General features: G+C 38.8%; 4 protein-coding genes and 1 long non-coding RNA gene across 5 annotated transcripts; 3 read left to right on the forward strand and 2 right to left on the reverse strand.

The window, feature by feature from the left end:
• Nucleotides 1-2,890: 2,890 nt before the first annotated feature.
• On the forward strand, nucleotides 2,891-21,448 carry LOC108666797 (equilibrative nucleoside transporter 1). The gene is made up of 18 exons (XM_047881093.1): nucleotides 2,891-3,247; nucleotides 4,391-4,879; nucleotides 10,247-10,328; nucleotides 10,956-11,116; nucleotides 11,332-11,477; nucleotides 11,976-12,035; nucleotides 12,446-12,531; nucleotides 13,118-13,201; nucleotides 13,800-13,875; nucleotides 14,885-14,993; nucleotides 15,479-15,593; nucleotides 15,881-15,970; nucleotides 16,399-16,521; nucleotides 16,809-16,928; nucleotides 17,348-17,456; nucleotides 17,842-17,927; nucleotides 18,868-19,064; nucleotides 19,841-21,448. Exons 1-18 carry the CDS (start codon nucleotides 3,177-3,179, stop codon nucleotides 19,953-19,955), a joined length of 2,319 nt encoding a protein of 772 aa, XP_047737049.1. The 5' UTR covers nucleotides 2,891-3,176; the 3' UTR covers nucleotides 19,956-21,448.
• A 171-nt stretch (nucleotides 21,449-21,619) lies between these two features.
• LOC108666800 (putative glycine-rich cell wall structural protein 1) lies at nucleotides 21,620-28,379 on the reverse strand. The gene is made up of 5 exons (XM_018153730.2): nucleotides 28,314-28,379; nucleotides 23,902-24,006; nucleotides 23,479-23,686; nucleotides 22,959-23,064; nucleotides 21,620-22,325 (listed from the first exon to the last, which is right to left on the reverse strand). Exons 2-5 carry the CDS (start codon nucleotides 24,004-24,006, stop codon nucleotides 22,187-22,189), a joined length of 558 nt encoding a protein of 185 aa, XP_018009219.1. The 5' UTR covers nucleotides 28,314-28,379; the 3' UTR covers nucleotides 21,620-22,186.
• A 5,895-nt stretch (nucleotides 28,380-34,274) lies between these two features.
• On the reverse strand, nucleotides 34,275-37,858 carry LOC108666801. The gene is made up of 3 exons (XM_018153731.2): nucleotides 36,863-37,858; nucleotides 36,545-36,627; nucleotides 34,275-36,247 (listed from the first exon to the last, which is right to left on the reverse strand). The coding sequence occupies exons 1-3, from the start codon at nucleotides 37,665-37,667 to the stop codon at nucleotides 34,562-34,564; spliced, it is 2,574 nt and encodes an 857-aa protein (XP_018009220.1). The 5' UTR covers nucleotides 37,668-37,858; the 3' UTR covers nucleotides 34,275-34,561.
• Nucleotides 37,859-43,583: 5,725 nt separating this feature from the next.
• Nucleotides 43,584-44,474, forward strand: LOC108666799. The gene is made up of 3 exons (XR_001930518.1): nucleotides 43,584-43,748; nucleotides 43,886-44,012; nucleotides 44,382-44,474. It is a non-coding gene; the product is annotated as an uncharacterized LOC108666799 (long non-coding RNA).
• A 12,251-nt stretch (nucleotides 44,475-56,725) lies between these two features.
• LOC108666798 lies at nucleotides 56,726-58,637 on the forward strand. The gene is made up of 4 exons (XM_018153729.1): nucleotides 56,726-56,862; nucleotides 57,201-57,258; nucleotides 57,628-57,850; nucleotides 58,558-58,637. The coding sequence occupies exons 1-4, from the start codon at nucleotides 56,726-56,728 to the stop codon at nucleotides 58,635-58,637; spliced, it is 498 nt and encodes a 165-aa protein (XP_018009218.1).
• The last annotated feature ends 13,452 nt before the right edge of the window (nucleotides 58,638-72,089 follow it).

The following is a 72,089-nucleotide window of genomic DNA, read 5'->3' on the forward strand; positions in this document are numbered from 1 at the left end:
TTTTCTCTAAATACTGGGAAGAAACATTAAAATGAACTGGTTCTTAAAAAATATCTCCACTTAATCACTTGATACCAAAGTGACAAATTTTCAATACACTTAGAATCTTGCAGCTAGATAGTGCATTTTTCCAAGTTTCCTTAACGAAACATAGGTGGTAATTTATCTAGCCAGAATCTTGTTGCTCTGAAAATGGCAGGAAAGCTCTAGTCCTTGCATGAAAAGTAGATATATTCCTTGCCTATGCAAATGCCAAACGATGACTTCAATTGCTAGTAAATCATAAAATTACATTATTCCAAATCTTCATTTTTTCAATACAAGTACTAGCAAAAACCATGATTTGCCAAACTGTTAGTTTGATTTCCAAGTCAAGTAAAAATATTATTGCAAATGTTTAATTTTTCTGTCAAAGTAGCAATAAGAACCTTTTCATTAGCTAAAAAAGCATTTAAGTCAGGCATGTGATAATGTATTTTTGATGTTTTTGTTAAAGGAACCACGTATGTAGTTAAAATACAGTGTGTCATCATCGATGCGATCATCAATGAACTGTTTTGGGCGCAGTCATTGTGCAATGTGCAACATGTTTTGGCAGAGTGTGGTGCTGAATTGCTTATGTTAAAAATATTTTATGAAATGACACATTTGCTGACCATGATATGTTTTTTATCTAACCAATATACCTATACTTTGCATTGCAAGCCTTTGCTGACTCAAGATTTAATACCCACCAAATGATGTCATATTAGAGCTGCAAGACTCCAGAAAATAGTATGACTTATAAAATCCTGAAAAGGGTAAGATTGTCTGTGTGATGGGCATTTTTGTCCCATTCATGGAGAGCTGTGTGCAATATTTATAGTTAGGCTTTTTTTAATGTCAGTGGAATTTAGCCACTCATGTTACCAGAGTATTTACCTATATATCGTGTTGCACAGGCAGGGAATATATCTACTTTCTCAACCACAACTGTAGGTTTCCACCAATTTTTTTTCCTGAATTCCTTCATCCGTCACATACTTCTATTGCAAAGCCCAACAGCTAAAATTTCATATTGATTGTCCTTGAGTTTCTCATATCAGCTGGGTTTAATGTGTGAGTAATATTTTGAAAGCTACACTATGCACTATTTGAAAGTTATGAAGTGTTTTTGTAATTTTGAATGAAATTAACTCAGACTTCTTTCAAATTTAATTGTTTATTTAAAAAATCTATGAATGTTTAATATCGAAGAGTTCTTACGTCTAGTTTATTAGGTATCCAAATTTTGAGCAGGTGATGCAATAGTGCAAAAGAAGCTTTAAATATGGAGCACAAGTTTAGGATGTTTGTAGTCACTAACTTCTTTATGATCCAACAAAGTTGATAAAAGGGAGTATTTTTTGAAATATCAAACATTAGATGCCTTGGAATTATGGTGAAATTTAGTTATCATGTGAAAAATTTTCCTATTCAAAATTTTCCATTTGAATTTTACTTCATTTTGGGAATAAATGAGCATTGTATGATAGCATTTTTGTTCTATTCAAGTTTCTTGTAGTATGGTATATGATAAAGTGAGCTGAATATTTGCAATGTTGCAAGGACATGTCTCTTCCGTTCAGTTTTTTCACTCCATCAAGTTACATGGGATAAACAATTGCTTTTTGAATTGAAGAAATGTAGTGTTGGGGCATGTATGATAATATTAGCAAATAAAAGCTTATTTGTGCCAACTCCTGTAGTCCTGTTGCATTACCATGATTTTATTTTATTGAAGTTTTTATACATGACTGCCATTTGCTGCTGACTCAGTTTTATTTTGCAGAAACTAATTTATGGTTTTTATTTATGTAAAAATATCCAATTTTATAAGTTTTTGTAATGTCCTACTTCAGTGATAACTAAACTGAACCTTGCACTCAAGATTTAGAATTTAATCAGGTAAGATTTATCTATTTTTTCATGTACCTATATATACGATTGATCTCTCTTGATATGGTTTTACTCTTTAGTTTCTCCAGCATATTTTAGTAACTTTTTTTAAATATAACTAAATAAGGCTTTATAAATCTTTTTTGTAATGAAATTTAATTCTTTTTGTCTAAATGTTAAAGAATTTTTCATTGAAGTAAAGTATCAAAGTCTGTGCTAAATCCTAAATGTGTGTTAGGCTTCTTCCAAAAAGTTTTTCATATATACGGTACGTTATGCTCTGTGTATAATGTACATTATCTAATTAACCTTTATGCCATTGTTCCCGGTACGCGTTACTGAATGGATTTTTATAGCAACTACAGATGAAAAGTTACACGAATAATAGGTAGAAATTTCAACTTTTATGGATGAATTAGGTTGGACCACTTGACACAGTAACGAAATTAGAAGAAAATGTTGGATTATATCCGATTTGCCATGCCCATCGCGGCCAATCAATTAATCTTGGAATTCGGGTAGGATTACGAACTTCTGATCTCTTAGGAAGGAATAATTACCTATAAACATTCCCCTGTCTTATAACATGTTTACATTACCTGCTTTCTTTTGAATTTCATAATTGCATAATTAAAACTTATTTAACATGTACAAGCTTTCAATTTGAAGACTTACTTGTTTACGTTTAGATCTCTCGGTAGGATTCGGTCACAATTATCTGTTCTTTAAATAATCATTAATAGATAAATGAATGTTTTTTTAAACCTAAACAAACTGGACTCGAGAACGAAACTGCCCTGATAACAACCGATTGGCCCGTACAATCGATTGGCTTACTGATATTGGCCCGCACAAGTTACGGAAGCATTTCTATTGTGTTTTGATGAGATAGCATCTGTTTGATTTACGTCTCCACGGTATTTTGTACGAGGTCCTCTACAGTAATTTTTTCATCACTTTGCTTGAATCTACACTAGTGAAAACATCGTCCAATTTGGCTCTCTTGTCTACAAACCATTTGTCTGAGAGATCCTGCCTGAATGCACAACAAACGAAGGTTATTTTTTTTCATGATTGACGATTCAACTTGGAAATAATTAACCTGAATGCACGAACGAATGAAGATAATATTTATTCGTGATTGGCGGTTTAACTTGGAAATAATTTACATAGTTTTGAAATTTAAGATAGACCATAAGTCGTACCGCCACATCACTGAACAGCGTTCGGTTTTTACAAACGAACAGAAAACATAGATCATGCTCTCCGCCGTCGATCCCTCTCTTATCAACGAAACCTTTCAGCTATTGACCTCTTTCGATTTAGTTCGGTAAGTTTCGACACAGAGGCTTTAATCTAGTCCCTACGAGTGTTGTACTGCAACGAATATTGCGATTTACTATAGATTACAATTTGCTAGAACGTGCTTGATTCTGCTATGCATCACTATTAGCTGCAGCGAATTTTACAAATAATCGATTTTTAAGCCTGTGGTATTACGGTTTAGGTTTTGATATTTTACTCCACCGCTTAGTCATCATATTATTTCGTTCGTCGTTGAATCAAGATTCAACGTAAAGTATTGAATCAAGATTGTCGTTGAATCAAGATTCAACGACGAAAATTCGTCGAATTAAGATTCAACGACAACGTAACACGAAGCTTAGAGGAACAACACACAAGTCTTCTTGTGAACAACAGCGAACCGTAGCCTGTTTTTACACGATTCTTTAATAAATGTAATAATTTTCAGTTGTGTGATGACCGTTGCCATGACTATACAGCAGTTATTATCATGCGTGTTCATTAACGTGAACGTATGATATCGTTATTACACTCATTACATGATACTCTTTTCGAATCCTATGATTTCTCGTGCACGATTACGTTACCTAGTTCTGAAATGCAAGAACTGTGTGAATCTGCCTTTTGAGAACTATAGGAGTTCAGTGTGTTTGCTGGAGCCACTCACTAACGTTCAGTTCTTGCTAACACAAGGTTAATTACGGTAACCATGCAAGTTAATAACTGCTGTGTGCCGCGCCAGAAAACCTATTGCGTGCACGAATGACGAAGAGCACGGTTTGGTTTGCAATCATCTCAATATCGCCGATAGTGGATTTTTTCACACTCTTCTTGTATTAATTAATTAATTTTTTCACATTAATTAATTTTTTCACATTAATTTGTTTTTTATTAATTAACTTTTTCACACTCTTCTTGTATTAATTTTCTTATCTGGCCTGTTTCTGTGGCTCATATTCCTCAAAATTAAGAAAAAGATAGTCATGGAGCTATCGAATGCTGAATTTACATCTTTCACACCTCGGAGTGGTTGGTGTAGGTACATATTGTAGAACCTGTGTTACCAGTTTACCACCTCAAATACTATGTCCTGTTACTTACAGGATTGTATTTTAATATCAACAGCAGCTTTCAACACTCCAATCCTTCATTAATTTCCTAATTGCAGATGGCTAAGACTTCGTAAGTCAAATACAAACGTTCGAGATGCTGGTGAGGCAGCACAACAAAGTTATGGGTCGTCGGGAACCACCAACCGACATCGCACCACAGCCAATCACAGCGCCATCGATCCGGACGACCTCACGTCTCGCCTTGTGTCCATCACAATACACCCCGCTTCCGTTCAAGAGAAATCTTTGAAATATACTATCGATACTCTTCATGATAATGAAGCTACAATTCAAGATAATTATTCCAATATTAATCTGCGGTCCATAACCGGGTGGACTTTTAAGGCTTTAGCTTTTCCCTGGAAGTTTGTCTGTCGTGTGCGTCAAGAGTGGCGTTCGATTGCTGCGCCGGACTCGGCAATGCCTTCCGCACACACGGCGCTGCTGGCGCGACCGGCAGAAGCGGCAGCGCGACGTGTGCCGAGCGAAGATGACGACCTCATGCCCCTGCTTGCTGGGTCGCCAAGATTACACAGTTTTCCCAGGTGAGTACAAGTACTGTTTCGGACATGTTTTTTCTTCGCGGCGATAGTGAAAATGATCACATAATGCCTCGAATTTGCCGGTGCTGCGCGTTGGATTAAGGTTTTATTTTTTTATCGAACAGCCCTCTGTTCGATGTGTGAATTCACGTCGACTGTTAATTAATGTAGTTGTATAATCACCGCAGCCTCGAAATCCAGTCAGCGATGGTTGCTAATTGTACTGCTTTGCATTTTTACCTTCGATCGACTACACGTTAATTTCATATGAAGCAGTGTAACATCATTAAACAGGGAACATTGTACCACAAATTTAACTAAATTTCCTCAGGAGTTTATTGTATTATTACAATTATTCTTCAATTTAAATAACGTATCACCGACCCGTGGTCGTCCTACTCGAGACCATCCTGAGTAATTTTTGATCCGCTTCTAGTAATATTTTCAATTGTGATTTGTTTTGTCATGATTCATGAAGGATTCATTAATGTTATGATTCTCAAATAAATATTCATTCGTTGCGGGATAATTCAGTCTTTAGAGCAAACGAAGACCAGCTGTCATATGAGAGTCATATTTATCAATATTTAATATTTCGTTATTTTGTGGTGAACTGCAGCATCTAGAAGCTGGAGACTTTTCTTGTCTTCGCATCAATGTATCGATCTCGGGAATCAACAGTAGCATAATATTGTCATCCTGAACACGCGATTTTGATCCGAAAATACCTCCTTCATAATTAACAATTTTACTTGGAGAACCGCTATTTTTAATCGAGTGGGATGACTATCGGCACGCACTTGTAATTTTACCTCGTATTGTAAATACACGCCATTCTAATACTATTATACGTAACTTTGAATCTGTTTTCATATAAAAAATGTGACGCATGAGTGTGGCTTGGACCACTCACGAGCTATCTGAAAACCGTGTGTTATTCTTGGCTAGTTTTGCTGCCGGCACCGAGCTAAGCCTAGCGCGTGGCATGCGTGGCACTCGTTAGCAGAGTGCCACAGAGGGATGGTGACAGTGTCTCTTAGTGCCTGGAGACAGAACAGTGAGCGTTTTGCTCCATACTATGAAAATTAGAAAAAAAGTGTCTGTAAATTTGTAATGTATGAAGTAAAACCTTAGTGAAGTAATTCACTAAGATGATGGTGAAATTTCAATGCAGATTGCAAAATAAATAATGATTTAAAAGAACCTTGGGGTTATACTAGATTTGTCATGCATAGGCATAGCAATGAGTGTTCTAAANGTTGTAGTGCTTCTTTCATATATATGAAAATTTAGTCCGTTCTAAAGGCATATATTCCTTTATAATTGTTGGGACAATCTCCTAAATTAACTCAAACTCTGTATTGGCGCATCAGTTGCGTTTACGTATTTTATTTTTCCAATTGTGTGTTTGGGTTAAATATAATTGAGTTAATAACGATGATTAGGTACAGTCAGAAAAATGAATCTACCATATTATCCAAATAGTGACCATTTCTTGAACGCTGTACAAGCAGAGAGCGGACATCGCTCTGATGCTCTTCTTCGCCGGGCCAAACTGCATCAGGGTGACCCACAAAAGCGCTAACAAGCATTGTTATTTGGACATGAGTTTATATATGTTTGAGTGTGAAGTCTTGTCGCCGTCTGTGCCGGTTAGCCTAAATGCGTCGCACTGCTTCGAGATCAGACTATGTCGCTTCAAACAACGGCTCCGCGAAACGATTTATTGGCGGTTTATCGGCGATTTATAGGCGATTTAAAGGCGCCACTTTACAAATTTTATTGTCATTTTCTACGGATGCGCTCATATTTCAGTGACAACAACGTTGCCAAAATAATTCATAATTAAAGTCATTAATCGTTTGATGTACGAATGGTAGAATAGGAACACACAATGAACAAATTTTGGACGCAGTTCAGAAATGTTGCTGGGCGAGTTTATTGACTAGGAAAAATCTTGGAAATCGGAGACGCGCGGTTCAAAATTACGGAAACATGCGGATGTGTTGGACGACATGTGAGGTCAAACACTGTGAACAGTGTTTGACATGTGTGAACAGTGTTGTCAAACACTGTTTGTTGAACATTGCGCTGCCTGCTCGAGCTTCATTTTATGTCCTATGAATTCTTTTTATTTAACAGCATGCGTAGTGAAGATATTAGCGCCCTCTTATAATAACGATACCTAAATTGATGCTCATATTGTATCTTATCATTAATTGATTGTGCTATCTGCGCCGATATATTTTTACAGAAAAAAGCTCTTTATCGTGTCACTCAGATAATATGATCGTAGGCGTATATTATGGGCACAGTCAGCCTAGTAAGGTTATGAATCTGGATTATATTATATGGTAACTCCATGTACCCAAGTCTTGATGTCAAAACCATATGTTTGGTTATTGTTAATGTGATAAGTCTTAATTAAAATATATTACCTTTTCGGAAGTTCAATATACATGAAATAGAATTTCTATTTTCTGAAGTCTTCCGCGCAGTATATTATCTCAATATTAAGTATAATATAGGTAGTCTATAAATCGTTTTTAGTCATTCAAATTATATTGGGATTATTGCCAGATTGCCTGCCTATCATAATTACAGAAGCTCGTTCTGCACGCATCAATTGAAATTTTGATGTCTCCCCACAACGAACTTTTATGCCTTCCGGCTTCAATTCTCACATAGAAAGTACATTCGTAAAATGAGTAACTGCATTACTGATATGCCCGATAAACATTTATTTTCTCTATGGCATTTAAAACATTCGATGACATAAAGCTCATGTGTTGAGGTGCAAATACCATAAAACTGCCATCCACCACAGTTCAGTTAGTCAGACGCGTGCCTAGGTTTCGATTGTATATTTTAATATGTCTCGCACAGAAAAATTCGTCTGTTGCATGCATTATCTTTTTTCTTTGAGCGGTGTAGAATTTTTATTATCACATCTTTTTTATTGTACAATGTCGTTTCAAGTGGTCGTCGTACGTGGATAATTGAACGTAGTTAACCCCGTAGTGTGTGTCTATTTATGCCAAGCCCCTATACGTTCTCTGTTGATTGAATTAAAGTAAACGTCTACACTCGTCGTTTGTCGGCGTATAGTTGCGTAGTAGTAAGAACTGCTGAATTATTTGTGCACTTAGCGTTCTCTTGTACCTAGACGTCAACTGCGGCTGATAATACGAGTAGCGGCTGAATGAGCCCTCATCGCTTGCGTTCTTGGCGTTAATTACGTGAGGTAATTACTGCAGCGTTCGTTACGTGCGTTTATTACGTGAGGTAATTACCAGCGTTCACGTGCGTTTATTACGTGAGGTAATTACCAGCGTTCATTACGTGCGTTTATTACGACGCATTCATCACTGTCCCTGCACAGGACGTGGTGATTTGCATCACTCGCCGTGACGGGTGATCGTCATGCTGACCAAGTCAGGGTGAGTTCAATGCGAATTGTAAGTGCTTGTTTTTATTTCTTCCCTATAATTTATTTATTCATCTCAAGGAACTTAAATTCTCTTCTAAGAGAATTTTAAGATCTTCAAATTAAAATCTATACAGTCGCATACCGTGATTTTGCGAATTGAGCATTAAATATTGCAAGCTTGTGAATGACCATTAATTGCTATGTCGCTTTCCCTGTTAAATATCTCTCCCTGATTCTTTTTGCATTATTTTTGCATTGTAGCTTTCGTTTTGTAAATGTCCTCCCAGCTTCTTTTCCATAATCTGCTCGCCAACTTGAATTATCGGATAATAACTGCAATCATCTGTGCGCAATCAAATGAATAATTTAATAGCTGGCTTTCGTCTGTTTTTAAACCATTATTTTTTTTGGCCTGTCGCTGGGGACGTGATTGTTCAGATGTCTTGTTGGACGTTCCAGATGTCTTGGACGTGTTGCTATCATTTAGCTTTCAGTGATTATATGTAGGTATATTTCAGAATAGAATAGAAGTTTCGGCGTTGAAGAAATAGGCCCATGGCCTGTTGCCGATTCTTGAACTTTTCGTGACTTGATTCACAAGGGATCCGGCCTTTGGAACCCGATCTTTCCANCCTCTGGTGGCAGGTCCTAAGCCTATTTAAGCCAATACTCCGCAATTTAGTGAAGAGGGTCACTGCTTGCCCGCGTTTGTGTCGGCGTTCGCCATTGTGAAGCAATTGCCCCTCGTTGTAGGCCATAGAGCAGCTAATAGCAAAGTTTACATTCGCCGTGTGTGCGTGTTTTCTCTCGCGTGTGCATTTAGCTTTCTTCATTACTCTCGATTTTACTGCCTCTTGGAAAACTCTATTTCATCAAAGCTATTTGGATTATGTAATTCAGTGCTGTTGTTGGCTGTGGGATCGTGGAATGTTGTCTGTTCACGATTTTTGTTATTTCACGTCTGGAAAAAATTTGTCAATTTATTGTCACGATCAATATGTCGTTAAGAAAGCGGGCGATTAAATTGTAACCATACCTTCATTTTGTAAGGAACTTTACTCTCTTCATAATTTCATATAGAAGTATTGTGCTGTACTGCGCACTTAACTGATGTTCCTATATAACTCCAATTATTCAAAATTCGGGACGGTCAGTCAAAACATACTCTAGTTGGCCTCATGCTATCTCACTGAGCGAGATAAGCTTCCACAGACGCATCCAAGAGCCTGAAGTTCTAGCGACAGCACAGTGTGCGACACTCGAACATAACCATTTGGTCTTTGTCCTATTACAAAGATTTACTTTTAATATATTTTCAACGTGTGACTTCTCATGTTTAGTCATTAGTGGATGCCTTAGTGAAGTATCCGTTGTTTGTTAGTCTGAAGTTGCGTTTTACGAGTAGTTCAACTTTCAAACAGTAGCTTCTCTTACCACGTGTGGTAGGGTTTAGCGCGCGCTTTTGTCACCATGTGGCTTGACGTGTAAGTGTAGCTTTTAACGAGCTCTATTGACTTCAAAATTGAAACAATTTTACTTATGTTATTTGTAACTTATGTGTTATTGTTGTGGTGAATTAATTAATATCAAATTATTCCACATTTGCATTAAAAGTTGATATCCCATCTTAGACTTATTCGAATTTACTTTTACAATTCCATTTTTTTCTGGTTCAACTTCAATTGGTTAATTCATTTCCATTTTAATTAATTGAAAAATATAGACTTCGTAGTCGTGAAATTTGCGTTATTTTGTGGCTTAACTTTTGTAAAATGCATAATTTTCCTTAACTTTTGATAAAAGGCATAATTTTCCAACGTAACAGTACCGATTTTGGGTACAATTGAAGCTATGAAATCCGACGAGAATTTTAATAGTCCGTTACGTTATTCCTTGTTATTCGGAGCATAGTTATTAAAGTTTTACATTGTTCACCGCAGGTCCGCGGTTGTGTACGGCTGCTTCTTGTGCCTCGGTCTCGGCACTCTGCTGCCATGGAACTTCTTCATCACAGCAGAGTCGGTGAGTCCTCATCACACATTTACCCTAGGATAACTAATTTGTTTAATATTTTTAGTGATTGGTTAATAATTGCATACAATGCACTGTGCCTTTTGCTCCTCAGTCACTATTTTTTGCTAATTCCAATAGCAATCTTTTTTCTACATGAATTTGCACGAAATACAGGAGTAATTACAATGGATGCATGCAATTTAATTCGATGTATAATGAATCGAAGAAGAGTTCAATTAATATGGCTGATAAGTTAGTGCTGGTTTTGCTCCGGGAAATTTTAAAGTGGCATCTGAGCTTCAGTGAAGGGATGTAGGTTAAAGTCATTAAACGCTAGTGTTATTTAAGCCTAATCCTATTTTTGATGTCATATACACACTATTCATCGATAATACACATTAAAGTTCAGAACTTCAGACTAGGTACAAAATACAACAATAAATTGTCTACAACATTAGCTCCTAGTGTTTTTCTCTCGCTTAGTGTTTTAAATGGCACTTAGTGTTTTGTTCTTACTTAGTGTTTTTACTGGCGCTTAGTGTTTCACTCTCACGACTGAATGTGCTCCAGAAAGTGTAAGTTATCATTCATCAGTCATTCCCGATATTGCTTTGTGTTGACAGTAGTCTGTTTCAGTACTGGCAGTACAAGTTCCGCAACACGACCAACGCCTCGATGTCGGCCGGCGATGCCGCGGAGAAGACGGAGCTGCAGACGCTCTACACGCCCATGCAGGCTTGCCTCTCGCAGCTCACGAACTTCTCGCTCCTTATTGTCAATGCGCTCTTCAGTCACCGGTAAGTAAGGAAGAGTTCACTGATTGTATTCTAGCTCTTCATAGTCAACGCGCTCTTCAGTCACCGGTAAGTACGGAAGAGTTCACTGATGTGGTGCGATGGACAGCTGCGTATCACAGAAAATGTCAAGGTTTTTTTTTTTTGGATTACGCATAATTCTAACTTGCAGGTCTTGGTAATGAATCAGTCTCTAATTGTTTCTTTGGATTGACCAGATTGCCTGTGCGGTTTCGACTGAAGTGGTCGCTGGTGATGATGCTGGTTTTCTTCAGCATTACCACAGCCCTCGTCAAGGTGGACTCTGATAGCTGGCAGACGGCCTTCTTCGTCGTTACTATGATCCTCATCGTCCTGCTCAACAGTGGGTTTTTTATCGTCAAGATACTCTCGGTAAATATATTCCTATTCTTAGGAACTACCCCTAATCTAGCGTTCAGACTTGCTTCTGAAGCCGAATTTGCGTTATGTTTCTTTACTGATTTTTGAAACTACTTGTTATCCTTCTTCTAAAAATTACGCGTCATTTCTCAACGTCTCCTCCTACGTCTTCGGTAATTCTTTGGTAAGTGGCTGGTCCCCAGCCACTCCGCTGGGCATCTGGTGATGAAATAACGACTAAACAATTTCTCAACGAAATCAACTCGTAGTCAGCATTGTTTCAACGAAATCGACTCATAATCAGCATTGTTTAAATGAAATCAACTCATAATCAGCATTGTTTAAACGAAATCAACTCGTAATCAGCTTTGTTTCAACGAAATCAACTCCTAATCAACATTGTTTCCACATCATTTTTCACACGGAATCGAACTCGTATAGTCTTATTTGCCGCCCAGTAACGCGTAGCTTGCTGACGCAGGTTGCGGGGCGCTCTTCCAAGGCGGGCTGTTCGGGCTGGCTGGGATGTTCCCACNCACTAGTTTGACCTAATCAATTCACAGATCTGGCCGCTGGGTCTGTCAGTGGCTGCCGTATTTGGCGTGACGCTCGCCGTCTTTCCCGCTGTCTGCGTCAAGATCACCTCGACGTCAGCCAACCCCGTCTGGGCTGGTAACCTCTTCTTTTTTGCATGTGTTAAGAAGCAGTATTACGAGTGTTTTAATTGATAGCCTCACTGGTTCACTTGTATTAAGAAGCAGTATTATGAGTGTTTTAATTGATAGCCTCACTGTGTTTGCTTGCATTTAAAAGCAGTATTATGAGTGTTTTAATTGATAACCTCACTGTGTCTGCCTTAGTTGACCAGCAATTATTTACATCATTCATAATATTTGAGTGTTTTCGCAGCTCCTTCATTCATCTTTCATACCTGAGGTCTGGTTTGTGCAGAGACCTACTTCCAGCCCGTACTGACGTTCCTTCTCTTCAACGTCGGGGACCTCGTCGGCCGTCAGGCAGGAGGCTACTTTCAGTGGGTGGGTAACAGCGGTCCGGATTTTAGGATTTATCATTACTTTTAAATGCACCTTCCTTCCAATTTCACACCATTTTTCGCTTTATACGCCATTCTACTATTCACACAACATTTTTACATTCATCCTCAATTTTCCGTTTTTTTTTCGTTTTGTACATCACTCTCCCATTTATACACCATTTTCCCATTTATACACTATTTTTCCATTTATACACTTTTCCCATTTATTCACCATTCTCATATTTATTCACCATTCCTTGATGTTATATACAATTCTGCCCGTTATCACAATACATTCCTGTTGCTTTCTCCGCCCGTCATCAATACAATACATCATAAATACAATCAATATTGTACATTACACAATATTGTATAATACCGTAGCTCTCTACGGAGCCTTGCTCTTTTTTTTCCCACTACTCGTAATGCGCTTCGAAGGTCTTGTTATTCTCTTTTCTGTGACGCGCACTCCCGCACTCCCCTTCACTGTTCCCCTCACCTCATCCTCCATTCTTTGTTCCCCTTACCTCATCATTCATTTACTTCAACCCCTCACAAGCCCCGCCTTATTATGCCTCTCCCCACAGCCCGGCCCCAAGTCCCGCTTGGTGTACGTGTTCGTGGGGCTGCGCGTGATCTTCATCCCGCTGCTGTTGCTGTGCAAAATAGCCGTAGCTCTATTACAGCTACCTAGATGAAAATCATGAAATTAATGCCGATCAAGAATATCAGAACGAGTCAATAAACAAATGACATTGAATAAAATACCTAGATACATCATACAGCTAATAGAATAATCATAGATACAGCCAATAATCAAGGACTGGAATACGGTCTGATGGAAGCTAGCTAAGCGTATAGGCTACGCCGTACTGAAATGCAAATGAAGTAACAACGCCCAATCCCAAATGATATTCAGCACATATTAGTAAATACGCTTAACTGGAGCCTATCTCAGTAGAAGTGATTAAATTTCCTACAATTCGCACCTTTGACGATTTTGTAGCCTATAAGTTTACCGCATACAGATCAACAACTAAGCTTCAGAGCTGCACAAGTTTTCAACACTCAAGTTGACTCAACTCAATAAACATTTTGGCATTTAATAAACTAGTGTTTGACGCCGATGTTGCCAAATGAAACCTTTATCTGAAGCCCTAAAACACAAAATCTAAAAAACTTGCCATTGCAACTACTGCTCGACGGGAACAAGGAGGAAGTGTGAGCACGAATACCATCGGAAGTTACACAGATTTTATTGGCACTCAGAACTCTCCTGCCATTCGAACAGACCTCGACAACTTGGAAATCCATGAACTTTGCTACCATCTTAGCTTGATACAAGGTTGGCGCACGTGTGACACCGCGCAACTACGACGGACCAAGGTTTGCACTCGAATTATCACCGCAAATTTATGTTTCCTTATACTATGGTCGATGAATGCATTACTGTTTGATGAAATTACTCTATAGATTGGAAATTGAAATACCATTAGTCATTTAGAGATTTTTGAACGAGATGAAACTTTCAAGCTACGAACATATTAAAAATATAAATTAGAACTTAACCTTAGTTAAGAAATTAATAATACATTATAAGGACGAGTTGTCATTTAGGAGCACAGACATGCAATAAATATTGAGTGAATGATGCCATATGTATTCAACAAATAGTAACAACATGTATTTAGGGTGTTACAGCTTCAGATCTCAACTTATAAGTTATATTAATTCGTCTGCCAAAATTCCAATATCAATGCGTACAATTCTCAATATCGTGCATCGTAAATAAATACTTTGAAGCTTTAAGAAATATTTGAGTTTAAGTTGAGTCTATTTTAAATCCCTTATTCAACATTTGATGTGCCAGATTCGAACAAATATGAAACAGCTTGCACAAATGAACATGCTTACGAATAAATTTAAGTATTTGATGTTCAAGATTACGCGAGACTTGCAAATAATCTAACGATCACTCACGAATGAAAAATGTTATATGTGTTAACTGATCACACACTAGAGCCAGCAATTGTGATCGTCATTTACGACTTTTTAGCGCATTTTCTCATTTATGGAAAAAATGCACCATTGTGCTTGCCATGTCCGTCTGTCTGTCCGTCCGTCCGCGACCTCAAGTTTTCGTCGACGAGAAAATGCGCTCTCTGTCACTCACTGCAGTGAGTACTGAGTTATATTTTTTCTGCTTGTCACGTTATTTGTCAGTGTGAATGTGGAGTTGCAGCTTCAGCGCATTCAATGCAGAATTTGAATGTAAGGTCTTGAACAATTTGAGCACCATTTGAAAAGAAGCTGCATTACTTAAAATCCAATTTTGAAACCGCGCTGATTACCAGCGCTCTTCCAAGGCGGGCTGTTCGGGCTGGCTGGGATGTTCCCGCCGCGCTTCATGACGGCGGTCGTGACGGGCCAGGCCATCGGGGGCGTCTTCGCCTCTCTCGCCAGGTCAGCTTAGCATTACTCCGACATTGTTTCAAGAAAATAATTCTTATGAATTATTCCAAAACTAGAGTTACTATTGCAGTAGATTGGAACATAGGCTAATAAATACTCTACAACTCGATCAGCTCTGGATGATGGCAGCACAGGATGAGATATGGTTGGTTGGTGGCTGCTTAGGTTATACGTTCACATTTTTGTGATAAAATAATCATTTATATTGATAAATTGAATGCTACGAATTATTTTGTTTGGACCATGTATCCAATTCTTTTCAACTTGTTGAAATTTGTGCATCTAGATTGGCAATGTTAAAGCAAATGTAACCATTAGAAAAGGATTGTTACTTGATCATTGAATTGAGTTTCAACACTGGCAGTATTTCTAAACGCCAGATTGAACGTTACGATAAGAGGGTCCTTGAGTATCCACGGAGATATCCAGCAATACATTGTAATGAAATAATTAAAGTGTTATGTCTGACTTGACAGGATCGTGTCGTTGGCCGCGGGTGCGGACGACATTACCTCGGCCTTCATCTACTTCCTGATCGCCGTGGGCGTGATGGTGGGCACCATCGGGGCACTCCACTACCTCACCACCACCGTGAGCCTTGCTTCCCTGCATCTGTTGATCCTTATCTCAGTGTATATGCATTATTTTTAATTTCAATTTCCATTCTGTGGTTACTCATTGTTTTGGCATTCCAAACAAGCACTTGACAGTTGTAAAATATTCTGTGTATATGCATTATTTGTAATTTCAGTTTCCGTTCTGTGGTTACTCATTGTTTTGGCATTTCAAACAAGCACTTGACAGTTGTAAAATATTCAATCTATTTATGTAGGTATTTCATTTTATATTGACCCCGCCGCCCGCTCCTGATCCTGCAGGAGATGTACCAACACTACACGTCCATGTCGGTGTCAGAGAAGCCCCTAGGCTCGGAGGAAGAGCAACAGCCTCTCAAGCCNGTTTCATTGGTGTTAACATTCATTTCATTCGTGTTAACAAGTCAGTACATGCTGGAAATCACCTGCGAAAGATTTTGACGGCCAAGGATGGAGGCATGGGAATCTGACGTTTACTATTATTCCGTATAGTTTCGGATAGCGGTTACCACTCACCCTCCAGTGTGGGACCAATCAGCGAACGAGACGCCGGAACCATCAGCCCATCTGAAGCCTCCGCCGCCACCACCGACGCCTCCGGTCCAGATGTATTCCTGTCTCTTATACACATCTAGATGTGTATAAGAGACAGGTGCATCAGGTGGCCCCAATGAGGGCGGATGAACGATAATCAGAGGCGGCGATCCATCGTGGCCTGGGACTGCTACGTCCCAAACAAATACCAAGGATACCACGGATACCAATATATTGTAATGAAATAATTAAAGTGTTATGTCTGACTTGACAGGATCGTGTCGTTGGCCGCGGGTGCGGACGACATTACCTCGGCCTTCATCTACTTCCTGATCGCCGTGGGCGTGATGGTGGGCACCATCGGGGCACTCCACTACCTCACCACCACCGTGAGCCTTGCTTCCCTGCATCTGTTGATCCTTATCTCAGTGTATATGCATTATTTTTAATTTCAATTTCCATTCTGTGGTTACTCATTGTTTTGGCATTCCAAACAAGCACTTGACAGTTGTAAAATATTCTGTGTATATGCATTATTTGTAATTTCAGTTTCCGTTCTGTGGTTACTCATTGTTTTGGCATTTCAAACAAGCACTTGACAGTTGTAAAATATTCAATCTATTTATGTAGGTATTTCATTTTATATTGACCCCGCCGTCCCCTCCTGATCCTGCAGGAGATGTACCAACACTACACGTCCATGTCGGTGTCAGAGAAGCCCTTAGGCTCGGAGGAAGAGCAACAGCCTCTCAAGCCCTCTGAGCTCGTCGCTCACTCCACCAAGGTCTTCAAGCAGGTACAGCATTGCTTTCTTATCGGTCTTGATTGAAATGTTTGGCGTAATTCATATAATGTCAAGTTATCATTGTATTGATTGTCAGACTCTTGACGCTTGATTTTGTACAGAATTTAAGAATAAAAAGTAGCGTGGGGAGGGCTGGGAAGTACATACACTGGATGCCTATAGCCAAGAATTCTTTAAACAGAGAATTGTCAACTGTATTCTAGAAACGAAAAAAACTGTTGAGTTTTGGGGAATCTATCAGCTAGATGTTTAAAACAATCAGTTTGATGTGATTTCGGAAAAGAATAAACGTGACACACTAGTTCTAAAGCGGAGCAGCGTGACGTACGAGTTCTGCAACGAATCAGCGTGACATACAAATTCTGCAACGAATCAGCGTGACACACTAGTTTAACCTAATCAATTCACAGATCTGGCCGCTGGGTCTGTCAGTGGCTGCCGTATTTGGCGTGACGCTCGCCGTCTTTCCCGCTGTCTGCGTCAAGATCACCTCGACGTCAGCCAACCCCGTCTGGGCTGGTAACTCATCTTTTTTGCTTGTTAATAAGCAGTATTATCAGTGTTTTAATTGATAACCTCACTGTGATCCTTTGCATTAATAAGCAGTATTATGAGTGTTTTTATTGATAACCTCACTGGTTCACTTGTATTAAGAAGCAGTATTATGAGTGTTTTAATTAATAGCCTCACTGGTTCACTTGTATTAAGAAGCAGTATTATGAGTGTTTAAATTGATAGCCTCACTGTGTTTGCTTGCATTTAAAAGCAGTATTATGAGTGTAGTAATTGATAATCACACAGTGTTTGCCTTTGTTGACCAGCAATTATTTACATCATTCATAATATTTGAGTGTGTTCGCAGCTGTTTCCTTCATCTTTCATACCTGAGGTCTGGTTTGTGCAGAGACTTACTTCCAGCCCGTACTGACGTTCCTTCTCTTCAACGTCGGGGACCTCGTCGGCCGTCAGGCTGGAGGCTACTTTCAGTGGGTGGGTGACAGCAGTCCGGATTTGAGGATTTGCAATTATTTTTAATTACACATTTCTTCCAATTTCACTCCCTTTTTTCTATTTATTCACCATTTTTTGCTTTATACACCATTCTCCCGCTTATACAGCATTCTTAAATTTATCTGCCATTTCCGTTTTTTTTTACTTAATTTTTCGATTTGTAAACTTTTCTTCCATTTATACACCATTTCCCATTTATTTACCATTCTCCCATTCATTCGCCATTTCTCGATTTAAACACAATTCCTCCATTCATATAGCTATATATTTTACATTTATACATCATTCTTCCATCTTTTGTTGAAGTTTATTATCGTCTTTATCACTTTTCTAGCGTTAGCTGTCGAGATGATCACTCTGAATAAGCTATTTTCGCGCTTTTTTATAATTGTGCTTGGTAACTGAATCAACGAGTTACCTCCTGTAGTCCTCTCTGCCCGTCATCACAATACATTGCTGTAATTCTCTCTGCATTCATCACAATACACAATATTGACATTATTATTGACGGAGCCTTGCTCGACGCTGCGGCCGTTTTTCCCTGTACTCTTAATGCTTTTCGGGGGTCTCGTTATTCTGTTTTCTGTGACGCGAACTCCTGTATTCATCCAATGTTTCCCTCACTCCATCCTTCATTTTTTGTTCCCCTCACCTCACCCTTCATTATTTGTTCCCCTCACCTCATCATTCATTATTTGTTCCCCTCGCCTCCTCCTATTCTTTGTTCCCTTTACCTCGTCCTTCATTATTTGTTCCCTCACCTCATCCTTCATTATTTGTTCCCCTCTCTCATCCTTCATTATTTGTTCCCCTCGCCTCCTCCTATTCTTTGTTCCCTTCACCTCATCCTTCATTATTTGTTCCCCTCACCTCATCCTATTCTTTGTTCCCTTCACCTCAATTATGCCTCTCCCCACAGCCCGGCCCCAAGTCCCGCTTGGTGTACGTGTTCGTGGGGCTGCGCGTGATCTTCATCCCGCTGCTGTTGCTGTGCAACCACGAATCTACGGACGTGCCCGTCTTCTTCCCCAGCGACGTCGCCTACTTCTTCGTTATGGCGCTCTTTGCTCTGTCCAACGGCTATCTGGGCACCCTCTGCTTCATCTATGCGCCGAGGTCGTCTTGTGTTGCTCTTTCCAAATTATTTGTGTTGCTTACTCTCTAGTTGCAGTTCTTGAATACTGTTATAGCCATAAAAATGTTACTGATCTCAAATATTATAATTATTTACTTGTAACCGTGATGGGTTGACAATTCAAAATTTAACGTTATTCAACTGCCGCAGAGTTCATTTCATGTTTAAGGTTCCTAGTCAAAATATGTATTTTGTTTGAAGTTCGTTTTTCAAATTGGCATAACCCGCTCTTACCTAGATTTTTTCACGTTAATGTCTGGGTTCCCTTGTATCGATTAAACTCCAATGATTTTTTCTCTACATTTGATATGCGCCCAGCCTCCGTGTTTGTGTTTGCTTCATTTTAATATCTATGAAATACAAACTTAAGATTGCCCATATCTAGATATTGTAATCAATACTTTATCATATTTTGTGTTAAATTTACTCGCACTTGCTTCACTAAATCGTTCGTATTGTACAATTATCGTTAACCACATTTCTGTTATGTGAGCCGAGTTCGTCCTTTTCTTTTATTTTCCAGGTCAGTCGATTGCATAAATTTCATTTTTTTTTTCTGTTCGGAAAGCTGCTTTTTGTGAATTTCATTAAAATGTTTTTGTTACAATTATTATTGATTTTTTCAGAAATAAAATCTTCGAACGATACAGTTGAAATCAACACATGCATGTTAGTTTGAAATTACATAGCGTAAGTTTTCAAAAAATGGAAGTCATTTATAATGCATCTTTACTTACTAAATTCTGGACGTTTTCAGGCGCGTGACGGACAGCAAGGATGCGGAGCGAGCAGGCAGCGTGATGGCCGCCATGCTGGGTTTAGGGCTCATGCTGGGCGCTGCCTCCAGCTTCGGCTTCGGCATGATCCTTTGATCGCTGAGCTCTTAACATGACTAATTTAGGAATCCTTTCCAAAATAGATCCACCGAACTATAAAATACTTTCTTATAGAACTAGTATGAAATACTTTCATATAGAACTATGAAATATGTTGGAATACTTTCTTATAGATCGATAGAACTATGAAATACTTTCTTATAGAACTATGAAATACTTTGGAATACTTCCTTATAGATCGATCGAACTATGAAATACTTTCTTATAGAACTATGAAATACTTTGGAATACTTTCTTATAGATCGATCGAACTATGATCTCTACGTGGGGCGGTACTGAGTTTCTTTGTAAGGATAATTATTAATCCCTATAGATGGGTTTACATTTGAGCATTTCTGTTAGATCGTTTCGGAGGAAGCGTTTTCATATGCTCGTAGCTGGGATTTCTTTTTTATATAGCGCTTCTCTACCACACCAGATATTTAGAAGAATTATTTGAAGTTCCGTAGCTTATTTTATTATTTATTCTTTGTAATACCATGTATTTTACTGCGCGTCTTTCGCGCAACCCAGTGATGTTTCGATTTGTAATAATTACAACAGCGCTGATATTCGTGTTTTATCTTAGGAGGTCTAAAGTTAGTTTGAATCTCCATACTTTGTTAGATAACACTTCAACTTACATCCGCGCGGAACTATTGTTTACGTCACTCGACGGGATTATTCCTCACAAAAACCAAGTTGCATTTTTCCACGTTCATACTGTGTAATTTTTCGTACGTTGCTAAATAAATACGTGAATCAGAGATATCTTTACGAACTTAACTTGGCGATTTCAAATGTCCTTGCAAGTCCAACGAGTTCGAGCCTCATGTGTTCAGAACTCGCAATTGAGGATATTAAGTGTTAAAGTTTGATTACGTCCAACGTGTTAACACGACTGTGTTCAAATAGTAACAAATAATAACGCGGTGAACTTATGAATGACCTTAAAAAAAATTTGAAATATTTCCCAGTTGCAGCCTAGAATCTGAGCTGAGGGTAGTACTGAAAGCGTGGTATTTCTAACGCAGTGGTTTTGGTTTACGTTGTGTTGTGCTAATTGTGTTTCGGCTTTGATTTTCCTTTCTAACCATATTTGGAATTTCTAGAAGATTATAATGCTAAAAACAGTTAGGTTGCTGCCTACATTCATATCCAAGAATTCTACAAAATCCATGTCATTCAACTCAGTTTCTAGTCTGGAAAGTGAGTGGGATGTATTGTTTTAGTGAAAGGTATGTTCACGTATCGTCTGCACATATTCTTACATTACGAATCACATGTTCTTATGAAATGTCCGTTCATTCATGTAGCTAATGCCTTGATGCCACGCAAGTATGAAGAATTTGCTTTGTGTTCCGTAATCAGAATGTAAATCGTGCAGCCTCGAGTCGGTGTTATCTATTAGCTAGGGACCAAGGACTTAGAAGCTGCGGGCACTAAGACATTCCTCGCGATTTTGCCCAGCAGTACATTGTTTTTTCAGACGTTGGTAATGTGATTAACCTTCCCGGTGTTCGTCCAAAGAAGTAAAAAATCCTCAAACAACGATTAGATTCAATTTTCTCATATATCCGTCACGTCATTTGGGATCCATGCTGAAGAGTTACGTCGTATTTTCTAACAAGGCCTTAGAATTAGAAAGGAAAAACTTCGCCTCAAGTAGGAAACAGTTTATTCAGTTCCAAATTAAATACAAAAATAATTATTAAATAGCACGTTTGTAACAGTTCGATCAATGTGCCAGCATAAACCTAGCATTGCTATACATAATCACGGGCGTAGATGCGACATCGTTTACGGCGCGTTCGCTTAGTACGCCGCTGAAGGAATATTTCATCACATAAAGAGCGGTCGTTTGAACGTGTCAATGTTCGCGGTGTTAGTGAAATGCGTTCGTATTCGTTTATCCGTTTCTAGCGGAGCAGTCCTCTATCGACACCATGTTCTCGGGTCTAAAATTTTTGATTTATCATACTCGAAGGATTATCTTTATGAATTTTCAAGTTTATTTTCGCTTCCAAAACCGAGATTCTCACTGTTCGACACCGATGCATCGAACACATGAAGCCACTAACTAAAAATTATTGCATGTGCACGGGCGTGAAGGACTAACCAATTAGTATTAACGAGTTCTCGATGAGAGGTGCAAGTTTCAGGTTTGAATTGGAAAATGTGAAGAGTTTCGATTAAATAAAATCTACGAGGGGGCGAATGGTGTTTGTTTAACCCCGCTCGCAGATGACTGGCTTCCTGTGACTGCAAGCGACATCGTGCCACTTGACGCCGTCGCTGTAGAAATTATTGAGGACGGCGAGGCAGAACTCGTTGCCCTCGCGGTTGTCGGGCTGAGGTCGGCGAGCTCTGCACGCGAGGAAGTTGCTCAATAGACATTAGGAATGAGAAATTATCAAGCATATTAAGAAATAATTACTAAAAACCTAGAATTGGAAAGAGGCATTAGCAACGAGGGTTAGAATCTGGCTCGGCTAACCGGCAGAGGGGGAGTAATTACATACAACTATTTGCTTATAAAAATACGTGCGTAATTTGGCGTGAATGTAGGTAACAATGTAACAAATTTGAAATAGAAATGTCGTTTATTCACGCGTGTATCTTACATGTACAGGTCGCAATTCAACCCTACAGTGATCGTGAGGAATACACAAGTAATCCACTTGCCTACGAAAATCGACCTTGACGAAAACTAACGAAATGAGCAAATTCATCAGTTTTTGCACGCGACCTCTGCAGGGTTTAGGGGATGTGTACACGAATTACACGTTTGATCAGCGTCGTCTTATACACTTTATACCTGGAAGTAAGAGTGTAGAGGTCTTTTGCGTTTCATTGGTGTTAACATTCATTTCATTCGTGTTAACAAGTCAGTACATACTGGATATCACCTGCGAAAGATTTTGACGGCCAAGGATGGAGGCATGGGAATCTGACGTTTACTATTATTCCGTATAGTTTCGGATAGCGGTTACCACTCACCCTCCAGTGTGGGACCAATCAGCGAACGAGACGCCGGAACCATCAGCCCATCTGAAGCCTCCGCCGCCACCACCGACGCCTCCGGTCCAGATGTATTCTAGGCGCTCTACAGGCACAAATGGAAAATTAAATCGATAATTGACAATAGATTTGTAAGATAATCAATTTCAAGAGTGAAATGTAAAAGAAGTCCTAAGCAAATCCAAGTCCGATTGATCAATCCTAATGAGCATAGCGTCTACACGTGACGTTCGAAACTAGTAATTTCGCTTGTAAGGCCACGTTCATCATAGGGAACAAAAATATCAATTCTCCGGATCCATTACTCGAGATATCACCCCTTCTTTCTCCTATTGATTAACGAAACCGAGGAAAGGTCTTCATTCTTCAGTGTCCATAAAAACTAAAAAGAATTCCGAATTTTGGACATTTTCCCGTACCCAAGATCCCCAACTATGAGAATTCAACCAAAGCACACATTGAATCTTTAAAAATTTAAGCGAATAATCACAATATTCACCTCCTTGAATAACTTTCTGAACGAAGGCGTTCTCGTTAGGAGAGTTGATGCTCACAGCGGCCCACCCGCCACCCAGTCCTCGGCAGTATCCCGCGGCGCCCTGGCCAGTGTACTGGCGTCCTCCGTCGTGGCGCCACGAGAAGTGGTAGTCACTGCGTCCGTTCCTGTCGTCCACGGCTCCACCGCCACCTCCTCCTCCTCCGAACGACTGTCACAATTTTTGTTCAATTAGTCGTCAATGGATAATGCTGAATGGTAGATACGATAACTGAACTTGTATATGTGAAATATAGCCATATTCAACACGTAAAAATGTAAACGTCAGAATTTTAGACCGCCATTAGGAAGCCACGTGCCGAGTCACCATGAATGGCACGGAGCAGGTAAGTTTAATACGACGGCTTTTGGTCATGAAGAACTCACGTTTTGAAACTGGGGCCTTCGTTGCCGGCCAAAGTTTTGCCCCTGGAAGAAGCCTCGTTGGGCGGCAACCAGGCCCACAGCGCACAACAGAATCAGAGCTCGCATCTGAAATGAGGAATATGCGAATAGTTAATGCGTGTAGCTGGTAGGACATTCATAACATTTTAGCATTCAAACTAGATTTTTTCGAGACCATAATTACCCACTGAAAGTTTCTAGTCTCTGATAATCGCAATGGAACATTTTAAATCGACACTAACATAAAAACCTCGATAAACTCCCAACAAAGGAGGTTTGCCCCTAAATATTGCAGCACACTTGACAAAAAAAAACGAAAATATTCGTTCAATGCCAGGAGGCCTCTGGCTCGGTGCCGACAGGAGACCAACTATTTTAGTATTGAGATAGGAAATCACTGCCTTCAATGCTTCTAGCGTGAGTTTGCGTCTCTTCTAAGAGTTAGCGGTGCTAACCGTAATGACGCAAGCGTGCCATATGCTCCTTACGGAGGTCTTTCCCGCATGCAAGGCCTTCGCTCACACAGCGAGGTGTGGTGAAAGTGACAAGGCCACGCGATAACGGTGAGGTGCGCAAGACGCTGCTTCAAGACCCGACGAACCAGTTGTGCGGATGCGCTAACGACGCACAGCAATCCATTCGCGTTAAGTCAAATATCCTAATTTGAACGGGACTGATAAAAGGTAGTTACTAGGTATAACTATCCAATTGTCTGTGTAGATCACATAAGACGGTGAAAGGCGCTTCATCCATTCCTGGTGCGTAAACTAACAATATCAATGCAGGGAGGTGCGCTCAACGAAACGGACAAGTATGTTACATAACTTAGTGAGGTCGGCGCTAAAGAGTAGGCTCTGATGTGGCCTGTTGCCGATTCTTGAACTTTTGGTGACTTTGTCACTAAAGATCTAAAATCGTGTCATTTGACCGGACCTTTTCAAGACTGACTAGTTTGAAATAGCTACTTTATTTTCACCTGGTTCGATATGGGGCTAGGCATTTCAAGTCTTTATATATATTTTTCCAAAGCTTTAGCTAGTCTGTTCTTGAACGCGTTCATACTCTGAGCGCCAACGATGTAATCGGGGAGGCTGTTCCACATGTCTAATTCAAAGCGAGAAGAAATGTCGCGTGGATAAGTTGCAGCGCAATTTTTTTTGGTTTATAGCCGTGTCCCCTGGGGTTGATTCTTGTTTCAAATTCTAGTAATCATTTTACGAGAGAAACGAATCGAAAGCTAATTTAGTTGATCAATTCGAGCTGTGGACGTAAATAAACCGATCATGTCCAAATGAGACGTAAAGGATGCATCGAACCTTCCGAGGTTTGATGCTAACTGAAAGAATCTTTCAGCTAAATAGATATAACAGACAGTTTCGTCAACGATGATTAGTGAATGCTCGTAAGAGAAAGATTTTTCACCTGCGTAGAATGCAGAGTTAAGTGCAATTTAAAAGCTAGCTGCAAAACCGCTACCTATGTGTCCCGAACAGTCGCGACACACCGGTTTAAAAGTTAAAACCGAAGGAAGTTTTATCAAAAGAATGCTCATAGGAGCGAACACACGCTGATATTTCTGGGCCCAGAATATCATGATACTCCAGAAGCCTATATATATACCTAATCCGATACAAGGTTCCTTCAAGTACACCAACGTTTCGCAATTCACAAGAACATTCACCTACGTGATACTGACAACCTGAAGTCCGAACACTCTCTCATACTTCGATATTCGCACTCACAGTGCCAGTATCAAGGTCAGGATAATTTGACCACTTTCACCGTCTTCAACAAAGGCAATGTAGGCGAAACCATTCTTGTTGTTAAAGAAGATCTTATGTGTTGGCTCTTAAATATCTTCAAGTGAAAAAGGTACAAATGCAGCGCTACTTCAATGACTGAACTAGTCATACTTAAGGGGCGCATTCGTGTTTCCAGATTCCTGAGTAGCAATGCAGTTAATTATACGATGAACAATGAATTAGCGAGCCAAATAGCTACGAAATTCCACAAACCTGGAGGCTGGGGCCTGGGGGCTTTTATTCGGTTTTACGGTAAGATCATTCTACGCCTACTTCCCACTATTTTGAATACTTCATTCACAAGGAAAATGAATTGTAAGAACTGCCGAGCGTCCAAACTGAAGTTGTGTTTAAAATGTGCAACAAATTCGAAGCGAAAGATTCCAGGTTTGGGCAAAGTATATCAAGGTTAGGAGTGAATGGGGTTGCCGTCTGGCCTATAAGTGAAAGGAAGAGGGATCGACCTAATGAGGAAACCTGGACACTAACCAGGCTCTGGCCCATCTGCTAAATGCATTACTGTTTGATGAAATTACACTTTAGTCTTATAGATTGTAAATTAAAATTCCATAAGTCCTTTACACATTAGGGTGTGAACGCTTAGCTCTCAACATGTAAGTTGTATTAATTTGCCTTCAGAAATTTCTGTCTCAGTGCGTGCAATTCTTAGCTACGTTTATCGTAAAAAAGGTACTTTGAAGTTTAAAAAAAATGTTTGAGTTAATGTTGAGTCTGTCCAAATTGGATAACTCTCAATTGAAAATTTAACATATGATGTGCAAGATTCGAACACAACTGAAACTGCTTGCACAAATGCACATCTTCACGATAAATTTAAGTATTTGATGTTCAAGGTTACGCGAGACTCACAAATAATCTAACGATCGCTCACGAATGAAAAATATGGTTACATGTGTTCACTTTTCACACGCTAGAGCCAGCGATTTGATCATCATTCATGATTTTTTTCTGCTTGTCACGTTGCTTGTCACTGCGAATGTGGCGTTGCAGCTTCAGCGCATTCAATGCCGAATTAAATGGAAGGCCTGGAACAATTTGAGCACCATTTGAAAGAGGCTGCATTACTTAAAATCCAATTTTGAAACCGCGCTGATTACCAAATGCAGGAATTTAAAACGTTAAAATGAACATGCGGAATTTTTCCCGTCGCCACAACTGAATGCGGAACAAAATAACTCAGCAGGAACGAAAAATCAGGAAGTTGCTAACTAAAGCGTGCAGGGCTTAACTGGCTTAGGGGCGCCAAGCTCCCAGGGAACAGGAAGAGGAGTTGTTAGATGCTATGCAATGTAACATTGAAGTTATTGTTTAGATGTGTCATAGGTAGATCTATGAGAACTCGATAGACGCTTTTTGTATTTAGAGTGGGACTGCTTTCGACGAAGCCCTTCCTACTAATCTGATGAATGGTATTGTAAATTAGTAAATGCATTTTTGATTCCATTGAATTTTCGAATTCATGATCTATGTAGGTTATCTAAAACTCATGATTTGAGACTAGGTTGCTTCGCTAGTTTTCATGATTTAGGGACATAATATTATGATTCTATTTATAATGATTATATTATTTTATGGTTTTATGAATATGATAAATTAAATTATGATTAACATGGCTGTCAGCAAGGATAGATAAAGGAACTTATATATGATTTTTTTGAGGGAAAATGTTGCATAATGAATTCCTAAATTAGGGACATGAGTAGAGTTAACAGATTTGTTGTCGAAACCTGTTTTGACCGTTCACCTGGCAAAAAAAAGAGAAACTGAAATTATGGCACCGATTTTTTATTCATTGTTTTCTTGAAGCCTTGCACATTGCTAGGTGTTGATGAAATAGAAAGAGGGAGTTCGATGACCTGAGGTCAGTCAAGGCAGGGCACCGAATAGTTTTTTGCTAGTAGTTTAGGGTGTCTAACTCCTGGGCTATGAAAGTGATCACAGTAGCTACATCACGTGCAGCTGGTCCTCAACTGAGCAAAAAACGTGGTAATTTCCAATCTTTTGATTTAAATTATCGATTTAACATTTATTATGAAATGAAACCTGTCGTCGCCGCATAAATACGCGTATAGGTTTTCAGTTTCTGAGTCTGTGACACTCATTCTTGTCCGACGCGCAAGGCACGTAATGTTCAAAAATATTTATGTGATGTAATCCCTTATTAATTCGCATTCGAAACCATTCAAACGAAGCTAGTTTCTGGATTTTTTCATTTATGCGATTCATTTTGACTAAAATCTTGGCTACATATAATAAACTTTGACGCTCCTTCTATTCTAAAATGAAAAAAAAACAAGAAAGTATATTTGTACATGAGTTGTTCTATTACAAATGACTTTTCAATAACAATTAATCAATCGTTTCAACGCTTGTCGTGCGAAATGCTAATTGTTTCCTTTCCTGCAAATTTCAGATTAAATTCTTTCGTTGCGAGCCTTCAATGTACTTTTTCAGCTACGTTTGCCTTACTTTCATACTAAAATAATTGTAAAAAATAAGCACCAATTGGAAGCCAATTTTATCAAAATTTGAAATGTGATAACACGGGAGCAAGAACATGAGACGTCTTACCTTTGAGAGCCGTCAGGTAGAATGTTAACGCACTGAGCAGCGAGGCTCCTTATATACTCGCCGCGGCTGCTGGACAGCAAGGCAGACGCGAGACGCGAGTCATCGAGGACCTTCACGCTCTGGAGGGCCAGCATAGGGAACAATTAATGGGTCAGACTGTCCAAATTGCTATACACTTTCTAAGCAACAGCATGAGCGGAGAGCCGACGTGGCATTGATATGTCCTTTCGCCGGACCAAACTGGATTTTGTTGACCCACACCGGGACAAGATGTGCAACATTGGGACCAAGTCTAACTTTTTTTAGGGGTGTAGTGGCAAATTCGGATGCTTTCCTTCGAGAAAAATTTAGGAGAATTCGATCGTAGTTTAAATTTTTTTAAGGAATTCAATAACATTAGTATCGATGAATGAAACAAAAATGGTATATTATTTATGCAAAACTTGTATTAGTGAGCACCGTAAAAATTACTGCCTCGATTTAAAATTAGAACGTGGTTGTGAATATAATGATAGAAGAAAACAAGAAGAATGCGGAGCTATGATTACCAAGAAGTAAATGCTAGAAAAATACTACTAAGTTAGGGATAGACATTTCCGATTTCAAACATTGAGAACTAATTTTTTATATATCAATAAGTGTTATTTCCCAATAAAAATGTTCAAAGTTGTGGTTCTGAGACGAGGAGCTCAGTACGTGTTGTGGTGCCGATCGAGAGGGCCTTGATCTTGAGCAATTTGCGGGCGCTTGGAAATCGCGTCCAGCGAAGATTCTCAAAACTAAAATACTGTTCAGCTCAATCATACGAGTTACGATAAACATCACAAAAATAATACTCGTTGTTAGTAAAAACAACAGCTTAGAAGCGGTTCGAGAAATAATTACACATGAAAAGTAGTCTATAACCAAGAATTATTTCTAAACATGACGCTGCGTTCGGAGAAATTCGTAACCTTGAGTTGCTTGCATGCAGAAGGTATTTTCTCCATCGTTGATGGTTTTATTCGCACTTCGTTGCTCGTGAGCATTTAAAGCACTCAATTGCTAAGGCTTCATCATCTGTGTATTATAATCGTACTCTATATTACCGCGAAAGAGAAAGTTCCTGTTTCTGTATTGACATGAATAAGGCCATCGAACTTTACATTGCGTGGAAAGAAGGTGCAATCAATACAAGGCATGAAATTAGTTTGATTTTCGAAGCGTTAAAAATCATCTAAAGTAGGCTTTACATTTTATGAGAGAAATCATGGTTTCACTAAATGTAAAAAATCCGACAATCGTAGTAATTTTATTTTATCCTAGTGCAATAACTGCGTCTGTTCACGAGAATCATTTGCCATGCACTGCATAATCCCTCACTATCATTTAGTTTAGGAATAAAAATAAACATATTCTGCCAGAGAATTTGTTTTAAATTTAGAAATTTAAGAGAAGAGTCGAAAATCTTCAGTTTAGACTGACATTGAGTGAGTCAGTGTACACTCACAATTCAGTGAGTGAGAAGACATTGCTCACGATCACCGCATGGTCACTGCAGTGAATGTGCTGAATAACGCCTGTGAGTGAAGCTTCGATGCGCACCGTTATGAACTTGATTAACGAACCTAAAAATTTCAGCGACATTGAACTACAGGATTTACTATTACTACTACTATTGAACTATTACATAATATATTAAAGCCGACGGTAACCATAATCCCGGATCATGCATGATGAAGGTTGCTTACGTACGATAGTAGAAAAAATATTCAATGTTAGAAAAAACGGTGAAAAACGGTCCCACTGGCGTTCTAGTGGCCGGTCGCCCCGTGAAAATAAACTGTTTCGCCGTTTTTATCAGATGTTTTACGGATTTCTAGTGTTAAATTAGAATAAAAACGGCGACACGGTGTTTCTTTTCACGTGCTGACCAGCCACTGAAACGCCGGTAATACCGTTAACGGTAATTTTTCTAACAGTGTTGTTGGGAAATAAATAGGACATTAATTTTGTTCAATGAAATTACCTATCGAGTGGTAGATTTAACTGAGGATGTAAGCTTGACATAATGAATAATTTGTTGCAAGTAAAATATAAATGATGATGAGTAGACATACGTCAAACATTAATAGTGGATTTATTTCCTAATGCGTAATGCCTCTGTTGAGCTAAATATTGCTGCATTACTTTGCAGGTTAGATCGGTAAGGCTTTGATATTGCACCGTGTATCAAACAAATTCTGAATAAAAAGTTTTACTGGTGCAAAGAAATTTGTTAGCACTACCTGACTGTGATGCTTCATTGTAATCTCATATCCATTGTTCGAAATTAATAACATTTTTCTCAATGTAAACCTAAACAACCAGCTTGCCTTAACTGGCATTCATCTGATAAGAGAATGCACTTGCATGCATTGACGATGGTGATTTTGCAAATAAACAGCCGTATACATCATAAAACAAATAATTCACATAAACATGGATAGAATTGAATTGTAATTTAGTTCAAGTATTATCATCCCATCATTATCATCTTCCAGTTCATTCTTAACTAGTATGAGTAGGCTGAAAAATATGTGTCGTTAATTGTTACTGTTATTACATGAACGAAAATTTTGCTGCCGATCTCTTCAGTGTTTACGCGTTCTGTTCTCCACTAAACACAAACTCAGCACAGGAAGAGGCTGTTATTTATTTAGAGGCTAAAAGCATCTCGCAATGCTGGAGCAACGCGCGCTTGAATGTCAATTTAAATTTCACGAAGCTCGTTGGCGACGGACGCTGCCGTAGGCCTTCCTGCATGTCAGGTACACTTAATTATAGTTCCGATATCGTTCGTTGTTAAGCCAATCTGTATAAAGAATATGAACCTTAAAATTATTTAGCGTGTTAATCTAATTTATTTTTAAAACCTTAAAATATGATTCTGAAACTGGTTGAAACAAAATCTTCTAACTTAATCTCACGATACTTAAACTCACAATAATTTTACTGTACCCAATTCTTAAATACTAAAGCACGTGTCAGTTTGGAACTAAGCGGAACTTAAGTTTAACTTTCTGTCGTCACAGGAACTCGCACAACAAAGTTCCTGAGTTCACAGTTCCGCCCTAAGACTTGTACATTATGCTCAGGGTCAATATTCACACAAGCTGAATAATTATTGTGTTCTTTCTTGATCTAACCTTGAAACTAAACAGGCTCAGCTGACTCCCGCTAGCATTTATTATGAGCCTTTGTGATTACATAAGTAAATCAAGGCAAGTGAATAGATATGAGCTCCGTAATGTATCCGCAATGAGGTATTCCTTTGTTCATGGTCAGATTCTAGGTGAATAAAATACCTGAAGTGTAAGCTTTAAATCTGAATACTTCCAAATTAGCATGCGTTTCCGATAAAATTTATTTGACGTCAAAGTACCTGAACTGGTGGCTAGATGTTTCTAGTTAATAGCAAAAAAAAAAAAAAATAAGAATTCATTTTCTAAAATCGTAAGGTTATTAATAATTTAGATTAATAAAAAAATTCATGACTGAGATTGACTTAGATTTAATGGGAGAACCTAGTGAACCATTAAGGATTCCGAAACCTCGACTCGAAATAAAATGCGGACGTAGTGATGTTAGACGATGTAGCTGTTATAATAATAGCTGGTAGTAGTGGCAGCAGAAGTAATATTATTGCAAAAATAATGGTAAATTAATATTATCCTTCGCGAGTATAAGTATCATTAGAAATAGTAGCAGTAGGAAGGAATACAAGTATCATTAACGGCAGTAATATTAAAAAAATTAAGATCATTATCAAAAATATAAGGTATGCTAGTGAAAAATTTTAAAAGTAAAAAATATTAGAAATAGCAAAATTATACATTGCCACAGTGGTTATGACTACAACTGCAATATCGACGTAGCAGTAAAAGTTGACTCACTCATATTATATAAGCAATATTAGAAGCAGCGGTATAAAATCATCTCAACAGTCCCCGAATTACACAAAGAGGATGAATGACACTTTCCGGAGGCTGGCTATCACAGTGAAAGGCATTGGATTCGCTATACGTAGCTCATCGTACCCTATATCGCCGCTCACATGAATGAAATCCGTCGCAATTTTGGTCGCGTCGCCGAGATTAGTTCGAGGCGCGACATCGCTTCCGTCTCTGGGTCCCCTCACTTAATTAGTGATTAAGTATCCCGATGCGCGGATAAAAGATTATCGTTTGTAAAAGTGCAATAGTTAATCACTGGTCGATTTTACAACTCGCATTAATTATTCCATTGGCTGCCTAACTGCAATGGTTGATTACAGGGCAATTATGCGCGACCCTCGGATAAATAGCTATCGTTTTTATAAAAGTGCAATGGTTAATCGTTGGTCAAATTTTACAGCACCAAGCGTAAATCGCATTTGTGCAACATGCGTTTTCTCCTAGAAACACTTGTAATGGTCGACATATTGCTATTTGTTATCGATTTTTCATTTTAGCGAATTGAGTATAAACAGAGAATTGTTAAAACATTATATAAAAATTTGAAAATCCTTCTTTAGTATTAATCCGTTAATCGAAGCCAACAAACTCCTGACGGCATGAGCTAGTTTAGTCGCATGCGAATACATTTGAATTAAGGCTGGTTCGAGTACGTAATTTAACTATTAAATATAAATAATAACTTAAATTCGAATCCTTGAAGCATAAATTTCGTCATGTCTCAAGCCTCCAAACCAGCGAATTTTCAAAAATTCGGGATTACCCTCATATTCTAACGAGATTGCATTCAATTTTTTATTATATGTTTTTTATTTCCTTTCTGACTTTGTTCCGATAGAATCAAATACATTTTTCTATCGTTTCTGGTTCGAACGTGTTGCGGGTCTGATAAAATTTTCTCATTTGATCAAACTCAGATAAATTATTCTGAAGATTGAGATGCTTAAAACTTCCGACGTGTAAGTGAAGACCCATGCATAGCACTTTCTCAAAAATAAATATTTATGACCTTCAAAGTGTCTTATTTTAAATAATATCCAGACATTTGACAGTATATGTACGACACGTATCGAAATCAGGGGCTGTAATGCGTGTAAATGTGAACGCCATCGTCGGCGGACGTGACCGGAGACGAGCCACTGCAAGATCGCGGATTCGGCCGACGCTGAGGAAGGACTGAAGGCGGTCAAGGCCGACATGCAGACGTGAACTTTTTGCTGACTTTTCGCACGGAAGTTGCAAACAAAACAATGGCAGGAACACAAGTTTGCCTTCCTCGTTTCCTTTTCGTTGCGGGAAGACGCAGATAAGAATTTATTGCTAAATTATTTAATGTGATCAGAGTATTAGAGTATTGCGGTCGAAAAAAAACCCTCAATGTTTGGAAACAAGCAGTGAAGGGAAAGTTATTACAAATTTAATGCTCAAACTTATGCTTTCGTTTTTGCCCATCAATAAAACGGCGCATTCAGTTTTGAACTGAGAAGGCACTCGCGTACATGAAGCATTCAAATTGAATCTCAGAATTGAGCGGCATTTGTGATGATTTATAGACGTACAGACAAAAAAATTAGCCTTTCGTTGCAAACGAATGGTTACGGATGTACGATCATTCTGAATCCTTTTGCATACCGGCTCAATTGCTTTAGTTTGTGTTGACTTCAAGTTTATCGCTAGGCCTCTGCGGTCTATTTTTTTAAAAGTCCTCTCAACTTTTACTGTAGCTGCGCCCCCCCCTCCATCTACATTCATACGGTCAAGTCAGGAACAGGTTTGATGTTGACAAAGTGTAGCAAAAAATATGCGGAAGCTGTGCTCGCCCCTGCATGTTCAACACATTCAACTGGTGTGTCAATTCAGCAGAAACAAGTAGTATCGCTTGACCAGTGGCCAGACACGATTCAGTCTTGATGAATTTTGAAACTATTTGACGAGTTGGCTCTTTACACTACATTGTTAAGAACCTGGGACAAATAAGATCAAAATACTCCGTCTACAATTTTTTTCTCTGTTCCACAAATAAAGCAGTAGTCTAGACAATTTGTACAATTGTTCACAAATTAGTAAATAGAGGCTATAAAATTCATTAAAGTATCGATTTCGTTCACGTCTCAACTTAAAAAGTTATTCGACAAGTCCAGTAAAATAACAGGTTAGCGTTAAACAGTCAATTCAAATCTTTAACGCTTGTCTGTTTGATTAATAGGTTGAAATTTAAACGTAGAACGTCGAGAATTGGATCGTTTCGAGAAAAATGCCGAGACATGCGCATTTTCAATTGCTATCGACTTCTTTCAGCCTTCTTTTCCCTTTGAGTTGCCTTCTTTGTGAGTTCTTCGACAGCGGCCGTTCTTTCAACTCGTCTACTTCGTCAATGCTATCAACCTCCGACTCTTTCTCCCTTCGAGTATGGAAATCTCTATACCGATTTTCTTCAAAGTCGTTGCAATTTTTTGGTATGGCTGTTGGTAAAGTGTAATGGCTTGCATTAAAGGCCATTTCAATTTTTGGACTTCCAACTGTGGCCTCTAAGCTCTTCACTCTGTCAGAAACGCTCCCTACGAAAAGTTTCATCGTCGCTCTCGGAGCGTCATCCTTCGTAGATCCCGTAAGAGAGTACCGTTTTCCCCTCTGAGTTAACTCGCCACTTTCAGGCACTGCACGAGGAATGGCGCTGCGAGGGTCGAACAGGCCACAATCATTTTCAGGTTGTAATTCCCTTGTACACGAATTTTCGGCAATCGTTCCACATTGAGAAGCCTTATCTACTTTCCGTATCTCCATTCTAAAATCAGCAAGATCACACTGTGTTCCAACCGACAGAACTGAGAACGGAATAGCTTGGCAGCCAGTATTCGACGAGCGAATAACCGTTTGCGTGGCTGCTGATGCCACTCTGTCGTCCCAGAGCGGCGTTTCGTCCAAGTCCTCATTAGCGGATATAAATGAGAGGAGTTTAGGGGCAGACGGCTCCCCGCAACCGGAAACTTTGGCAGCCGCTTCTGCCGTTTCTTTGTTGCGTTGATGAGTTGCACCAATGTGGTTAAATTTCGAGAAATATCTTCCGTCCACACTATTTATAAGCTCGTGATTTTTAACATTTGCAGCCTTAAAATCTTTTTTGGTGCCGGCAGTTAAACCTCTGAATTTATCGAATGCAGCAACTTTTTCCAAGTAGCATTTATGAGAAAATAGCAAGGGTAAGTAAGCCGATAGGAGATCACACTCTTCCCGGCACGCGGAGGATCGCTGCACGTGGTGAATTCTGAGAGAGTCTTCACGGGACGAAATCATATGTTGATCGTCTCCCTCATGTCTATCTTGGTTCTCACTTCGAGCTGCATTTCTGTTAAACCGGGATGTGCATGAACCAGGCGACCGTTTATCTATGGACCCTTTCGAACAAGGCTGTCTTTTGGGAACGGGCTCCCCTGTCTTTCGGGCTCCCGAATCTATTCTCGTTTCCCAACTAGTTCTAGGTTCTCTAGTCATAGCAGCTTTCTTCCCGATTTCAAAATCTCTCAATTGATTCCTAACGTCATTTTCGAAGTGCGTTGCTTCAGTTGGTGGTTGAACACTTCCTTGCAGTGAGGGGCCATAGCGACTCCTGTTGTAGTTTCTTTGATCCCAGTTTGAACTTCGAGGTTCCAACAATTTAGGTGAGAAACTCCCTGAACTCTCCTTTCTGAGGTCTTTGTGCCGACTGGCGTCCAGCAACATCTTCTCTACCGGATACTTTGTCCATTTTTTACGCGCTGTCCACGGAATGACGTCAAGATCATAATTGGTGCGTCTACACGGCGAATTTCGCTTCTTCACGTTCGGTTCTTTTTTTCTGCAGCCCATCGCTGTATCAGACTTGACAGACATTTGCCGCGAACCATTTGTTGATTTCATTTTTTCACGGTTGGGAACGCAATCCTCACTGAAGTCCGCTTGGAGTGCAGTCATCCCCACACCCTGAAATGAGAAATTGTAATCTAGTCTATTCCAACTTTCAATTTTACGGTTAGAGCAAAGTAAACAAGCGTCTGATAGTGAAATTTCAATTTTCATAAGCGCCTGCTATTATTACACAATAAACTGTGTGCCAAGCAAAGAAAAGGTTCTAGCCTCAGTACATATAAAAAACCGTTCATAAATTTGAATATCAAATATCACTAAGACTAAGAGTGAATCACTTGACTAGGGTTAAGAATCGAGATGGATAGATGGATGGATACAACAAGAACAGAGAGCAGAGTTTACGAAACTTACGAGATGGGCGGTCGTAGGTTGAACACTGTCGTCTAGTAGCCTTCGATGTTTGCTCCGTGGCCTTTTGTGTACGCTCGACAGACCTAGACACAAACATTACAGGTCTGACATGTTGATAAGAAACTTAAAATTCACTATAGCAACAGTTCAATTTTGATATCAAAGATTGGGACAGCTCTGTAATAACACATTGGCCCGATTAACGATGCTATTCAAAATAAAGAACGCCTTAAAATAGCCTAGCATCTATAACAAAATAGCAGTCTAATAGCGACTTTTCGGAGAGCATCATGCTGACGGCTAACACTATATGCTCACCATTTGTGGTATTGGCAGACGCTCTTTGTTCCCACTTTCTCGATGTGTCACGCGTACGATGCAAAACTTGCAGCCCATTTAAGGCCTTTGCTGATTGCTGAGACGATTCAGTTGGGGCACTCAGTAGCCTTTCGCATCTTGGGTAAGATTTCACCTTAGCTCTATCGGAATGCCATACCTTACTTGCATCCCTCCTCAAAGCACGAGTAACCTTTTCGGTAATTGATTTTTTCGAACCCCTTCGGCGATTAGAAATTGGCGTGTTGTGCGTGAATACTTCATCGTTACTGCTGTCAGACTCGGAGACCTTTGATAGCAGCTGATTAAACTGAGCAAATTTGCGTAGATTGTCTTCAGGCTCCTGATCACTAAGGCAGCCCAGCCTTTTCCTGAAGTCGCGCGAGATTTCATTAGAATCTCTCATGACATAGGGTCTGTTTAAATTTCCAACTTCTCTGGCGTAGTCGTCTAAATTTCTCCGCCTTCCAGCAGTTTCTACAATCGGACAATTTCCTCCACCTTCTCTGTGGGCCGCAGACGAATCCTCATGAGCTTCGTCCATCCTACCATTGGCGCAGTGTTTGCGTCTTTCCACGGATGGGGTTATACTCAGAGCTTGCCAATCTGATTTACCAAGCACATAGGGGTAGTTTTCCCACAGGTATTCACTCTTCAAACTCGTAGGCGGAGGGAGAAGAAATGAATCGTCCGACGTGCCCACATAGGGATTATAATGAAACGATGAATCGAGATCAAGTTTGCTTGTGGAACACATAACGCGAGAAGGTAGACTTATATCAGACATCGAAGGGAGTGACCAATTACTTTTGCGGCCTTATGTACAATTCATCTGTTCACTTTATTAATCATTACCGACACTAGCATTAGTTATTCACCTTCAATCAACACAATTATCTTCCGGTAATAGGAGACGTGTTACGTAGACTAGTCCATCATGGAATAAAGTAATCGAAGTACTTCTTCTCACTAATCAACGAAGCTGTTGCAGGAAAGAGGAAAACCATTTAAGCGTACTGAGTACTGATACTGCAAGACACACATTCGAAAAATACAAGGCGCTGTGTTTGACGGCGAATAAATTGCAACAAAATCTGCGGCCCAGTGGTAAGTTAGATTCGCAAGTTAGTACGGCGTTGCTCGGGCTTGAGGATTCCTTCAACTTTGGAATCCTTCTATTCCAAATCCCGTCATTCCAGTAATCCATAATCTTGTTAATGATAATAAACTAATAATATAATAGTTAAAATGACCCCTTCAAACTAAAATTTCATATAGAACAAAGGTCTCCCATTTTACTCTCGCTCAAAAATACAAAAAAAGAGAATATTTTGCGTCTTTTTGATTACATTTTACCACGTTTTTCTTGACTTCGTTTCGTGTCTGTCTGTCATCAAAAATTCAAACCTTAATTTAGAGCACTTCTTAACATCCTAGTAAGTTGAAATTTGGCATGCATGTTTATGATGCCTTACAATTCAAGATTTGATAATCAGAAATAATAATTAAAATTTTTTTTTTATTTAAAAAGTAAAAAACAATAAAAATTCACTGTTTGGAATTGAGTTTTTTCTCGAACATCCACACTTGCCAACCCTGGAAATTGATGTGAATTGCTACAATTACTAACTAAAAAGTAGAAAATAAATTAATATAAAAAAATATTTTTAAAAACCACTTTTTTATGGTTTTTATAAAACTAAAAATAGTGAAATAAAACAAATAAAAAATGCTTTTAAAAACCACGTTTTCTTAACGGACAAAAAAGAAAAACATTCACTCTTACATAACATTACATAACATTTTACATAACTTAAATGTTATGTAAGAGTAAATGTTTTTCTTTTTTTTCCGTTAAGAAAATGTGGTTTTTAAAAGTATTTTTTATTTGTTTTATTTAATTACCAATATCAGAATAAAAATTAAATTATTCATGCATTATTTTCTTCGCTTTCCCCCAATCTTTTCCCATTCTACCAGTGGATTTCAGGTTACAAACAATATCCCAGTATGCTTTGTATAGTAGATACACGCTCTAATAGCCCCTATATATTATGTATACGCCAGGCTTTTAAAGTTTAAACAATCAAACCCGCAGACAAACTTTGACAAGCATATAGTAAATATAAATATAGTTGCGCAATTCTCAAACAGTTCGTTATAGCTTGCAGTATGTATATATGCAGTATGTAGTATAGCGATACATGTGTCTTTTGCATCCTTATTTGTTTTCCTGACAGTTGAGGTCATACACCGTGAGCATGTTTGAGACGAATAATTTAATTAGACGGTTGTCTAATTAAATTAAATTAATAATTAAATGTCAATACAATAACGATTGAAAATGGTGGCTTTTCCATAGCCTTAGCGACTTTCCTCGACACAGATTAATAATCAATGTCATTGCTGAGAAATTTATTAAATGACGGGCAGATCAAGAATTGTGAACAACCAAAATGGAGAACGAGAATATTTTCGAAAGCATTTTGGCTCCAGTGCGCGCTTCTCTTATCTACAAGGTAATTGTATAGTAGTTACTGCACGTACAAGATACGAGAATTTACAGACACCGGTTTTATGAAACTTCATGTTAAAAGTACGAGAGCTGTCGTCAAGCGACCGGCCATGAACACTGGCACGCCCATGCAGTTCTAATCAGGCTGCTGTGTGTCTAGGTTCTTCACTTTGGAGGGTGCATCAGGGCACGTGCAGCTACAGCCCTGTGATATAAGCTGTCTACTGGATATGATAATAATATGCGTTTAAAAAGCATTTTTTAATGACAACACTGCTAAAGAGGCCGGTGTTTCCGATGTTATATATGTACAATTGATTTATTGTTAAATTTTTATATGCAATTTTTTTTAATTTTTTTTATTTTGTCAACTGATTCATGCATTGTCTCCGACATCACGCAAATGTGTAAAATTTCAGATCGAAATACACCGTGAGCATGTTTGAGACGAATAATTTAATTGGACGGTTCCGTAAATGTCAATACAATGACGATGTTGTTCCCATAAACGATTGAAAATGGTGGCGTTTCCATAGCCTTAGCGACTTTCCTCGACACAGATTAATAATCAATGTCATTGCTGAGAAATTTATTAAATGGCGCGCAGATCAAGAATTGTGAACAACCAAAATGGAGAACGAGAATATTTTCGAAAGCATTTTGGCTCCAGTGCGCGCTTCTCTTATAAACAAGGTAATTGTATAGTAGTTACTGCACGTACAAGATACGAGAATTTACAGACAACGGTTTTATGAAACTGCATGTTAAAAGTACGTGAGCTGTCGTCAAGAGACCGGTCAAGAACAAAGCCACGCCCCTGCAGTTCTAATCAGGCCGCTGTGTGTCTAGGTTCTTCACTTCGGAGGGTGCATCAGGGCACGTGCAGCTACAGCCATGTGATATAAGCTGTCTACTGGATATGATAATAATTGACGCTTAAAAAGCATTTTTTAATGACGACACTGCTAAAGAGGCCGGTGTCTCCGATGTTATATATGTACAATTAATTTATTGTTCAATTTTTATATGCAATTTTTTAATTTTTTTATTTTGTCAACTGATTCATGCTTTGTCTCCGACTTCACGAAAGTGTGTAAAAATTCAGATCGATTGGACAGGTAGAAATGTGTTAAATATCGATTATAAGATTAGAGAACAAGAAGTGAAGTTAAATAGAAGTGTGGTAAGGTAATAATAATAATAAAATGATTTACTAAATCCCACATTGAAAAGGGATTACGTTAGAACTGTTGCTCTATGATTTAGCGAATCTTGGTCAAATAATATATAATAATAATAATAATAATAATAATAATAATAATAATAATAATAATAATAATAAAATGATATACTAAATCCCACATGAAAAAGGGATTACGTTAGATTGTTGCTCTATGATTTAGCGAATCTTGGTCAAATTATATTTAACGAACTTTAGTTGCAGGATATTTGTTTGTTCATTCGTTTTTCTGCTGTTAATAAAAAATCGTATAAAAATACGAACCAAATAAAACCTTCCAAAAAAATTTTTGTCTATGCCGCCACCACTTTTTAGAACATCTTCAAGTCCTTCATAAATAAATGAAATTAAATCCTCTAAGCGTAGGGGACTAAACTGATGTTTCTTTAAATAAGTTGAAATCAAATTTAACTTGGAAATAATTAAAAAAATCTCGGCATGGGCTCTGTGACTGCACAATTGTCGATGTATTTTTTCCATGAATTCTGGAGGAAATATTAAGTATTTATTCCTTGGTAAATAGTATAATTACAGCCTATTTTTCATTGCCCATACTCTTGAAGACACAAATTCACGATGAGTTCGCCAGGGTCGCCGACCTTGGAGGCAGAAGTTCACTTCGTGAGGAGCTCAAAGGACAAGAAATGGGCCATGTATCATGGATACAGCTGGGGTGAGTGCAGTGAAACGTCCCGGTGTTCGATAGTGATTTCCGAAATTTAACTTCCACAACCTGTCTTCCTGACCTGCGAATTGAAGAATCCCTGAATATTTTTAAACAGAAACCTACATATGTTAACTGCCGCCTTCAGCTCCTATGACATTGAAATTATGAATACATATGCCTGTCTGTTCAATTTTTAATATTTTCAATGTGAAATTTTGTTTACTAATTGATCATTCTTGTTTTATAGGTTTTAAAAGTTTTCCCAATTATAAAGAAATGGTGAATTTTCTGGCTATTTTTCGTTGCGATCTAAGCTGTCAAGGAAACTTGATTATAAGTGTAATAGATTGCAGAATTACTTTTTGGCTCTTCAACTCCACAATGTAAATATTTCAATCACGTTTTCCTCGTCATTATTTATTTTATATAGAAAATATAGCAAATTCAATAGACGGAAAAATCGGATACATTTTCTTTTAACATTCGGAGTAATTCACTCATTCTCTAGGAACAGATTCTTGAACTAACAATGAAGCCTGTGATTTTCATCAATAAAAATTCAAATTTAATTTAACCGCGGCCTATTTATGCGTCGATTTACATTCGATAGCCAGTATTTCATATGGTGTAGGTCAGTGAGACGTCTGTGAAAACCTACTGATGGCGTGTCGCCATCAGCAAGTTTTCCAATGCATATTAAATCTTTTCACGAAAGCAGCATTGATTGGGGAATTGGAGTCGTGTTCTGATTGGGGAAGTTTTTTTTATTACTTCTGTATATACACTTCACCTTGAAAATAATTTAAGTCAGCTTTATTTATGCATCCACTTGGATTCAACGAGTACAGCTAAATTCATGGAATGATAAAACAATTGAATAAGACTTTTTGTCAGTACTTTTGTCTGTAAAGTATTGATTTATATCCAATGCACTTATCTGTTCGTATGAATACAAAATATCAGCGTGGTTCGTGCAGAGCTAAATGATATCACAATTCTGTGAGGCACTGCAGCTATTATTGTCTTTGCGAGCTCCACTGTCGATGATTTGCAGTTATAAATCAAAGTCGTGTATAGTGATAAAAATAAAGTCGTGTTTAGTAACGAAAATATAATCACGGAAAAGTTCCAATTATTCCACTTTAACAGATGTCGCCTACGTCGTCGTTTTAAATTTCTTCATCGTTTGTGGCAACCGACCCGCAGTGTAAAAGACGAATATATTCACACATTTAGAGGAAGGTGACTATAACATTTTTGTATGATCGTGACTTTCTGTCTCATGGTTTTCATTAGCAGAAAGAGTTATAACATTCAGAGTATATTGGCTCATTATGCGCTTTATGCGTGTTATGTGTTCTTGCAGAACAGCATTTGCAAAATAAAATTCAACCTGGTTCAGTTCTAGACCTTGGAAATATTAAAGGAAAGTAATAATTAATAATGCTATAATAACTGAAAAACATACATGCCAATTCGTGAAAATATACCATTAGAGACCGCTTCCAAACTTCGTTACAACAGAAGAGGTAAAGTTTATTAGCTCGAACATGCGGTTGAAGTTTCATTCACAAAGATCAATCAAGATCATTCAATCGTCGTAATTAATAATTGAATCGATTTCATAAATTCTTTTTGTGTAAAAAAGTAGCTCGAACATGGGGTTGAAGTTTCATTCAAAAAGCTCAATCAAGATCATTTGCTGATTGTAATTAATAATTGACTTGAATTTATAAATTATTTGCGTGGAAAAATTTGTTCGGGGCAATGTTTTGAAGGAAAAGTGACTGTTTTTTGATAATCGTAATATAGGCACTGCGACTGCAATGGGATACAAATGGCGTTAGGCTGCATGCCAAATGAGCTGCAGAGTAGCTTTAGGGTTGTGGGCAGAAATGGGTCTCTAATAACAATGGATCTCAGGTCACACTGGGTCGCGAGTAGCACTGGGCTGCGAGTAATAACTGTGTCCCGAGCAGCTCTCGGTCACTGATAATACCAGCTCTCTGGTAACACTGAATAACGGGTAAAACTGTGATGCAGGCAAACTATGTATTAGGTTACGCGATGTCTTGGATGCTACTGCGTCTCAGGTAATATTGGGTATCAGCTAACGCTGAGTGTCAGGCAACACTGAGTTGCGTGGGGTAATGGGCTGCTATTGAAATTTGTGTCATTTTAAACCACCTAATGTTATTATAAATTATCTATTTATTATCTTTTGCTCTGGAATAATCTACGAGTATTAATGAAACATTATTTTCTGAGAGCCATTCTGAAAAATGGGGCCATAATCCCTCTCGATCAGCGACGAAGATTCATGGGAACAACCGCCGTCGGACTTCGACGCGCCGGTCGAGCTAGAGAACCGCTGGACGAGGGTGAAGACCCGCACCAAAGAGTTCCTGGAAACTGTCACTTTGGATGGCATCGCACAGACATGCGGGTGACTGGAAGCATTTCAGTGTATTATATGAATTTCATAAAAAGACCACAGATTGACTGATAGCTTTCGACCAAGGTCAATCGACCCATACATTCTCGGAATATGTGACGAGTGTAACAGTAGGTACGTTGTTTCAGTGCCCGTCATTGGTTGCGTCGGCTGGTGTGGTTGTCGTTCTTTATTCTATGCTCGGTGTACGGCCTCATGCAGTGCTACGACGTCTACAATGAGTACATCAAGTACCCCAAAGCTGTGGCGGTTCAGGTGGGACGATCAGAATAACTATACCTCAGGAACGTTTTACAAATCTGTTGCATCCAGTGGCACAATGTTGCGCTGATTGTGGTGAGGCGCTATCATTCTATAATAAAGCACGTCCTTAGGAATTACTATTGTAAAAGTTACAGGAGTAGTTTCAAGGGGTGTCTGAGTCAAAGTCAAGTCGAGTTTGCTAGCTGCCTAAAATCTGCACTTCGAGTTCGGCCGAAGCGGAGAAAGAGCGGCTGACTTGCGTGCTCCCCGATGGTCAGAACCTGGTGCAGAGTCGGGCTAAAATAAAATCCCAATTTTGTTAGGGGGCAGTGGGATACCAGGATTTGCTACTGCTCGCCAAAATTAACTTTGTAATCTCAGCTACAAACGGAGCGCCCGGCCCAGTTTCCAGCGGTGACTTTATGCAGCCTGAACCCCATCAACAACGAAGATGCGCTCAGGAACGACTAAGTCTACGACGCCTTCATCGAAGTCCAGGAACAGAACACTGTGGCTGGTGAAAGATTTTGAAAATAATATTGATCATGCTCACCCAATTATTCACTCAATGAACTGAAAAATCCATTCCTATAGCACCCGAAAGGTAATATATAAAAGAATACATCTTAATTTCGTGCACAACGATAAGAATAATTACCTTACGCTTGTTTTCTTACTCGCAAATTTCTTCTGCCTCACAACATATTCTTTTATTATACTGCAAGATTTGAATAAATACTATCAGCATTTAATGCAACAGTAACTTAAGTAGCGGTAAATTGCTTAACTTTATAAATAACATCAATGGAATACTCAATTTGCATATTTTGATGGAAATTCTGATGTGACTTTATCATCAAGCATTATCGAAGCAAAAAAATGATAATCTTAATTTGTCTCAATAGAAATTGACTTTATGATTTTTCCAAAATTTCTTTTAATTCGTAATTGTTACACACCTCAATTAATTAAAAAATCACTGAAAAACTCTTGTTGATTTATGTGCATTTTATTTTGAATTCATGGAAACCTTCAATTAGTTAAAAAGTTAATTGATTTATTTATATCATGAATTTGCTTTCAGAATGTGCCGACCTTAAAAATGTCAGCGACGATCCACTGGCAGATGGTGAGAATGTTGATGTGGGAATGTAAACTCTTCATATAAGGGTAAATTTAATTGAAATTTTCACTCCGACGACTTCTTAATACATAACTCAACTAAATGTGTAGATTTTCTTCTTCATTCACTTAAACATACGAATATAAATATAACTGTGCGGGTGTTGATTGGTGTAAGGATCAGAATGCTATTACAGTAGACGGAGAAAGCTCTTACCGTATGTTAAATTAACTGTATTTTGCGAATTGATTTACAGATGTATGCGTAGAAAATTGCGACTCACAACCAAAAACTTTCGATGACAACGACTTGATCAACAATACTAACAATGACAGCTCCACAACCTCGTTCTCGACATCGCAAGCATCTCCATCAACGACTCTCATCTCGCAAACGCAGAGTTCAAAGGCCGAGCCCGCAGGTAAAGTTAGATATCTTGCTAATTTGACAATTATTCTGAATTATGCCTATTGTATTGCTAATATTGCAACAGTTAATAAATTCGATACTAAATTACAATTTCCCAAGTTACAAGAACTGTTGTATTGTTCAAATGAATTCAAGTCAAAATCTCGATTTCTACTGCAGCAAGCACTTCTTCTTCTACTGAATACGCAACAACCGGCGACACAAACTCGACTACAAAAGAAAGTTCCGCGTCACCCGTTCGAAGTAGAAGACGTGCAGTTCTTCCGCTGGTACGTGCTTTCTAAAAACTGTTCAACTTAAAAATTGTTAAATAAGTTCATATACGGAAAGGAAACTGTTCCAGATTCATGAACTCATTTTCATCGTGAACATAATAAATTCATTGCACCGCAAATGAAGAGATCTGGTGCAAAGCAAGCATTCAAATAATTGTTCGCTAATGCTTGACTCATTCTCTTCTATCTCCATCAATTTACTTCTGAAGTACGGGACATGAGTGTAGAGTTGAATTATACGATAACTACACGTGAAATTAATACTAAAATGTTGATGAAGGAGGCTGAGCCTGACATCTCTGCCTTGCCCTATGGCAACCTGCCCTGGTTTACTGCTAGCAAAGATGCAGCGAACGCCGAGCAAAGGAAGAAGAGGAACGTCGAAATAACGGGTATTTCTTAAACTTCAAAATAGATCACATATCTCGATATGTGTAATTGCTACAAACGTTTAAACACGATACGGGACTCCAAAAACAGTTTTCTTGTTTAAATGAGAAAAGGAGTTCAAATTTTATAATATTCGTATTTCTTTGGCATTGACGTCTGCCAATAATTTGAATTAATCTTCAGACGAGTCTGCGCTCATGCACATAGACGATGCGTTGATGCGGTTGAAGTGCAGCTTCATCTACCAGTATCAAATGAGGCACGAGTCCCTGAACATCTCCATATTTGCCACTGACAATGGCACTAAAAGTTACGTCACCAGCGAACTGGTCAAAGAGGTTGGGGATATACGTTTTTGTCCGCAAATTGGTGAGTTGTTCCTCAATGGTCTTTGCATTTCATAATTCTATTTAATATGTCCAATGAAGATTGGAGCCGAAGGCATTAAGGGCCACATGATGAACTTGAAGAATCAGTTTGTGGAGTCAAATTCATTGGTGATTATACATTCTGTCCACTTGCTGGTGTAGATTTGTTTACTTGCGATTTTGATATAGATACACTCCTTCAAAATTATAACAGCTTTACATTATTTGTGTTTCGGTCGTTTTAATTTTACTGAATGTCAATGAAAGTATCATGGAAAAATTTGTGTCTGCATGCTGATAGGCCAAATATCCTCAGGTAAACTCATGCTCTGGAATTAAATTGCAATTTTTTCACAAAAATAAAAACAAAACCAGTCTCTCTTTTTCCCTTTGCATTTATTAGAGCGGTGGAATGCAAAGGCTGTCACCATTCGTCTCAACCTATTCTGTGGAAATGAAGTTTATGAGGACTTTCTAGGAAGCTACACTGGCCTCAATATAGGTTGGTAGCCTGTTTGAATTTCAATTTGTTAGGATAGCTATTAACTATATCCGATTTCCGTATACATTTTTCAAGAGAAATTTTGTAGGATTTCTAGAGGAATTTACGATTTGTCATAGGAAATTATGCTTTGAATAACCATTAGTAGTAGCCGAAATTTTTTTTTTCAAATTGATTAATTACAAATAATGTTGCAATTTCCATTAATGTTGCTTTACCGTTTTCATTAATTGTCTTGAGTTTTTGCGACTTCGACCGGTAGGTGGAACACATCAAACTTAGCTTGTTATTAACTTAAAAGCCCGTCTGTAAAATCGCGCTAGACACTAATAATTTGAGGTCACGAGTTCATGCCTACAAAGCACTTTCAACCGCATGGCACATTATTCCTAATGTGTTATATCCTTTCATCGAGTCAAGATTCTTCACCTAAACTGGCAGTATCTTATTAAACCGATCAAAATTTGCTGGTTTATTATGGATTTGAAGTTTATTGTCGAAACCACAGCTTATTGACATGAAATTTGTAAAATACTTTCGGGACATTTTTGGCTCAATACAACTTGTCACTGAATCTTGATTTGTTATTATGCACAGTTTACAAAGAGACCTACATCAGTTCAACTGAAGTGAAGCTTTCTTGTGCTTCAGGAACATACACCCCTGTGGGTGAGTGAATTGCATTATTTCTTTTCAAACTCAAATGAACTTGAAAATTTGAAAACACAGTACGGAATTAGGGAAAAAAGTTTAGAAAAAATCCTAATGTTGTAGATGTTGCAAAAATTATGTGGCTTTTCAATTCTTTCCATAAATGTGTATTTGGCCTTTCAGATATTTCAGGAATGTGGCTGGAAGGGACAGCAGAGGAGATGTCCGCAGAGGTACTAAAATACCAAATAAGCGAAAGCCGATCGAACCACTTGTCGGACCTCAGGGCACGCTACGCCCCCGACCAGGACGTGATCGAGAAGACGGCGAGGAAGCCAGAAGACTTCATCCAAGTGTGCAGCATCGACAACGACCATTGCAATTACAAGTAATTTTGCAATTAAATGCAATGTTGCAATTACAAGTAATGTTGCAATTACAAGTAATGTTGCAATTACAAGTAATGTCGCAATTACAAGTAATGTTACAATCACAAGTAATGTTGCAATTACAAGTAATGTTGCAATTATAAGTAATGTTGCAATTACAAGTAATTTTATAGGTCCAGTTAGGTCAAGTTTCACTAATAAGCTTTTTTAAAGATAATGGAACCAAACCTAACTGGACCTAACCTTGATGCTTTTAGTAGTTTATCTTTATTATCTTAGGTTTCTATCTTTAAAATTGTGGAATTTTCTTAAAATAGGTTCGTTTTTTTCTTGGGAAAGATAATTTCTATATATATAAACCTGTCACTTTTTCTGGGGAATAGGGTCGAAACCTGGAACTTTTTAGGGTCGAAACCTAAGATTCTGGGGAATAAAGCCCGTAAGGGTCGAAACCTGTCACTTTTTAGGTTCGAAACCTGTCAGTTTTAGGTTCGAAATTTGCAGGGTACAAAAACCATAACAGTCCGCAAGGGTACAGGTACGAGCTGCACCACGATGCCGACAACCTCACAGGGACGGAAAGCACGGGTACAGGTACGAGCTGCACCACGATGCCGACAACCTCACAGGCACGGACAGCAAGGGTACAGGGACGAGCTGCACCACGATACTGACAACCTCACAGGGACGGACAGTATCGTTACTGTCATCTAATTATTTCCTATCTAATTAGTGATAAACCTGGAAGAATAGGTTCGATTGCACCTTTCACCCTTCCAGGTCCATTATTTTCTAAGATAATGATTATCTTAAAAAACGCTAAAACACGTCTAAGATAATTTTCGATTATCTTTAAGATAGTGACAAAGCATCAGGGTTAGGTCCAGTTAGGTCAAGTTTCACTAATAAGCTTTTTTAAAGATAATGGAACCAAACCTAACTGGACCTAACCTTGATGCTTTTAGTAGTTTATCTTTATTATCTTAGGTTTCTATCTTTAAAATTGTGGAATTTTCTTAAAATAGGGTCGTTCTGTTTGGGGAAAGATAATTGCATATATATATAAACCTGTCAGTTTTTCTGGGGAATAGGGTCGAAACCTGGAAAACCTGTCACTTTTATAGGGTCGAAACCTAAGATTCTGGGGAATAAAGCCCGTAAGGGTCGAAACCTGTCACTTTTTAGGTTCGAAACCTGTCAAACCTGTCACTTTTTTTTCGGGGAACGAATGCTGTCTACATTAATGAGTCAGACTAGCGAGATAAAGACCTGCCCAGTCATCATTTGGCGCAGTGGTCATGCGGGAAGTGAACTATTTTATGTGAATGACAGACACTGGATTGCCTTCATGCACAGTAAAATATTAGGTAGGGTAGTTGACTTCTAGATTTTTCATTGTGGGTTTAAGTATATCTGCTGACCTCAATTATGTCTGTTGGTTCTCTGTGTGTCCGTTGACTTCTAGACTTGTTCTTGTGGGTTTCCTACATGGCAACTGATTTCNACTTTTAATTCCTTTGACATAGTCTCAGATGCGGGTCCAAAGTAGGGAAAAGAACAGTAAACAACTTTCCTATTGTCACACTTAGGAACGACTGCAGTATATTGCTTGGACATAAACTTTTTAATTTGGGTGAGCACCAGGTGTGATGGAAAGCCATTTTGTGAAAAGATATTGCGCAACAATTCAAATTCAGAGTGCATGGATAGGAAAATAGAACAAATGCGATAGCCGTGGTTTATCAATGTTTGGACCCCATTTAACTTGAAACGAAAGGAGCAAAAGCTAAAAAAGCTGGTGCTTAAGCCGGTAAATGTCGATTTTCTAAAAACAGAAGTTAAATTTGGAAACGGCCATTAGATTTGGTAACTTTGCAATCAAGGAAAGACAAGCTATTGTCTGATTCCAGCTCCATGGTGAATTTGATAGACTTATGTTGGAGATTAAGATAGTCAAAGAAAAGGCCCACATGAGAGGGGTGCTTAAAAATCGATAAACCGGTAAAAAATGATAAACCGCGGCTTTCGCATTTGTTCTACTTTCCTAGCCATGCATTCTGATCAAAATTGAAGACGGAGACCTGAGAAACAATCATCTGTGAACTACTTTTTAATGATCGATTCTTATAGGCCGTGTGAAAACAGGTATACCCTCACTGTCAGTGATTCTTCTCTTTGTCAGAGATTTCTACAAATCTTATGTACGTGACACCATAACATTTTACAGTATAATTAACAAATTTCATTTGCGTTTGAGGCATAATGATGGCAATAATGGCTTTTTGATTTCGCCTGGACATTTTCAGGCAGTTTTACCCGTACACGACGAAGGATATGGGAGTTTGCTACACGTTCAACAGCCCACACCTCGTCGTAGAATCCAGCCCCAACGTCAGCATCGAAGACCGCAGGAACAACTTCAATCCCAGAGCTTCGTTCAAAACAGGACCGCAGGTCAGTGTTGATGAGTGGACGTTAGTACGTTCAAAATTAAATTTGAAAACTTTGGTACAACAGTTTCCATTAACTTTTGTTTTCCATGTCAGAGAACAGTTTTATTTAAATTTCAAATTGTACTCAATTGATCTAATAGAAATGGCTTACTTTTAAATGCTCATTCACAATGCTACATGACAAAATTAAACATAATTGGCCCGTATGCTAAATGGGGCACTAGCACTACGAAGTAGCACTACGCACTACAAGCCGTAGTTCGGTACTAGTGCGACATGGAACACTACGGTTGACATGCTAAATAGGGCACTAGCACTTTGAAGTAGCACTACGCACTACAAGCCATAGTGCGGCATGGAACACTACGGTTGGTATGCTAAATAGGGTCAAAAGCATAACGCGCACTACAAAAATCCGAAGTGTCCTACACACCGCACTTCACGACGACACTACGGTATATTTCACCTTGTCAGCTATGGATCTGTTTGGCTTACAGCAAAGGCATCATCGCGTAAAAACCTCAGGAGCAGCATGCCATGAATATAAAAAAGTATACCGCTTCAGTGAACAACATGTTATTCTTATGGCTGACATTTTCCTTGGCGAAACAGATGAACAGCGTAGAAGTAAAACTTCTTGTTTTTGATACCATGTTTTGAATTTTATTTTTTGTTTTTTTTCTGGAGTCATTTTGAATTCTTCTGCAAGAACTTTCCATGCTTCTCTCTTTTGTTCGATGTCTTTGGTAAGCGTGGACTTTGGATATTTGATGGGAAAGGTGCGCAGCCGCATTGCGAATTTCAGCTCACCATCACAATTTTCATTAGTACCATTACCATCACAATTAGACATTTTACATCAATCTTCTGCAAAGAATGAGAATTACTTATGGAATAATTAATTATTTGAGCACTTAACTACCATTCTTCAATAGACTCATAGCGTAGTGCGGCACTATAAAGTACTCTAACAGCGAAGTAGCACTTCAAATCTTTCTGCATACGAATCAGTAGTGCGACACTAAGCGACACTAAACATTGTAGAGCTACTTCGAAGTGCTTAGTGTCTGTGACGTATTTAGCATACCAACAGGACACTTCGTAGTGCACAGTGCTACTTCGTAGTGCTAGTGCCCTATTTAGCATACGGGTCATTATCAATCAACATTATATCTAAAATTTATACAAGTGCAAATAATATACGGCTGTAAATTAAATTTTATTTTTTTACAGTGAATTCTCAATGCTCCATAACCAATTTTCATCAATTTAAAACATCATCCAGGAGTTTTGATGAGTATTTCTGATAATAATAATAATAATAATAAAAATAATAGAGGTTTCAGCGTTATTAGGCCGTAGGCCTGTCGCCGATTCTTAACATCGCAGAACATTCACAGCATTTTGCGGTCTCGAACTCGCACCTCACTGCTACAATTCTGCTGTGCTAAACCGCCCGGCCTCCTTGCCGATTCTGACCAGAAACTGGCGCACAGAGCTAGGATCGAACCCGCGCCTCTCTCCGCCAATCTTGGTACTCTGAACTTTAACCACTAGGCCACCCTGCCCTTTAACCACTAGGCCACCCTAATAAAAGATCTTAGAAAGAAAACACAAAGATACTAAGGACTACAGATACTAAAAAAAAAGAACCGTTCGTCAGAGGAAACAATATCAATAAACGTGGGCATTACTTATAAGGGCGAAAAGCATTTTTTATACAATCCCGTATTGTGTGATAGGACATAGATTTTTAACACAAGTTGCAGTATTCCTAAAAATGAACATTTATCATGGAAATAATCATAATTCAATATGAACCATTGTTGTGTCCACCACCTTATACCGATGCACTAAGCCGCGGACAGTATAATGCATTATATAGCGCGCGTCGTGGGCTCAGGTGGCTCGAGTTGATTGACTCCCGGTACGGAAAGGACGATTTTTGGCGGCGCATCCTAAATGATTGTGAACTGTGCCGTCCAGAACTCAGAATTCATCATAAGACTATATATCATGCCACATCAATCAGCGCAAATGCACACTATTTTTACGAATGTGCGCATACGAGCGTGAGTTCACTATTTGTATTCCCTATTCGTCATACTTTATATAAATCACACGTCTTTTACCACGTTTCCAATATAAATACTTAAAAACGTTTTATTAAAGCTGCTCTGTTTTCTCTTGACATCGACACGACCAGAGCGGCCTGAGCCTGACGCTGAACCTGCACGCGGCGAGCTACCTGTCGTTGCTGTCGCCCTGGTCGGGGCTGCGCGTGGTGCTGCATGAGCCTTGGCAGGCGCCCTTCCCGGCCGATGAAGGCTTCAACCTCGCCGCGGGACTGTCCCACTCCATCGCTGTAACCAAGGTGAAACAAGAGTGCTCAAAACGTGTCATGAAGGCAATTATGACAGTCGACGAAAATAAATCAGTGGATTGCTGGTAATGAAAAGCAAATGTAAGTACCTGTGGTTAATGTTTAGCACTGAAATGAAATTAGAAGTATTCTGGAAATATTAGCGATTCTATTTTTGAAGTGATTCAAGCACTGCAGAAGTCCTATCCATGGCGGCAAATAGTTCTAAACTTAAATTATTCATCGTGTTTTGAAAAAATTACACCCACAGACTGTGATGCAGCGCATAGGACCTCCATATGGAGAATGCTCCGACACCAATACCTTGATGTTCGACTACTCCGAAGCGGTAAACCTTCTTGCTGCTACCATAATTTGAGGGGAGCGTCTCGGTCAAAAATAGAAAATTTTGGCTTTTCCGTTTTTTTGACTCGTTTTGTAGCCGTTGAAAAGGCGTGTCTATGGCAGTACACCGCATGTATGTGCGTAATATAGTTTTTGCGTAAAGCAATTTCAAAAACGTATGAAATGAACGTTTTTTAACAATATGTTCATAGATATTTTAAAATTAAATCTGTTTTTATAGATCATTATTAATGTTGATTGCAAAGTGTTTGCACTCGTTTGAGAGCTACAAACAAGACGCGTTCAGCAAAGCTAATACCATGGATGTACATGCAATAATTTTTGCTTGAGGCAGTTTTTTGAACTTCTATAAAGGTACCATTTTTATAACAATATTTATAAATTTTCGTTTAAAAATGTATTTATAGATCATTATTTCCGTTAATTGCAAAGTGTTTGCACTCGTTTAAGAGCTTCAAACGATGCGCGTTCAAAAAAGCATATTTCGCGGATTTACATGTAATTTTTTTGCGTCAGGTCGTTTTGATTTTATATAAAATGAACATTTTTTATATAAGTATCACAAAAGTCACTTATATAGCTTATTACTCACGTTAAACTGGTCGTGAATAAATATAAATGTGCGTGCATTGCCCTGATTGGCAATGGGTAAGCTTGGGCCACACTATCGAGCAATTTTTCGGCTTATCCTCCTTTTTACATTAAATTTTACTTATTGACTCCCCTGAACAATTAAAATTTCCAAAATGCGCCATCTTAAAATCTATCTCCTCCTATGATATTCAAGCTACAGCATTGAGAGATATACCATTCGATTCGTAAAAAAAGATCTAGAGAATTGTTTTAGTTTTATGTAATTTCATTATAGTTTGGATTATACAATATATTATACAATATATGTATTTTGCAAAAAAGGGGAGGTGGGGCAAAAATCAAAAAACAGACGGAATATCCTCCACACCCACTAAAATTAGAATTTGGAAAAGCTAAGAAGAATCGCTGGATATAATTTTTACGAATCGAATGATATGTATCTCGATGTTGTAGCACGTTAATTGAATGAGGAGATTGATTTTGAAAAGACCCGATTTTTTCCGTTTTCTATGGATTTCAAGTTATCTGTAAATTTTTTTCGAAGCATTTACACGTATAAAAAGTCATATATTTCTATTTTACATATGTGTACTAAGTTTCAAAGTGATCCGTTCGTAAATGAAATTTTTTTGAGGGAGACGCTCCCCTTTATATCCTGCTGCACTGTGAAAAATAGTTGACCAGTAGATTGGCACTATGTGGCTGAAGTCTAACTCATATCCTTTAGAGTGATTTCGCCTAAAACTTTGCTCAGGGTAATGCTATGTGCAACAGTACCTCCAGCTAAAAAAACCTTATGCTGAATTTCTACGGATATTTCCTCCCCTTCCCGTAGCTGTGCAATAAGCTGTGCATTGAACGCGAGTTCCGGCGTCGGTGCAACTGCACAGTCAACGAGGGCCCCGCCTTCGACTCCCTCGGCGACGAAGACGAGTTCAAGGCCAAGAAATTCGGGAAGTGCGACTCCTTCGACCTCTATCAGGGTGAAAATGAGTATAATGCTACATTGAAATTTTCGATTTATCGATAGATGAGATTTTCCTAATCGTCGTGATCTAGCATGAACTAGTTATACATATAAGAACAACAAGAACTAGTACATATCGATTTCAGCAGACAGCCTTCTAGAGTCATTCACCATGAGGGTTATAACCCGGTCTGGCGTTTTCATTTTTTATTCTGTCCTCGAAATGCATACCCTTTGGTGCACATTCATTATGTAGTTCAGAGATATAGCTAAAAATTAAATGGCCTACGAGTTATTTATTATTTGTTCGTCGCCAGGTTTGTGTATGCAAGCTGTGACCTACATGGCAAACACCGACATATTCAACTGCATCTGTCCCCCCGCGTGCACGTGAGCAATTAACTTGATGTGATCACACACGAAAAAGTGTGTGCCGAACTCGCGTTGTCATCACGCGTATTCGTACCCTACATATTTTAATAATCAATTGGCAGCCTAGACCCGTGATTAATTTGTTCTCAGGGCTAGAACAGATTAGTCACATGGTATTATAATACAATGCATGTATTATTACATGCATAATAATAATACATGCATTTTTCCCCCACATAAAGCTGATAGTTGAGGATATTTTCACTCCAACAAATATGGTCATATATCTTAAAATCTAAGAGTTTTTGAACATTGGTTGATATGTTGGTTCATGCTCTTCGTTACATATTCCACATTTAAACACCAGGCTCGTCAAGCCTCCTAATTTAATAAATTTCTCATTTCATGGATTCGAATATGCTCACTGAAAACCATAAAAAATAAGCAATTGCTCAAAATTATGAAATTGAACCATAAAAATCAACCTCGGATTTGCTTTCGATCGATTTAAATGCATGAAGTACTCATCCGTTAGTACCTCAACACCTTACTCATCGGGCTCATCCACACTCATCCGTTAGGACCTCAAACCCTACTTATTGGCTCATCCACACTGCAACAGAATTATTCTCAGTTGAATACAACACAACTTACATACATCAAATATATCGAAAGTGTCGCAGATAAACAAAGCAAAATCTAAACTTAAACCCGTTATCCATCCTGGCCTGCAATTGAATCGCAACATTTTTCGAATGACAGATGATGACTGTGGAAGGATATGATATATGAAAGTACAAACCTATAATATTTCCGAACATGTATTTATGTTCAGGGCACTTAAAAATAATTTACACCCATATCAAAACAATAATTTTATCCCTCACAATACAAAAGCTACGACAGCACAGCGCCTACTTTACGACGCCAACACTTATTTGCAACAACACCCCACTTACACACATGCAATGGCAACATACATTGGCATCCAGAAATGTTATCAATTCAAACACCATAACGCACATTTATGCAACTCCTAAACACTATCCAGGTCTAAAACATCATACTCAACATATCCCTGAACTAATTATCATTAGCACCGGACACTCACGTTCTGCACATCGCCCATGCATAAAACAAACAAAGCTCTACAGGCAACGAACAAAACAAGTACTGAAACCTCAAATTGACACAAAAAAATGCGCAAAAATAACCAAACATGCAACAAAAATAATTGCAAAGCACGGTCCTTCGCGAACATATAAAACGCAAATTAAGATGTTAGCATATGTACATTCAGCTCGAACAGCAAGCATACCCGAAATTCACATTGCCAGTCAAAAGTCAGAAAAGAAAGCTTCGACTCCATTACTTGGAGCTGAAGCAAGAAATAGCTAACGTTCGATCCGTAACTTGCCTATAAAACAAACAAAAAATTCAATCAATATCAATGATCACTTGAATTTATCAATTGAGTGCCCGCCATGAACGCAATCTCTTCACTCACCATTGACAGGGAGGTGCGTTACTCAGCTCTCATATCGTCCACCGATGTCAACCCTGAGTTCCTCAAAGTCGTCCAGAACATCAAAAAGTTCCCAATGGGCGTGGACTTGTGTGGGTAAGTGATATGCACTTGATTGATTGTTTTCACTGAATGTTGAATGATCGTGTGGATAATTTCAATAGAATATTTTTTGGAATGCTGATCTTGTTATCAGATCTTTAAACAGATCTGATAACAGATTTTAGCAGAATATAAAATCATATAGTAAGCAATTTCTACTAAAATATGTGTTTCAAATCAAAATTGATCGAAAATAGATTGTAATTATTTATGAATATAAACCCTATTTTGCATCACAGTGATGCATACAATTGGAAGATAGTATAGAGACTTAAATATAATCACGACTATCCTCTCTGCACAGGGATTTAAATTCGACGGTTCGTCTTCAGATCTACCTTAATTGCGTCTTCCTCGTACGAAGAAATTGACGAGTCACCCGCGTATACTGTGCGTGGAACATGATCATATGAATTTGAAAGGCACATTTATGACGGAATGATCATGTATTTTTAAATGAATCAATGTCTAACTTTCATGTATCTCCATTTTCAAATACTTGTGAAATTATTCGCGAATTTAATTTACGCCGCATTACTAAGCAGCATTGTCCGAGCCCATTTTATATTGAACAACAGCATCCATACAATGAATTTGTAACTTTGGTATTCATTTCAATATTTTGATAGCGGTAAATTTATTGTTTGTAGCTAGTGGATGAATCATAACGTACAGTTGTTAACACCATGTGTAGATATAAAATCACCCGATTTCTAATAATTTTCGCAGTGACTCATGCTTAATTAAATCATTTGACAGTGGACAACTCTGATCTCAAACTTGGGCGGCAACTTGGGCTTCGTGGGCGTGTCGCTGATCACCTTCTTCGACGTGGTCTACTACTTATTCGACGTGTTCCTGATCCTGCTGTGGCCGCGCTGCTACGACGTCTCGGAGGGCGTCACCAAGTCCGTCGCTCCCGTCAAGAAAATTCCGAAGAAAATCATAATCTTGGCCGGTCCTCCGGAACAGCTGCCACACGGTATAGGAAAAGAGACACTGTCACCGAGAAACCATTTTTTACTTGAAATATGGATTGCTCTCGCAATTTTTACTCGAATTCACAATGACCTGTTATCGCTGGTGGCTGAATTCCTACTTTTTCGGAATGTTAGTGGGTATATTGACCAAATTTCAGATTTAGTGTTGTCAACGTTATTGAATCAGTCACTTGCCGACGAGCCGGGATGTTTTACTGACCATGCTCCAATACGAGGAAAAATAACTATACATAACTGTGGAGCCTTTCATTGAGTTTCATTGTGTTCTCAATATAATTGACACAGAAAATAACTCGATGATTAGGCGTAACTCAAACTGAAACTGAAACAGTGGATTCATTCTAATTTAATTTTTCCTGACTTAATTTGGTTGTTTTCTTTTCATCCGTATTTATAAGAAATCTGACACAATTTGAGAGGAAAGTTCACGAAGTCATTCTAACTATTCCAAAAAGTTATTGGCGCTGACATATATTCGATTATGGTGCATACTTTATTTGTTCATCGTGCGGCAAACCGGCATTAATTATTTCTCATCATTACGCTCTACCTACTTTATGCAAGCACCACCATATTTCAACTCTATTCATGTTCCATGCTCGCTTAGGAAACAGTCTCTCACATTCACAAAAACTTCAATTATACACCAGTCTTTTGGAATGGTTATTAATGTCATTGTTTCTCACAGGAAAGCCTGTCAAGAAGCGCCCGCTGAGGTCAAATGTCCGATGGTCTGAACGCTTCAACCAAGTCTTCATGAGCCAGTGAAAAATAGTCAAGTTTCCATTGCGTTACAAGTGTAAACGATTTTCATTTCAAAATATGCTCATTAAAAGTACATGTCAAATTGAATGGGACTTGTCTGTCGACAAATCCCTAAAATCAAACTATCTGCCTCAGGTCTCAAATAAAAAAATTGTTACCGTATCGATTTAACCTAATTATTGTTATTATTCTACGAAGCATTTATCGTGACGTCTGGTTCAAACAAACTTCGATGGTCACGTCACACATAAGATTAAATAGCAATCGAAAAATAAATAGACACAAAAAAGGATTGGAACGGCTAAAATGACTAAGCACTATATAGATTCATAGGCTCTACGAAATAGTTCCGTCTTTAGGCGTCGACGAAACGTCGACGTAATTAGCTTGCATAATTAAATAAATTAGCTAATACATTTTGGTTGAACATGCAGTGAAGGCTCTTTTTGGTCATTTGGCCGCTCAGGACGTCAATGACCAGCAATCTGCCATGCCAAGGAGCTTTCAGCCTCCACTTCATCGTTGCCGCTCAAATTGGTTGCCGCACTCGGATCTCCGCCAACTCTAAACCGAGGTTTCAGCTCAGCAGATATTGCGATTCACGCGTAAACTATCACAACACATTAATTTTTTTATTTATATGACGTTTTGAATGCCCATAGTCTAGATCGCGGCGTACATTAGATGAAACACCAACACGAAATCATGTGTTGAAAGAAGGTCTGAAACATCGCACACGGGGTTATCGTATGCTGCTTTAACTTGAAGCCGTTAGCTTTGGACAAAAAATTAATTGACTCAAACTGCTTTGATGCAACAACGCCCATGAATCCAACTAACACTATTTATAGATGGTTTATGCGAGTTAAGTATACACTTTATCCTATTACGAGTGATTTCATATAGATTTGCCTGAAGCCAGTTGGAATGTCGTTATTATATCTAGATGTGCTATTTTGTCTTGACAGTTGAAGTACTCTTTATCCAATTACGAGTGATTTTATAGATCTGCCAGAAAATGGTTGGAAGGTCGTTATTGTATCTATATGTGCTATTTTGTTTTGACAGCTGAATTACTGCCTATAAAGGCCCGTTCACACTAGGGGCAACATACGAGAATCAAGTGCCTCAAAGCGCATGCAGAGGCGCTTTGCAGCCTCTGCATGCGCTTCTTGACCGATTGACGAGCTAGCGATTGACAGGGGCCCTGCCTCATGCAACACAAGCGCGGCGCTTAGTAGATAGCTATTAAATAAAATCGAAATGCAAATGATGTAAGTTATTTCTACATGACGTGTTTAGTTTATGTGATTTTAGCAACTCCTGACAATTTATGCATTACCGTTTAGCGATTTCAAAGGATGATATAATATCGGTAAGAATATTGGAACTTTTTATTTAAGAATAGACTATTTTTTTTCTAAACTGTATCTTTTTGAATGTGCTAGTTCTCTAATTATGATGCCTTTGCTAAATTCTCGTTTACAACTGGCATACGGCGAAGAATGACGGACCACAGCACACCCGAGAACAATGGCCCACAGCTCAAATTCGGTAACATCCATCCTCATTGACGTCTAGGTGGCAACTGGAGTTCAAAGCGCGCGCGCCCCCGCCGCGCGGTCTCAAACTACCGAGTACAAAAGTAGTGGGAACAGTTGTGCGCGGTGAGGCACTACAGCAAACGACTCAAAGCGCATGTCGTTGCCTCTAGTGTAAACGGGCCTTAAGAAGTCTTATGCTCCATTCTCTGTGCGAGACACAAATGAATACACTTGTTGACATGAATCACAAGAGTTTATTCAAAAAGAAAGTCAAAATTTTGATAATTCACTTTTTTATTTAATTTTTAGATATCAATAAGATGAATTCAAATTTAAACTACTGTTAAAACGTTAATTAATGTCATTAATTAAATTTTTACATGTATTGATTCAGGACATTAAATATCATTCTTTACGGTTAAGCGGCTAGGTACTGATGGTTCGGCGGACAAAACTGGACGAGCAAAGAGAGGGCGACATGAAAAGTTCGCTTTGGAAGTGAGCGAGCCGCTGGCTTTTCACTACTTCCATTGGCCAGACCGTGTCACCGCTCAAGCTACTGTTTGATGCATGCGGTACAAACCGTTTTTATATTTAACAATGTGACTAACCAAGTTCGTCTACCTCTTGATCATGGCTCTATTTGTTTTTTTAAGTAGGCTGGATACAATTTTTTTTCTGCATTGCAGCATTACTATTAATTAATACAGCGTCTAAAGACATTTTGTGATTGTTATCCGAGAGAATGTTGTGTAGGTGTAAAATAACTATATTTCTAGAGTTTGAATGAGTTCCAATATTATTTGCGTTAGTTATCGATTTAATACAGAAATGATCTATCCCATATGCCTGAATTCGTAACAACTATGCAGGCGAACATGTACCATACGTATTATTCGAGTTCAGTTTAGATGCAAGTTCATTTACAGCAGTTATCGGCTCAAGAATATAACTTCATGCCTGAATTAACTATAGTCGCTGCGCAGATGTAAAGTTTACATACTTCTCGAGATTTGCATCTATTCATTTGTGGAAGTTACGGTATAATAACCTAATATTGAAACGAATTTACCCACATCACAATTATTACAGCCACTGTAATAATTGAACCGAATATAAACGAAATGTATTTCTTACGTTTGGGGAAGATTAAAGTTCATTTGCTGCTTTAATTGATTAATTGTCAATTCAAAAATAACTGAATGCACATACCGGAAAATTTCGCAGCCAGTGCGCAGGGACAAAATATTTATGCTTCTCAAGATTGATGGAGGATTTGCGACAGCTACCGGTTAATAACCTAGTTTAGAAACGATTAACTCACCTACCTGAAATGATCAAAGCAAATGCGCAGACGTTAAACAATTTTTTTTCAAGATTAGTTGAATCCAGTAAATGAGCTATTTACCTGACATTGCTGACACGGCGGAAACTTCATGGCTCTGTCCTTGTTTTGAAAATTCTTGAATGCAGATACAATCAGTTGTTAGTGCAGTCAAAATTCAATTAACATAAGTTATTGCCGAAATTAACTACTAAAGGAGGAAGAAATAAAACCGCTTGGCAAAACCTATCCATTCACAATTTCAAGTGGATAAGAGCTAGCTAAAGACTGAATTCAAGCTAGGATTCTTTTTAAAAATATGCATGGATTCTAAAATATGAAAATCGGAAATCCTTAAAGAGGAAGCTATGTTCAAGTCAATTTCGAATATTAGGGTGTTATATTCTTCGGCGGGAATGCGCACAGCCAAAGTACCTTGCCTGCTTCTACATAGACCTTGCCTACTTCTGCATAGACCTTGCATGCTTCTACATAGGACGTTTTCAAGGAATTAGTATCCAAAACGACTTATGCAAATCTGCGACTGCATTTTCTGATAGCCTCACTTTATTACCGCGGAGGGCCGTATGATAGCGCTGATTGTTGACACAAATCGTAAAGGCATCGAGTCGTAATTGATACGAATTTTTTCATTGAATGAATTTGCTTTGGTTTTTAAAGCGTTTGAGCATACAGTTAGATGATGTAGATAAAATTTGTTTAGCAAGAAAAGAATTGTCTAGTCAGCTTGCCATAAAATGTGTAGCCTTTCCTAGCCGCAGGCTGTAGACTCAATCATTCACCTTGTCACTAATTGCATTATTGGACGTTTGCCGCAGTAATCACGACACTGGAAAGGTAAGATTGGTTTCTGAATTAACGTACCTAGAACTTTGTCGATCGTAGTGCCTTAAGTTCTACGTTCGTGAGTAGAACCTTGTTGGTGGTAGCGCCTTAAAGTTCTACGTTCGTACGTAGAACTTTGTTGGTCGTAGCGCCTTAAAGTTTTACGTTCGATTAACTTTGTTGGTCGTAGCGCCTTAAAGTTCTACCTTCGTACGTAGAACTTTGTTGGTCGTAGCGCCTTAAAGTTTTACGTTCGCACATTTAACTTTGTTGGTCGTAGCGCCTTAAAGTTCTACGTCCGTATACGTAAAACTTTATTGGTCGACGTGCCTTAAAGTTCTACGTCCGTACGTAGAACTTCGTTGGTCGTAGCGCCTTGATGTTCTACGTTCGTACGTAGAACTTTGTTGATCGCAACGCCCCATGTAGAAATTAACCTTAATCTAGGTACGCATGCTAGTGGTGCTGATGGCATGAGCTTTGAAATAAGTTCAACATACCTGCATCAACGGCGGGTAAAGTTTAAATTAATTCCACGGAACTATTGGACGTTAAACTTAGTAACTTTATGTAGAATGATGTCTTTCGAACGTTGATCATTTTTAGGCTTATGAAGAACTTGGTTCTGTAGCTATGTTCAAAGGAAGAAAAGTTAAAAAAAATTGTTGAGAACTTTAATCGTCTCGTGCTATTGGCTTGTATTTAAAATTCAAAATATAAGCATGCGAGTCACGTTAACTGAAGATCATTTTACCGAAGTGATTTTAACTCTACAAATTAAAAACTTGAGGCTTGTTCTTCAGACGCTATTTACCAGTTCATTCCTGAACTCATCACGCACCCCAGATGGTTTTCGGGCGGCTTTTCATCGGCCACCTTAGACCCTCCCGTGATTTGCAGTGCTGAGGCAAACATGTCAAACTTTTGTTAATACTAAAATACCTCTAATTATTTTGACGTGCGGACTAACTACCATCTAAATCGTGATGAATATCGCTCACTTCCTGATCGGGCCCCACACGCAACAAAGAATTGTTTTTTAAACGTAGCTCTGTAATAAGTGCGATATATATTAGATATATAGTCTATTAGTCATGTACTGGCGCGCCCTGAGGAGGGAGCTGCGCTTATGACGTTAGTTTGTTTTTCCTAAGTTCACATTTATCGGTTATTGTTGTTGGGGATTAGGAAATATAATTATAAATGAAATGATGAACACGTTATTTAGGTTGAATATGTATGTTCTCGACATCACCGCCATCATAAATCAGGAAAATGTTGACATGTACGAAAGTGTTGGCTGCATTTTTAGTTAGCTAACCAAAATATGAATAATATACTAAAAAAATTGAAGGAACGGAATTGCTGATTACTGGTAGGGTAACATGGGGCAGAGGGACCACTGCGGGTCACGGGCCCATAGCGGGTTTCTCGCTAAGTATGGCAGATATTGGTCCGTGTTCTCTACCGCCGGTCGACAGTGTCACTGGGATGAAGTGTACGGATTTACGTTTTGCTAAGCGTTCGCTTTGGTAAGTTACTTGCATATAACTGTTTTAGCCCAGATAAAAGTTTTTTGATGCTCAATAAAACGATTTTCGATTACTCTAGATGAAGCTTCTGAAAGTACTGTGAATTATATTTTGAAAGTTTTATTTATAGGGATAATTTTGAGATTAATTTTAGACTATCAGTATTTAAAATAAAAATTTGACACGATATAAGCTGAAATGATACCTAGTAGGGCAAGGGGCCCATGAGTGTCAGGGGGTAAAGCGCCCATGGTGGACTCAATATGTTGAAATGCAATAACCCTCTGTGAAGTTTTGTGTTAAACATCATTAGTGAGGAGAAATTAGTGAGGAAAGCGGACTACACAAATTATCTTATTTAATTACCTAATTTTTATACAGGTAAACAGAATTTTGTTTTAATTTGGTGTTCATTAGGTTGAGATGATCGCAAGTAAAATACATAAGTGAATGAGAATATGGAAATGCGAGGCATGTTTTTTAAGTCAGTACCGTTTTGGAATTAAAAAAAGACATGCAAAGATATCACAATAATTTTATTTTTACATAAAAGCCTGTACCATAACCTACTTTTCCACGCAATTTCCGCGAATATTGAAGCACTTGTCTTAACGTGGCACCAGTTTTCGAAAACCCTCCTGATAAAATTCTGCCGCCTGACTTGTTAACCACTGCATCACAAATGAAGAGTGCAGTGTGATGTATTTGATGCATCAAGTACAGTGTGATGCATCAAATACATCACACTGCACTTGAAGAAACACATGGGCGGTCGGCGTCTTCAAGACGATAACGATGTCAAAACATTTGTGATGCAGTTGTTAACAAGTCAGGCGGCAGAATTTTATCAGGAGGGTATTCAATAACTAGTGCTACGTTATGACAAGTGCCTCAATATTCGCGGAAATTATGTAGAAAAGTAGATTAAGGTTTAGGCTTTCATGTAAAATAAAATTATTGCGGTATCTTTCCGCAATAATAATTCCAAAACGGTACTGACTTAAAAAACATGCCTCGTAGTTATATAATAATAATAATAATTAAGTTATAATATGCACAAACTGGCAAATGAGTAATAAACAAGCAGTTTAAAATGTAAAAAAACGATTTGAAAATTGTGGAAGCATATCTAGTGAAGTAATTTCGTAGAGATCGTTCATTAATATTTATTAAATTCATAATGTGATCTGTTATTTTATTTAAAACTTTTTTATATTTTACATTGATTATATTATATTGGCTTTAGTTGAATGTTTATTGCATCATTGAAGGTAAACAAACGAGAAGAAATTTTCGCAAATCAATATTACTATATTAATAATACATTGACTTATACAATCATACATCATATAACGCAGACAACATTCATGCAGGTACAGGCCTTCCACATCACTAATTTATAAATACAAATCAATGTTCAAGAAAACTAAAATTGCAATTTATGTATATTGCTCTTAATTATTTGTAAATTCTTGTTCATGTGACGACAATTGTGACCACAAGCTTGAGCATAGAGCAGAGAATTGGAGCAAACTTAGAGAATTTATATCATTAATAACCAAGCAATGTACTGGTATTGGCAGTTATACTTTCTATGATTCTTATCGCTGTGATAATAACTCGATAATTAAACATATTTGCACAATGAGTATAGGAATACATTAATATATACATAAAAACAGAGCCATCTTCATTAACTGAGAATATAACTATGAATATAACTGAGAATATAGCTGAGAAGATAACTGAGAATATAATTGAGAATATAATTGAGAATATAACTGAGAATATAACTGAGAATATAACTGCTGTCTCTTATACACATCTAGATGTGTATAAGAGACAGGATCAGGAGGGCTCTTCAGAGCGCTGGCGTCCCTTCATGCCTTGAACCCGTTGGAGTGGACAGAGGGGATGGTAAGAGACCAGATGGCTTAACGGTTGCGGCGAAGGATAGCAAGAGACGTAAATACGCGGCGTTGGCAGCTCGGTATCGTTTCGAGCCAGTCGCATTAGAAACGACGGGCACATTTGGTGAAACGACTGGTCCTTTAATATCAGAGATTGGCCGTCGCATTACGGAATTGTCCGGCGAACGTAGAGAGACTCTATGGTTGGAGCAAAGGTTGGGTTTGGCTGTGCAGAGAGGCAATGCAGCTAGCATCCTAACAGCAGTCAGAGAAAAGTTCGACGTGGGCCCGCTCCTCGCTCGCGTCACAGCTCAGTGACCCTCGGAGTCGGTGTAGGCCACCATCAGAGGTCGGGGCCCTGATCATTGACATGAAACCATTCCCTGTTTTTAGTTAATAAAATCAATTCTTTTTTTTGTTGGAATGGTGAATGTGGGAGGCCTTTATAAAAAAAAGTTTTTTGAACATCTACGGGGTCAACAGATGGAAAAATTGTTCGGGACAATCAGCGACCGATAAGCGGCCATTTGGTGCCCTTAATATGCGAAGGAATCTTTTTAGCTGGAAGCATCAGTGAATATTTTGAATGTCGAGGACTTTCTGCACCCGCTTAATTTAATCGTCAACGGTCGACAAGCTGACAAGTATTCCCGCGACAAGCTCTTGGACGCTCACAAAAATCTCGGTAGACGCTTACTTTTGCCTTGCAGAACATACTTTCCTTTTTTCCTTTACATAACATCCAACGAATAAAATTGGGAGTTTCTAAGCGGACAACCAAATAACCTTCAAACGTGTGCGCCACGACAAACATCAAAACGAATAACTTTACATAATTTATGAGGAATATTCTACCCAACCGAGAACAAACAACATTCATACTGAATTTATTACAAAATATAACTTCTCGAATCGCTCATTGTATTTTAAAATACATTGCGTGATATCTAGATTAACTCGTCAGTTGTGCGTCGTCACCATGACGACAAATCGATGAGCTCTCGATCGCCTTGCGACCAGCGTTCGGACGGCGATTTGAGGTCTGGAGGCCAACGATCTTTTGTGTCGGCAATGAAACATCAGACACAGCCGTACTACCAAAACCTGAAGCCGTACTAGCAAAACCTCTGAAGTCGTACTATCAAAACCTGAAGCCGTACTAGCAAAACCTAAAGCCGTACTACCAACATCTGAAGCCGTATACTATCAAAATCTGAAGCCATACTTGCAAAACTTGAAGCCGTACTATCAAAACCTGAAGCCGTACTATCAAAACCTGCAGCCGTACTATCAAAACCTGAAGCCGTAAAATCAAAATCAGAACATGAAGCTATACCATAAAAAATAGTTAAGAGTTCCTAGTTGAGTTAGAAGAAAATAAAAGCATCGAGATGTAGCCGCGCCTCATGCGTCACTAATTTTTGTACCGCGATTTTCCTTGTTATTTTTTGCGATCATTTAAACAGTTAATTCTTATATTTGCTCTATTAAATTTGTACTCATTTTTGTTTTTTTCATTTTACTAGTATTTTAATTTTGAGAAGAAGCCTGTTCACCATGATCATCCAGTAAGCGTCACTTTCATGCTATAAGTCGCGAAGCATTTTGCACTGTTTTTGAATCTTCTGTGAATGGTTATATTGTGACATGTGAATTTGTGTGTGATATTTGTGAATGGTTAAATTGTGAGATTTAAATTTGTGTGTGATACTTGTGAATTGTAGTTTCGTTAGGAATAACTAGGATTAAGTATTGTTGCTACATCTTAAACATAACATAACATAACATAATGATGTCGGCGCTGAAATGTAGGCCTGATGTGGCCTGTCGCCGATTCTTTTCCTTTTCGTGCCTTGTTCATAGATCTAAACTCGTATCATTTGATCGGATCTTTTCATGACTGGCGATAGTTTGAAGAAGCTACTAGACTTCCACCGGGTTAGTGTTTCTGGCCTTAAATTTTCATCTTGATTCGCTACATCTTATGTTTGTTGTTCTTTGTTTCCAGAACCTAACTCGGTTATCATCAGATAGCTTCAGTGTGTGCCATCCGATGTGTTTATTTTGAGTTTTATTTGAGTTCATCAGTGTTCTCACCACTGCCTTTGTTACCAATAAATCTTCAAAAATTCAAGTTCACTTCCCTGCACGGTTAAAGCTTGGCTGTCTGGAATTGACGTAAGAGCGTTCGGAAGTCAACGTCGCGCTTACAATGATGCATTAATTTTTCCTGATGTTCATGAATTTGGGGTAGGACTAATACAAGTAAGAAACAATTAACTAGGTAGGTATTTTCGTTATAATTAAAGTTCCACTTATGTTAGCATCTGCAGAGTTCAGAATAAAAGTATAAAAATTTGCAACCAAGTTCACAAGAATTCAATCGACATACCGACCGATAGAAAATAACTCGATGAAGAAAAATACACAAATTAATTCAAGAGTCGTTGCTGGACTTGTGACGAACTAACTTACAAGGAAGATTGAACATATGGGTGTTCTACTCGGAAAACTATCAGTTGTAAGATGAAAATCTCGCCCGAGTAATTTTTCAGTTGAGATTCTTAGCGTCAGGTTTCACTTGAGATATTTTCTGTGTATTATTCAAGTTAGGTTCAGATTAATTCTTAAAACTGCGTTGAATGTCCTAAAACTTTGTTAATGTACGTTATAAATTGTACTTTTGATTGTAACAAGCAATTTTTTTTACATAAAATTTACACGCTTCAAACAACACAGCTCAGTGTTTCCACAAGACATGTTTCCGCAACCTATCGATGAGCTATTTGAATGACTTACCGATATTTCGCCCCTTACATGTAGCTCATGTTGACGGCTTACGTTCGAACTCGTACGAACGTATTTTCGTTTGGAGTGGCATCTGTGTCATGAATTTAATATGAAATTTCGTGAGAAAATAAATTAAAAACGGGTTACAAATTATTTTCATCTTGCACATATATCATTAGTATTTAACTAAATTTTAAGCTAAATACTTTACGACAATTTTTTATTGTTTGAAAGGGTTTTGAACAAACGAATGGAAACGATTTTGGTTAATGCAGCCATGTTGTTACACGGAGCGCCCTCGCTTGCCCGATGTGCATTCTGTTGGAGGCAAAACGATCTGCTGGCTTTATCGCGTCCGGAGATACAAAAACTGACTGCGTTTAGCATCGTGGTGGCGCTGAGTAGCAATTTTATACACAATGGATACTTGCTTCTTCATGCGTCAAATTCTAATTACTGTATATAGTATAAAGCAATCAAATTATACATTTCGTAGTGAGCGGTGAGGGCATCAGGATGAAGGGCGAGTGTAATTGTGGTCAGTGCCGAATAAATCTATTCCTGCGATAAATATGAACTGAAATGCTTATTTATGATCGAGTGCAGTAAAATGGATAACTCTTAACTGTTCAACCAAATTGAGACGTTTCATGCGAAATTCGATGCTCAATAAAGTGTAAAAATGTTTGCTCTCCACGAAACAGACAATTACAGATGAAAGAGTAATGATGAAGATTTATCCTACTACTCCTACCCACAGCCCCACCCTGCCCGGCCACCTTCGACTGGGTTGAGGACGTCGGTTGTGTGGTTGTGGTTGAGACCGGCGTCCCGTACGACGTCGCTCAGGCCTCGTGCCCTGGAGGCTCCCAGCTCGTCTCTCTCTACAGTGACAACTTCCAGAAGCTCGCTGCCTACGTCAAGCAAAAATCTTTCCTATCATGTACGGGAAAATGCATTTTTATGTATTTTTAAAATCTAATTAGAATGTGGGCAAAAATGTATTTTAACACCTTTTGTATCATATACACCTTTTTACACGAATAAAACTTCACCCTCAAGTTTTCTTGTTTTATCTCATATGAATGGAGTAATATAATCAACAGTGCATTTTCTGATCAAATTATTGCTGTTTCAGTTCAATAGTGAAAATTACCCCTAATATTCTGAAACTCCGCTTCTTCCATAACAGCTGGCTTTGCGTTTGGTAACTATTACGTGGGCGTCCACCGCTACAACCTCGTGTGGACTTGGCGCACCGGCCAAGTCATGTCCGGCGTGCCTGGAACATCGCTTTGGGCAGTCGGCGAACCCAATGATGACTCCGACTGTGGAATACTCGTTTATTACAATTCTAGCTCGATACCTGCTCTCGGGGACTTCCCATGCACAAAAAAATGTTGGTATGTTTGTGCGCTGCAGTGATGACAAACGCAGTGGTCAAGAAATGGCAGGTGCAGTGGTCTAGCAATCACCAGTAACTAGTGGGGATTCGTTACTTATTAGTAACAAGGATTCGTTTACTAAGTGCGTGAAAAATGAGTAAGACACCATCTGTCGAGAGTATTTATCTTGATACCGGGTGGTAATACATGAGCGATACGATACAGGTAAAGCTGAGACATCAACCAATAGGTCGGAGTAGCTTTAAATGCTAGTTGCATTGCGGCGTGCGTACTTGTCAGTGAATGGGGGGCCTTACTAAGTTTCCCAGACCTTTTATAGAATCACGGCTTCGGCCCACTACCGAGGTATTGATTGCGTGATCTTTCGCGTGATGCTGTCCTTGCTGACTCAGGGGACCGCCCCATGAAAGCCTCCATCCAGTCGAGGTTCACTCACCTGGTCACACCATTCTTGGGCAATGGCATAATGCCTGTCGGTGCCTACAGAGAGGCCAAGCGGTCCCTCCGCAGGGAGATCGCCTCCGCGTTGCGGCGACTTACGCCATAAACGCCGTCATCGCAGCCCCGCCACCGCCGATTGCATCAGTGGAAGCCTCACTCCCTCGCCCCTACCGCTGGGCGCTATCCCAGCTCCGCTCGGGATACTGCTGCTCCATGGCGTCCTACTTCGCTAGGATCGGACGCTCCCCTAGCTCCGCTTGCCCAGAGTGCAGCCCCCCCCTCTAGTCCATCTAGCACCGCTTCGCCTGCCCCGCCTTCCCCACGCCTCTCAGCGTCCCCTCACTGTGGGACAGCCCCGTGGAGGCAGCGGCGTTCCTGGCCACCCTCCCTGCCTTCGCCCATCTCCCCCCTCTTCCGGTGCCTGCCTCCCGCCACCACCAGAGCCTCCCCCCCGGCGAGCGTGACGGTCGCAACGAACAACAACAACTCAGGTCTGGTGCTTTTCCATCAGTCTCTGCCACTTCTAGTGAATATTAAGTCTAAATTATAATGAATAGAGTTAGGCGCCTGTTTGACATCGGACACTATCATGCAGGCAAAATTCTTCATGTTTTTTTTTCTGGCGGCCGATTTCTCGTGTAAGCCACCCCTGTTCAAGTGTCTCCTTCCTGTTGCTGTTCATCTGTCCCTCCGTGCCACCTGTTCATTCCTCACCTGTCACTTCCTCACCTGTCCCTTATTCACCTGTATTTTTATCACCTGTCTTTTCCTAACCTGTCCCTCCTTTTCACCTCACCTGTCCCTCCTTTTCACCTGTCCCTCCTTTTCACCTGTCCCTCTTTTTCACCTGTCCCTCCTTTTCACCTGTCCCTCCTTTTCACCTGTCCCTCTTTTTCACCTGTCCCTCCTTTTCATCTGTTCCTCTTTTTCACCTGTCCTTTAATGTCACCTGTCCTTCAATGTCACCTGTCCCTCCATGCATTTCACTTCGTCTCATTGAGATGCTAACGCTAACGCTTGCTTCTTTCGAGCCCTTGAAACCTCCCGCCCCTTGTGGGTGATGAATAATATGAACAATTTTCAACAATTGAGATTTATCACCTTGCTAGTGATATAAATTTTTGACCTCGGTGCGAAATGGCCTGATAGCTGTAATCCAGCAAACCACCCTAGTACTACTATTACTACTTAGTAACGGTATTATCCACGGCAACTTGAATGCAATTTAATTTCTTATTAACTACTTGAATTTAATGCATGATAAGGGTCATTCGTTATTATAGTGCGTGCAACGTAACCTTTTTGGTCAGACCCAACATTCAAGACTTTTCTGACGCGTTAAACTTGGCGTTATTGCGCCGGCCTATGCGCCACCTTGTGTGTTATTGCGCTTTATCTTCATCTTGCTAGCTCAGCCGATTTGGCCCGGCCATTCCTTCATTTACCTGCACTATTGCATCATTTATCACCATTACACCTCTGAATGGCTTTCATGCTACTTTTAAGTAGAGCCAGCAGAAATAATTTAAAAGGTTAGTGATAGAAAAGTGTGATTCTACCATAAAAATTTTCTAATTATTCAACTATATTACATATAGGTCTTGAGCACCGATTTCAATTTGCAGTAAGCACATGGAAAATCCCCTCTGCATTTCCAATTTC

The sequence above is a fragment of the Hyalella azteca genome, unplaced genomic scaffold (assembly GCF_000764305.2).
Source record: "Hyalella azteca isolate HAZT.00-mixed unplaced genomic scaffold, Hazt_2.0.2 contig7040, whole genome shotgun sequence".
Lineage (NCBI taxonomy): Eukaryota > Metazoa > Arthropoda > Malacostraca > Amphipoda > Hyalellidae > Hyalella > Hyalella azteca.

What these genes read in the sequence shown, in the direction of transcription:
- LOC108666798 (XM_018153729.1), top strand. Translation starts at nt 56,726, where the DNA reads ATGAACGCAATCTCTTCACTCACCATTGACAGGGAGGTGCGTTACTCA. An exon ending in ACGAGTCACCCGCGTATACT is followed by an intron (nt 57,259 to 57,627) that starts GTGCGTGGAACA and finishes ATCATTTGACAG; the next exon opens with TGGACAACTCTGATCTCAAA. An exon ending in TCCGGAACAGCTGCCACACG is followed by an intron (nt 57,851 to 58,557) that starts GTATAGGAAAAG and finishes TGTTTCTCACAG; the next exon opens with GAAAGCCTGTCAAGAAGCGC.
- LOC108666801 (XM_018153731.2), bottom strand. Translation starts at nt 37,667, where the DNA reads ATGTCTGATATAAGTCTACCTTCTCGCGTTATGTGTTCCACAAGCAAA. An exon ending in GTCTGCCAATACCACAAATG is followed by an intron (nt 36,628 to 36,862) that starts GTGAGCATATAG and finishes GTTTGTGTCTAG; the next exon opens with GTCTGTCGAGCGTACACAAA. An exon ending in AACCTACGACCGCCCATCTC is followed by an intron (nt 36,248 to 36,544) that starts GTAAGTTTCGTA and finishes TTCTCATTTCAG; the next exon opens with GGTGTGGGGATGACTGCACT.
- LOC108666800 (XM_018153730.2), bottom strand. Translation starts at nt 24,006, where the DNA reads ATGCGAGCTCTGATTCTGTTGTGCGCTGTGGGCCTGGTTGCCGCCCAA. An exon ending in GAAGGCCCCAGTTTCAAAAC is followed by an intron (nt 23,687 to 23,901) that starts GTGAGTTCTTCA and finishes AAATTGTGACAG; the next exon opens with TCGTTCGGAGGAGGAGGAGG. An exon ending in GATTGGTCCCACACTGGAGG is followed by an intron (nt 22,326 to 22,958) that starts GTGAGTGGTAAC and finishes CCTCGCGTGCAG; the next exon opens with AGCTCGCCGACCTCAGCCCG.